Raw genomic sequence first — 72,089 nt, 5'->3', positions numbered from 1 at the left:
TGTATGGCTTCCAACTAGAAAGGGAAATCCTCAAGGAGTTGTTTGAGTCCAAAGGAGGTGAGCCCAGGTCTTGAGGAGGACTTTAGCTAGGGCTCATGAAGGGGGGACCATTGGAGCTCTTTTCATTTTGTTCTGGTCACTGCAGGCTACTACTAGGTCAGGTTGAGCTGGAAATATTGCTGGAGGTCTAGTGAACTCATCCATAAGCTCAATTGGGGATGATGCAGCCCAATTACTAGAATGAGCTATGGTTGACCCAAACCATTATGGTTTAGGTCAGCTTGGGTGTGACTTGGGTTGATTCATATTATGGGATTGATTAGGGAGGTAAGTTGAGTAATGTAGAAATTGGGCATGATATGGTATGTAGTGAGAAATGAGTCAGGTCAAAGTGATTTTGAGCACTTTGGGCTAGCCTAGGGGTTGACTCAAGTCATTCCAAGGGTTGGGCTTGCTAAGGTAGTTGCCTTGGGTCTAAGGCAAGCCAATTCAAAAGTTGAATTGGGCTGGTGTGGCCTACATTAAAATATTTCTCAATCTATAATGGTTTTGACAACTTTGGGTTAGCCCAATCCCAAGGGCTAGGTCAATTAGCATAGGTGTATTAGATCAATGGGCACCCAATGCAATAATTAGTTTGATCTGATTTGGCTAGGGTTCATATTTAGCTCATAGGAGACCTCCTTAGACACTTGGGTCGAGCCAAATGACTAACCTAAGTGAGCCCAAATCCATGGGATATTAAGGGAGCTTCCCTGGATTCCTAGTGGGTTATCCCTTGGGTTTGAATGGGTTTAGAAAAGCCTTGATCATGGGGTTTGAAAGGGATAGAAGTGTGTGGGAGGTTAGTACAAACTTTGTTGACTTATTCAACCAAGTTGACTTAGGGTCAAGGGTTGGGTCCATTAAGTTCAAGTTGATGATATGAACTCAATGAAAGTGATTTCAAATCAAGAGGAGTTACTTTGGTTATTAATGAGGGTTTAAACCCTTAAAGGGCTTTTTGGTGAATAATGGTTGACTTGGTCAACTAGGTCAACCAAAGGGTGGTTTTAAGTCCAATGTGTTCCTAATGATATTTAGGATGCATTGGAAGAGATTCTAAGGCTTAATGTGGTTGAGCTATATTGAACTTTGGAGAAAGTACCGAAAATTCCCTTAAAAGACATTTTGGTCATTTTGACCTCTAGTCAGCCATGGGTTAAGGTGGATCCAACAGAGTGTGGATTATAAATAAACAATTCATCAACTAGGTCTTGGATGTGGTTAGAAGCTTTGGGGAGGGTCCCAAGGTCAAATTCCATTGAATGACAAGTGTAGTGGCACATGGTGTAAATATTTGAAGGTTTTATAGCCTTTAGAAATCAATTCTATTTTTAGAGCTAGGAGTCTCAGAATGTGCTCAAATTTTATGGGATGATCATAAAGACATGTCTAAATATTATGCAATTATATACCCTAAATCAAAAGTCATTTGACTGGATTTTAAGGTGGTATGAAAACCACCCAGAAAGGGTTTCATGACGTGGGTCCTTAACTCTGGGATTTGGTTTAGAATCTTGGATTTGGATTAGATTTTGGACTTTAATGGTTGAGTTTGAACAACCCATATCAATTACAATCAAATGGATGATTGGAATTGATTGGATATGATTTAGAGTTTGATTGAAGGATGATTAAAGGTTGGACTTGAGTAGAATCTAAATATTGAATTGAAATGTAGAATTGGATTTGATTGGGATTGGATTGGATTTTGAATGGGACCTATATGATTGTCAAGTAATGACCTGACAATAATCAGGTCGCCAAAAAGAAATCCAAGTTGGTCCTACTGACCTCAGATAGAAATTAGATTAACATATTAATACCTCCACCTCTAAAATGTTGGTGTATCTCCCCACTTTATTTTAGATTCCTTAGACTACATTAGACTATAGTAAACACAATCATTAGGAACTCACCTTCACTGAAATACCAATACTTTATGAGTTTCTTAGTCTTCAATGAATGTATCATTCTACATGTTTTTCAAAATAATTACATACCTAAAGATGCTGAATGAAATAATATTAGTCCCCTATTATCCTTAGTCACTTGTTATTATATGTCTCACACATAATTCAATGTTTGCAACATGATTCTTAGGTGCATAGAAAATCACACATCCCCTAGGAATCCTAGAGCCCAAAGAAAGTAGAACATAGCTCTAGGAAACATTATGAGCTATGTTCTAAAAAATAAGTAACATGACCACCTTCCTATGCTCTTCACCAATCATTCTTTCCACATCATATATAGAGAGTGCTATCAAGTCCCATCAGATGTATCCAAGTTTGATGAAGAAGTGGAAGTAGGGGATCACTAGAACAACTAGCCCCTCATACTGTGTATCATTATACTCATGATGCTTGGCCAGAGTACTTTTGCTAACTTGAGCTAAAAGTAGATTTCCATATTGAGCAGTCTAGTCATCACTAGATTCATCTCCAACAATAGCACGAGTAGGACCATCAGTGATTTAGTGACAAGTTTGCTTCCATTCATCAGAAATTCTAGCCACCAGTACAATTACTTGATAAAGGTCCCTCCTACAAGTAGGTGTGTTATATGTTGTGTAGTTTTATCCTTATAATTTATTTTTTATTTTTTGCATTTTACTAAAATAAATTAAAATTTTAAGTTTCTCCCTATTTCTTAAAGAGATTGCATTGTAAGGGGGGAAGATTATAAGGAAATTAAAGTTAACTTGTAATTTCAATCTAGAATATTTACCATCATAAAAAGTGGAGAGATTGTTACAATCTAGAAGCCTGACCTTGTGTTTTGATAATTATAAATTTTATGGATGATTATTTATTTATTCTTGTATATTATTTTGGATCTTTTTTTTATTCTACTAACCTTTCAAGTGCCAATATACATGAAGAAAGACTAAATATTTAGGTTCAAGAATATGCTTTTTTAGTGTATGAGTTAAATTATGTATTGAAGAGGCCATACTTCTACTTTTTCTCGAGTCAATATATGTAAAAAAATGTATGCTAGCTTAGTAGCCATGCACACATACACAAGGAGAGTGAAAATTATATTTTAATTTTTATATTACTCATACGGTATAATTAGTTGAAATAAAAATTTATTAAAATATTTAATTTAAATTAAAAATAAAACTTGAATTATAACTAATCTTATAGTATGAATACCACATCGTATTGGATGATTAGCTATAACTAAAATCCCTACTGTCAATTCAAACTTACCTAAAATAGGTAACTTTGAATGTTAAAATTTGAACTATTCATACTATACAAAGCCTTTCATATTATACAATATTTTGAATTATTGCTTAATTAGGTTATTTAATTAAGGAATTAAATCATATCTGAATTGAGTACATATTGAATCGTACGAATCACTCAAGAAGTCAATCGATGAAGCTCAGTTTGTATAAAAAGATCATAAATTCATATTATAGGAAGCATTCAAGGAATCTTTGGATGAAGTTTAGTTTATCTTGTATGATCCAATACTTAATTTAAACTAATGGTAATGCACTATTATTCATTCATCCAATATGATCAGTTAAGAAACTGAATTGATTGTCTCATCATATAGTGCTATAGTGGGATAATTAAACTTTATTGTATGATTCATTTTTTTGTACTGTACAAATAGAGTTGGCAGAATTGAAAAATTATGGTTTTTGGAAGCCCACTAAATAAACTGATTTAGTAGACTTTGTAAGAGTCTTCGATAGTCATTGGATTGAATCTTCTATGAGAAAGTATTTGAGAGAGGACTTTTAGGAAAGGGAGAGAAAGGGTGAAGTTATGAGATAATGAGACGATCCTTGTGGGTCAAGAGAGTGTGAGAGGGAGTTTTACAAGGTTGATTCAACCAACTTCACCTGAGTCCTCCATTTGTCAAGGTTGGTCTTTAGGGAGGCTTTGAGAAGAAGACCCTTTTGGTGTCAAAGGGCCACTAATTATTTTGTCTCTCCAGTAAAGGTGAAATGGATTCTGGTTACTCCGTCGCACCTAGGAAGGTGAAAGTGATTGGGCTACTCCACTTCACTAAGAGGGTGAAAGGGATTTGGTTACTTTGCCATATCGGATTGGTGAAAGGGATTCAACTACTCTACTACACCATATTAGTGAAAGATATTCAACTACTCTATCACACCAGGTTGTTGGAAGTAATTATATAAGTTCTTCTACACCTTATCGTGAGGGCTAATGATGACTTTCAAACTTTTTAGAGCAGTACCAGGAGAGGAGAACTTTCGATAGTCGATGATGGTCAAGTTGACTAAACTACTATAAAATTTTAGTGTGCTTTTTATTTTTTTATGTACTTTACTTTATTGCATTTTTAATTTTTGCAAATATTTTTTGAGCATTTTTATCTTTGTGTTAGAACATCCCTGTGATTGTGTTGAGATTTAGAATTTGTTTGAAAAAGAAAAAAATTAAAAAAAATAAAAGAACAAAAAAATTTATTAATTATTTTTCTTATAAAATCAAAAATAAAAAGATAAGTATTTGTATTATTAATTGCTTCTGCATTAAAAAATTAAATTTTGATTTAAAGTTTGAATTTGGTTATTAAAGTTTCTAATGGGATTTTTAAAAAATATTTTTAAAACACCATTTATTACCCTCGTGGTGTATCATTTCATGGTTCAACTCATTTCACATCCATCCATTAATCTTTCATAAACAATGTTTATTGCTATAGTTCTTGAGCCACTTTCTCTAACTACTATTTATTAACCACAATTTCTCCATTAAAGTCGGCCTGAATTTTTTAGTGTCTTTCCCTATTCTAAGTAGTGGAGGCTAATCCAATGGCTAGGATGGCTTAGGATTATTCCCAAGATTTTTTCAAGGTGTTGTATGCCATTATGGAGTAGGGACTGAGTAGGGTAGTGGCTGTGAAAAGGGGAAAATGACTTGGGGTCATTTATGATGTGGGGGCCATTCGGGTCAGGTTCAAGTTGAGCTAGCCCTTATGCTTGGTTTAGGAGTGTGTAGTAATGTTCTATAAAAATTCCTAAGCATACTAAAATAATGGAATAGGCTAGTTTAATGAATATAAATACTTTGATCATTTAGAATTATCTTGAGTATTTGCTTAATTAACCAATTTGAGTGGCTAAAGCTAGTTAAGTCATATAGGATTGACTTTTAGGATTCTATAAATGTTAATTAGGTCAAGTACAAGGGATTTCATATTATGGGTTTGACATTTAAAACCATGAGACCAATGCTAGCTGGGTTTGACCACTTCATATCGATTGACAAAGTCAACTTAAACCTCAAATGACAAGGCCATAGTTCAGGTGTGTTTAGGAGGTTATATTGGCTAGGCTTGAGTAAGGAGGCATGAAGAATTATTTATATATAAGAGTTTAACTCAAGCGAGGTTGGTTTGACCAATCTTGGGTTAAGTTAACCAGGTAAACCTTTGATCCAAGGATTGGGGACAAATATGTATAATCCTTTACAAATTTTCATAGGTTATATTAGGTGAGTTTTATGGAATGATGTAGGCTTTAAATGTCTATGCAAGGCTTTGATATATTAGGCTTTTTTGAGATAGCTTAAGTAGAATGACTGGGTAGAAAAAGTATCATGACTGGGAGAACCACTAGCTTTGGTAGAAAGGATTGATGAATTTTGTTTATGAAGCACCTAGGGTGGATGTTTTGACAGAGTTTAAAGTAAGCAAGCTAGTTTCATTCATACTCGAGTTTACCAGGCAAGTACAATGTAGATTTGGCTTAGCCCTTGGCTCTTTAGTCAACCATAACATGGTTTAGGGTTTAGAGATTTGAGTTTAGGGTCCAATAGTTAGATCAATGTTACATAAACTAGTCATTAGATCCAAGACATGGAAACTAGATGAAATAGGGTTTCATAGGCTAAGGTGAGTAATCAGGACTTATGTCACTACTGCTTAATGAAGCCATACAACAATATAGTAACACAGTGTCAGGCTTCGAAGGGTTTCAAAAATTTTGGATTTGAATGACCTTATCTAAAAAAATGAGGTCAACAGTTATTTCAAACAGATTAGAATTATGTAATCCTTCTTTATTTGATCAAACTATGCGATCATGGTCATATAATACGATCCGTTTAAAGGATCAATGCATTGCACTAACACTTTTCTAGCACATTTTCTTCCAACCCCAACTATTTTTACTATTGGGGGTTCTTTCTTTTGATACTCCATGCACTACTTTTGCAACATTCTTAATATCATTAGATACTTTACCACATATCAATAAATTCCTTATGTAAAGTCAAAATTTTATGATCTTGAATCTTACTCACAAAAAAAAATTTGTTAGTGTTCTTTAATATCACCCATCTAGTCTTAGGATAACAATTTAATTTATGTTTATATTCTACTCCTTAATCATAAAGTCTAAAACTAATAAGTGATATTGAGTCCTCCACTTTCAGTATTGTACTAACATTAAGTGACTCTCCTTTCTCTCCCTCAGTAAGGTGAAGAAGACTTTACTAACTATCTTCCACCAACTTGGTACGGTAGGGAATCGAAGCTTGTTTTACAAGAAGAGAAACTTGACTCATTTTTCTCTCTCTTAGAGAAGGCGGAAACCTCGACTCCTTTTTCTCCTTCATAGAGAAGGTCTAGAACCTCAAGGACTAGAATAAGAAGCTTCTCTCCCTCGAGAGCTCCCACAAGACTCACCTAGGCCATAGGTGGAGCAAGCATGTAGTTAGCCCGGAGCAATCATATGATCCTCTCACAATAGTTCTCCCTCAATCTCAAGCTCACCTTCTTCTTCCTCTCACAAACTTTATTTTTCTTTTAAAGCTTCCTTTTAGAGTTCCTCCTATAGTCACGTGCCTCTCATCACCTCCTTAAAAAAAGGTTAAAGAATTACTTTTATAATAGGCTTCAAGAAACCCTAAAAATATAATTTGGTTGTCACTGTTTATTTAGTACGATCTAAGTATGTACAGTATGATCAGTTTAAAACTAGCCCAATCTAGTATGATGCAAAAGTCGTTCAAACAAACAACTTAATTTTTATGAACATATCATATAGTATGATCCATAGATCATCCAAATTTTGGAGCTAATGCAACTCTGCCCTAGACGTTATGCTCCTCTGTGTGATTTCGTGGTGATTTCATTGCTCTGCCGCCTCGAGTGGTCCGTTCATTCTCCGATTGGTGTTGCTGGACCTTTCTCCTAGGGTTTTCTTTCATTTTTTACCCTGTTTGGGTGTCTATTTTTGGGGTTTTAAGGTCTCATTGAGGTTTTGGTTGGTGGGGGTATTTTTCTCATCGTTCTTACTATATCCAAGGTTGTCAAATGAGGATTCTTAAATGGTCACCGGATTTTGATACGAGGGACGAATCTCCCATTGCCCCGGTGTGAATTGATTTTCCTAATCCTCATTTACATTTCTTTAACACTCATATTCTATTTGACATGGCTTCACTTTTTGGTAGATCTTTACAAACTGATCAAGCTACGGCTTCTTTATCTTGACCTTTTGTGGCACGTGTTTTAGTAGAACTTGATGTTACAAAAAAGTATCCTCATGAAATATGGCTAGGGTCGGAAGTTAATGGTTACTTACAAAAAATAGAGATTGGAAATTTACCTATATTTTGCTCTCATTGTAAAATGCATGGTCATGCGATTAATGGATGCTTCCGATTAAATCCTAATCTTCGTAAAGAGAAAGGTTCTTCTAAAATTAATGTGAATGTTGATAAGGAGGATTTTCCTATGGCACAAATTGCAGTTGGGAATGATTCTGGTTCTTTGAAGATGGGCTTGCAAGAAGGTGAGCAAATGGGTGTGGTTAATTTGGCTAAGGACTTGGAAGTGAATCCTATTAACAATGCTTCTATTATTATTGTGCCTAATCATGATAAGATTTCTTTTGATATGATTGCCAATGAAAAGGATAATATTGCTCATGATTCTTCTTCTAATCTTGTTCCTTCTTTGAATCTGAGGATTATTCAGGATGATGGTTGCTCTAGTAGGGATCCCGATCCTTTAGAGCATGAAAAGTGGCAGGATGCTATTCCTGTGAATAGCTCGGATAATCTTGTTGTTGTCCTAGATCTTGGGGATATTGAATCCTCCAAAGCTAATGATTTTCTTAATGTTAATGAGCTTGATATTGCTAGTAATGATCAAATTTTGCATAAGACAGCATCACCTCCTATTTCTACCCAAAATTATTTTGACCTTGTTGGGAAGAATATTTCTATTTTGGAAGATGGAGTCTTTTACTTGGAAGGTCTTAAGCCTTCTATGGAGCTTTCAGGTAATCTGAATAATGATAATTTACTCTTGTCTGATCATTATCATTGTGATGCTTACACTGACACTGAAGTGAAATTAATGACTAAATGCTATGCTAGAGAAGATCAAGATTTGAGCTTTTCTAAAGGCTGTGGTAAGTAAGGTAGGAAACCTAAGAATGTCATTTTACAATCTCCCATAAATACTCTCTCGCATACTACTCATTAATTTCTTTCTTTATGTTTAATGCTATTATTTGGAATGTGAGGGGCATTGGGTGCCCTTCTTCGAAATTTAGAGTTAAAAACCTGTGTCGCATTCATAACATTTCAATTCTTGTCTTGCTTGAACCTCTTGTTTCTATGGATAAATTATTTGCTAGTGCTAAATATTTGGGTTTTAAAATGCAATTGCTAATGTTGCCAATAAAATCTGGGTTTTCTGGAAGGATTTTGTTAGAATTCATATTATAGGTGATTTCCCTCAAGTGTTACATTGCAATATTGAAAGTTCAAATTTTCAATGTGGTGCTTCTTTTGTGTATGCTGCTTTTTATCATTATTCTAGAAGGACTTTGTGGGAGCAAATTATTAACTTTCATAATGTCTGCACCTTTCCTTATTTGGTTGGTGGTGACTTCAATACTATCTCTAACCCGGCTGAGCGTTTAGGGGGTTCTCTCTCTAATTATCAGTCCATGAATGATTTTAATGATATGATTATGTCTTGTAATCTTATTGACATTGGTTTTTATGGTAATAAATCTACATGGCATCGTGGTCATCTATGGCAACATTTGGATAGAGTGTTATTTAATAATGCTTGGATTAGTTCCTTTAATTTTACTAAGGTGAAGCACCTTAGCCGCACCCTCTCTGATCATTCCCCTCTCCTCAATAATGTTAAGATTTCAGAATATGTTATTAACTCATGATTCTTTTCTGGATGTTATTCCTAATAATTGGCATGCTCCTCTTTTCCTGTATGATTCTATTTTTAGTATGAATAGGCTTTGGTTTAAGCTGAAAAGAATAAAGATGGTTTTAAACTGGTGGAATCATAACATTTTTAAGAATATTTTTTCCAATATTTTGCTGGCTGAAGATAGGGTTAACTCCTTTGAGGAACTTTTTCAGTTAGACCCTTCGGTGTCTAACCTTGCTTTGCTTCAAGAAGCCAAAGGGGATCTTGGTAAGCTTCAAGCGCATGAAGAAATTTTTTGGAAGTAGAAGGCTTCTGCCAAACAGTTGGTGGAAGGTGATAAGAATAGTAAATACTTTCATGCTTTGGTTATTAAACGTGTTATTAATGGTATTCACAAAATGACTAGGGAAGATGGCCCTATTACTGAGGATTCTGAGGAGATTGCTAATCTTGCTGTTATTTTTTTTTCAAAAGCATATTTATAAGTCTTTTACCCTTATTTCTATGGATGAGCATTGTTTTATTCCTAACTTAGTTTCTCAAGAGGATAATAGGGTTTTATCCGGTAGCCCTCTTATTGATGAGATTAAGAATACTTTGTTTAATATGAATGCATATTTTATGGCTCGTCCTGATGGTTTTACTACTAAGTTTTTTCAGCATTTATGGCATATTATTGTGGATGATGTTTCTTCTGCTGTGTTTGATTTCTTTAAGGGCTCTCTGATTCCTAAGTTTTTCTCTTCTACTTCGATTATTCTTATTCCTAAGAATAATGATGTTAATTCTTGAAATGATTATAGAACCATTAGTTTATGTTCTATTTTTTACAAATTAGTTTCTAAAATTTTGATGAATCAGCTTATGTTACTTTTACCTCAAATCATTTCTCCGTACTAGATGGATTTTGTTAAAGGTCATGCGATTACGGACAATATTTTGTTGGCTCAGGATGCTGCCGGACTTGACTTTGTATGTGTTAACGGTGAGGCGGGGGGGGGTTATCATGATCAAAGTTGTAGCTGGACATTACTTCAGGTTGTATATGGATAACTATAACTGCAGCTTAAACAATGTTGCATTTATTTGGTTTTGATGAGCAGTCCATTTCTCTTATTAAAGTGTGTATTGAAAGTCCTTATTTCTCTATTATTGTGAATGGTAAGAGTCATGGTTTCTTTAAAGCTTCCCATGGGCTCCGTCAAGGTGATCCCATGTCTTCTATGGTTTTTATTATTGCTGTGGATTTCCTGTCTAGGGGGCTTTCGGATCTGTTTCTTAAGTGCTCTAGTCTCTATTTTAAAACATCGGGTGGCATTGACATCTCTCATTTATGCTTTGCGGATGATTTCATTATGTTTTTGAATGCTTCGAGGAACATGGTTAACAAAATTTTGAGTCTCTTTAAACGATTTGAAGCTGTTAGTGGCCTTATTTTTAAAAAGAATAAAAGTTGTTTTGTTATTGCTAGGTATGTCTCCTCTGATAGGGTTTTGGATATTAAGAATCTTACTGGTTTTTCTCATGCTTTATTACCTTAAAAAATATTTGGGTATCCCACTCTATAAGGGAAGGAAGAAGGCTTTCCTGTTTGATGGTTTGATTTTGGCTGTGCAGAATAAACTTTTCTCTTGGGATTTCAATTTTCTGAGCTTTGGTGGTCATCTTGTGCTTATTAAAAGTGTTCTTTCCTCCTTGCCGGTTTACAGCTTTCAAACTCTTTTCCCTCCTAAGTTGGTCTGCACGAGGCTTGACAAAGTTTTTAATAAATATTTTTGGAAGGGGTCTGGTAACAACTCTAAAATTCATTGGACCTCTTGGGTGAATTGTTGTGGGTCTCTTCATGAAGGGGCTCTTGGTTGCAAGTCTATGTTTGATTTGGTTTCTACATTTTCCTTTAAACTATGGTATATTTTTAGGAATAACGTGAGTCTTTGGGCCAAGTTTATTATGGCTAAGTACTGTGGGGGGTTCAATCCTTCCAACTATCTTTATTTTAAAGGCCAGTCTAAGGTTTGGCATCATCTTTGTATGATTAAGTGGAAAGTGGAACCGTTTGGGGTCTTGGGGAGGGTAATATTTTCTTTTGGCAAGATCGTTGGGTTAATGGTTAGTCTCTGGATTCTTTACTTAATACCATGTCTATCGACACTATAAAGGTTAACTTTTACTTTTCTGCTAATGGTTGGGATTTGGAGAAGCTGTCACAGATTCTTCCTGGGTTTATTATTCACCTTATTCTTAAGATTCCTCTTAACCTGAATTCTAGGGATGTTTTGCTTTGTTGTTTTACTAAAGATGGTCTCTTTAGCGCGAAAGATGCCTGGCATTTTTTTCGTTTTCATAATGATGTGAACAAGCTTTTTAAAATGATTTGGCACAAGTGCATTCCCTCCACAATTTATGTGTTTATTTTGAGGATTCTTCATAAGTATATTCCTACGGATGAGTTGTTAAGAAAGAGAGGTTTTATTATCACTTCTAGATGTCAATGCTGCTTTAACGTTGAGAATATGAATCATGTTTTTATTTCCGGTCCTATTGCTGTGAAGGTTTGGAGTTTTTTGAGGATTTATTTCATTTCAATTTTTATTGCCCTTGCATCAATGTCTTTAATCTGTTAGATGGCTGGTTTGTGAACAATTGGGGTCATGTTCGGAACATGATCCCATCCCTGATTTGTTGGTTCATTTGGTTGGAAAGAAACGACTCTCGGTTCAATGGGATTCCTATGGATCATCAAAGAATCATTCAAAAAATTTTGCATAAGGTTAAGGCTCTTTATTCTGCTAATTTACTTTCTTTGAAAAACTTTATGAATTTTAATTTTACTATGGAGGCTTTTGGTATTAAAATGGAGGTGGTTAATTCTCTTATGCATACTAGTAGTATTTATTGGTGCAAACCATCTACTAATTCTATTAAGTGAACATTGACTGTATTCATGTGGGGAATAACACTAGTGTTGGTGGTCTTATTCGTGATCATAATGGGGTCCTCTTATTGGCTTTTGCTGGTATGACCGACCACACTGATAGATTTGGTGGCCTTCTTATTGCACTACTTCATGGGTTGAATTTGTGTGTTAGTCTTAACCTTAAGAGTATTGTTCTAGAGGTTAATTCTTACATTAACTTAAATTTTCTGCTTAACCTGGATGATGATATATATATTCTTACTCCTTACTTTACATTTCAAGGAGTATTAAAGAAATTCTGCCATCCCTTAACTATTCTTTTTCAACTAGTTTTTAGGAGGGCAACGCCCCTGCTCAGGCGTTGGCTCAGCTGGGCTGTAGTTTTGCTAATTTTGTTGAGTTCTCTTTTGACCAGCTGCCTATTCCGATTAAGGGCTTGGTGAATTTGGACCGTATGGGTTTGCCTTATGTTAAAGGTTAATTGTATTTGGTGCTGGAGGTTGTTCGGCATTTCTGGTTGCTTTTTGGGGCCTCTATGTGGTTGTTTATGGGGTTCTGTTTCTCTGCTTTGTGGTGGTGCAGGGTGGAGGTTCCTGCTGTGTATTCGGGTGCTGTTCCGTTGTTCTGGGTTTTTTGCTCTAGCTTTACTTGGGTTTGTTGTTGTTGGCTGGAGGTTCTATAATTCCTAGGCCTATTTTGCTGTGCTTAGTTAGGGGATGCCTTTGAGTGGTCTGTTGTTCTTTGGTAAGTGTGATGGGGTTTAAGAATTGATGCAGTTTTATCCTGACTACTGGTTAATCAATGCTTGGCTGTATCCTTTTTGGAAGAACCTTAATCTTTTCTTTAATATTGTCAATTGCTTTATTTTCTATTTGCAGTTTTTGGTCTATTTTTTGGTTGTGCGTGATCCTTTTTGGGCTTTTGATTGTAAGATCTTTGCGAACACCTGCTGCTGGGAGCATTTTGTTTGTTTTTTGTTTACTCGCTTTTTTTGGGTGCTTTCCCTTAAGCACTGTAGCATGTTCCTAGGTTACTTTATTTAATTTGATTTATAGCGGGGATCTCGAGCTCGTAGGTTTTCTTTTATTTCGATTTTGTAGCTCTTTAAGCGGTAGTGAGATTGAGAACCCCTTAAGGACCTTGTAATCTTTACCTTATATTAACGTGTAGGCCCCTCTCGTGGGTAAAAAAAAATGATCCATAGATCGTCTAGTAAGATCTGTTTAATTTTATCTATTTTTATGGGATGATTTTTTGGATGACTAAAAGTCGCCTCTATCACTCATCCCATATTGTTGTTATCGTATAGTATTGTAAGTTATTTTTAAGTAAATAATCGAGTACGATATGACTATTATACAATACGATTAGTTTAAAAAATCACTTCTTCATTTGGTATGATTTTTTGGATGACCAAATTCATCTCATATAGTTATTTGGTACGATCATCATCGCATAATATGATTAGGTAAAAAATTAAGATTTTGTTTGGTACGATATCTAGGGCAACCAGATTTTGTCTCTGTTAGTCGTCTGGTATGATCGATATCGTATAGTAAAATCAACTATTATTAATTAAATCATGATTTGATTGACTAATCATGGGGATTAATTTTAGCAAGATTTTAAATTTTTTTATTGTATGATTTGCATCGTATAGTACAATTAGTTCAAAATATTAATTTTAAAATCTTACTTAAATTTATCTAGCAATTAGGATTTTGATAATGAACAAATTATATAGTATGATATATATCGTATGTTACGATTAGTTAATATAGTAAGAGATTTCAAATACCATTAAACTATTCTTTAAAATAACTTATCATACAATACAATGTTTAATCACACTACATGAAATTCAGCTATTACCGGCGGCCTTGACCGGCGGTTACATGACCGCCGGTAACAACGGAAGTTTCGCCGGCGGTTTCGCCGGCGGTTAAAGGTTTCCGGCGGCCAACCGACAGTTTGGCCGCAAAAAATGACGATACTGGATGGCTGATTGACGCCGCCGGTAAATTCTTTCAGCCGCCGGTAATATACCGGCGGTTTACCGACATCACCTGGCGGTTATCCAGTGACATACCGACGGTGTAGATCGCCGAACGGACCATCAGTATTGATCGCCGGGTAACCGCCGGTGTAGTACCGACGGTGTACCGACGCTTACTGGCGGTTGTTCAAACTCACGTCGGCCGCTGTAACTGCCGGCATGCCATCGGTATATAGACCGCCAGTTAGTCGTCGGTAAAAGTACCTGCTGCTCAACGGCCGGAACACTGTCGGTGCAAAAACCGGTCATAACCGGCGGAATAAGCCACCGGAACGCCGTCGGCAAATAAAATTACCGGAAAAAGACCGCCAGCAATGATTTTCGACGCCATTTTTACCGGTGGCTTGAGAACCGTCGATAGCCGACAGTGTTTTGGAAAACCGCCAGTTTTATCAGTAAAACTGCCGGCAAAAACCGCCGGTATTAACTGAATTTCATATAGTATGATTAGTTCAAAAAATTTTAATTTTTAAAAAAATTTCTCTCTCCACATGTGTGTGTGTGTGCACGGTCACTCAATTGCATACTCTCTAATTGGCCTAACTCAAGAAAATAGAAAATTTTAAAAAATAAAATATATACTCTTTTGACTTGACATCCTAACATACCCAATTTTGAATTATTATTCTTCTAGAGTATTGTACCTGTAATCATTAGCGAACCAAACACAAATAATATCCAACATATTTCATGATAATGTACAATTCAATCAAAAAGGTTTGTCATCATCAAAATCATAGGCTAGGGATCTTAGATTTGCAATAGACACTAGAGAGTTAGTTGATGGTAAACTTGAATTATGGAGATCAATCTTAGATTCTAAAAGTTTTCATTTGAGTGGATCTAAAGTTTAATACTTGTAGTGTAATTTTAGTAGTAATACATCTAGTGTGGGGATTGTGATTTTGAGCAATCAAGTCATTAATAAAAGTACACATTCTAGATATCATGGGTCTATTTTTCAAAGTGATGGTGAAATAAATAAGCATGTTATTAGTAGAATTCAAGTTGAATGGTTGAACAAATAAAAATCAACCCATTTCAAATTCTATTAATATTACACTTAGCATATATAAGATTTATTATACAATAAATTTAATTTCCAAAACAAATTAATCCCTCCGCCTCCTTTATGTGGTAATTTGTTTCTTTTTGCTAACTCTCTTCACTCTCTCTCTCTCTCCCTCCCGATATTAACAATTAATAATTAATTTCTTTCTTTTCTATTATCTGTACTTTCAGCCATAAACAAATTAGATGGAAATTCTGGCTGGGATAAAATTTATCATGGATAGATAAAAGAATTTTAGAATATTAACAAATTAAATAATATAATCTCACAAATTAAAAAAAAAATAGACATTTATGTTTTGTTTGGGACAGCATATTTATTATTTTCTAAAGTAACTTTTTAGTTTTAAACTAAGGCTTCCTTTGGGACGGCTTCCTTTATGCTTCCTAAAGCAGCTTTTTAGTATAAAAATTTTATTTGTTATACTAAAAAGTTACTTTAAGAAACATAAGAAGGCCATCCCAAACGATAACTAAGTCTTCATTTGGGACATTTATTTTTTTGCTTTATAGAACATTTTTCTAGTACAAAAATTTATTGAATTAGAAAATTTTACACTAGAAAATCATTTTTGGAATCAGCAAAAAAATTGTCCCAAACAAAATCTAAAAATTTTCATACTAAAAGGATAACTTTAAAAAACATTAAGGAAGCTGCTCCATACAAAATCTTAAATCAAAATTTTATTTTAAGCATATTCATCAAAATCAAAAATTTTTTATCCTCAATATACCGGTTTCCATAATTATTGTTTAAAATTAAGACTTAATTGAATTAATTCAAACAAAAATAATCTTAACTATAACAGTAATTTATTCAAACACAATTCATTAACATAATCTTATGAGAAAAATATTAATTTCTCAATAAATAATACGATAGAGACTTATATATCTATACTTTGGCAGGCCTGTACATAAGCAAACTCATCCCTCTTTGCGTCGCTCTGGCGATTTAGGGTTCCCTTTTTTCTCTTCGTCTTCCGGCCGCTTCCCCTAGCCGCCTCGTGCTTTTCTCTTGGTTAAGTTGCTGGTTTGAGTTTCCCTTTCTCTTGGTGAGCCCCTCTGGGCTATTCTGTATGGCTTCTTCTCAGAACCCTTGGGGTTCCTCTTCGGGGAAGGAGCAGATTCAAAAAAAAGGTTTTTTCGAACTAGATGCGGGCGATCTTTCCTCGCCTCCTAAGTCTCGTTCCTTTAAGGAAGTTCTATCGGGTGAATCTCCCGCAAGTGATGTCCTTCCTGTATTATCTCAATCTACTTTTAATGGCGTTCCTGCGATACTTGTCTCTGATGAGGATGTACTGAAACTTGCTTCTCCTTTTCAGTTTACACTGGTCGGTAAATTTTGTTTGAATAGACCTAATCTCGATTCTATACGATTTTTCTTTAATAATTTAAAGCTCTCGGGTTTTTTTTCGATTGGTCTTTTGGATTCAATACATGTTGCCATTCAGATTTCTAATGATCTCGATTATAGTAGAATTTTTGCTAGAATATCTTACTTTATTCATAACTGTCAAATGCGCATCCTTAAATGGACTTAGTTTTTTGATATTAAGGAAGAATCACCTATAGTTCCCATATGGATATCTTTTCCTAATCTTCGATTGCATTTCCTTAACCCCAAAGTTTTACATGCACTGGGTTCAATTTCTCGGATGAGACCTTCTGTAGCTTGTATTTTGGTTGAAGTTGATATAACCAAAAAAATATTCTAAGGAAATCTGGGTAGGATCCAAGGCTTTTGGATATATGCAAAAAGTGGAGTTTGAGAAAGTTCCGGAATTCTGCCCTCATTGTAAAATCCATGGTCATGCTCTAACTGAATGTTTCAAATTGCACCCGGAACTTAAAAAACATCCTTCACAGATGACAGGAAAGGAAGGATCCTCCGGTAAACAATATGTGCCTATCGAGAAAAGAGACGAATCAATACAGGAGGTACCCCTTTTCGCGTCTGTGGAGCCTGTTAAAATTTTGGGGGTCTCTCAAATACCGAGAAATGTTACTGAAGCTGAGGAGTGTCACATTGATAATGTGGATGATGAAAAATCTATTATACCTAATACTGGTCCTAATACTAAATCCGACATTGGAAAGGATCAAAATCATTACACTGAGAATGGAAATGAACCTGACCCTAAACTTTTTATTTCTATTGAATCCATGTTTAAGGAAAATGATGCTTCGAATATTGAGAATTTGAAATCAAATGCTATAAATATTGACACCTTCTCTTCCATTACTAATCAAATCTCTAATGCTGCTATTAACAGGGACATTGAGGAGAATTTGGAGGCTATTAACGATACGTGTGAAGAGGGAGAAATCATCCTTGATTCCGATGGTGAACAAACGTCTTTGATCACTAATAATAATGATATTAAGGGTAAGGCTTCTTCTTCCTCTCCTATGAAGGTTCATCATATTTCTAATGATGAGGAAACTTTTACTAAAGTTGGAAAAAAGAAGAATAAGAATGTTAAGAACCCTACTTCGACAGTTAGACCCACCAGAGCTCAAAATTCTACAAAATACCTTAATGATTAAAGCTCTTCTTTGGAATGTGAGAGGTATTTGGGGTAAGGAATCCATTGCTAGAGTTAAGAATCTCACTCGAATTCATAACATTATGTTTTTGGTTTTACTTGAGCCTCTTATTTCTGTTACTAAAATTAACTCTACGGCTAATTCTTTGGGTTTTTCTAATTTTATTGCAAATTGTTCTAATAAAATCTGGATCATGTGGAATAGCAATATGAAGGTGAACATTTTTTTGGATTATCCTCAAATTATTAACTATCACATTGAATATTTTAATTTCAAATTCCATGCTTCTTTTATCTATGCTGCTTGTTCTAGAAGTAAGAGATTTCCTCTTTGGGATCAAATTAATCAATTTGCTCTTACCATTAATGGTCCCTGGTGCATTGGAGGTGATTTTAATATTATTTCTAATGCGTCTGAAAGAAGAGGTGGTAATCTTCCTAACCCTGCTGCTATGGAAGATTTTAATACTATGATTTCTGATTGCAACCTTCATGACATTGGTTTTACTGGTTGCCCTTTCACGTGGAATAGAGCTAATTTGTGGCAAAGACTTGATAGATTTCTCTTTAACAATGATTGGCACTCTATGCATTATTTAACTACTGTGGAACATCTTAGTAAAACCCTCTCTGATCATTCTTCTTTACTTTTATCTCTTAATAATAATAATTATGTTGGCAATGCTTCTTTCAGATTTCAAAACATGTGGCTCTCTCATGATGATTTTATGAATGTTATTAACACTAATTGGTCTGCTCCTGTTTTTCCTTATAACAATATTTCGGGCATGTGTCGTCTATGGTCTAAATTAAGTCGTCTTAAACAAGTTTTAAAATGGTGGAACAAAAATGTTTTCAAAAATATTTTTAACAACATCAAGAATGCTGAGAATGTGGTTATTGAGATGGAAAACACTTACTTACTAGATGATTATATTGCTAATCTTAATTTACTCAATACTGCTAAAATTAATCTTGCTCATCTTCATGATCAAGAGGAAAATTTCTGGAAACAAAAAGCTAATGCTAAATTTACCACTGAGGGGGATAGAAATACCAAGTTCTTTCATGCTATTGCTAATAGAAATAGATCTAATAACTTCATATGTAAAATTATGAACGACGATGGTTCTTTTATTGAGTCGGATTCTTCTATTTGTAATTCTGGTGTGGATTATTTTAAGAATACTTTCAATGATAGTTTTTGCAATTCCCCTATTACTAATCCTGCTATTATTCCTAAAATCATTGATGATAATGATAATATCCTGCTGTGTTGCCCTCCCTCTGAGTTGGAGATTTACAATGTTATTATGGATTTAAATGGTGATTCTGTTGCTGGTCCAGATGGTTTCACGACTAAATTCTTTCAAAAAATGTGGAGTATTATTAAGAAAGATATTATTGATGTTGTTAATGATTTATTTGTTGGTAATCCTTACCCTAAGTTTTTTACTTCTACGAATATTGTTCTTATTCCGAAAGTCAATGGGGCTAACAAGTGGAAAAATTTTAGACCTATTAGTCTTTGCTCTTTTTTCAATAAGCTTATTTCTAAAATTATTTCTAATCGTCTGGTGAACATCCTTCCTAGAATTATTTCTATTAATCAAACGGGTTTCGTGAAAGGTAGAAGTATATTTGACAATGTCTTGCTTACCCAAGAGATGGCTCATGAGATCAATACCAAGTCAAAAGGTGGCAACATTATTGTTAAGCTGGACATTTCTAAAGCCTATGATAATCTCAACTGGAATTTTCTTTATAAAGTGCTCTCTTTAGTTGGCTTTAGTAATGTTTTCATTAACTTGATTAAAAACAGCATTGAGAACTGCTATTTTTTTGTTATCATCAATGGTAGGAACCATGATTTTTTCAAATCTTCTAAAGGATTAAGACAATGTGATAATTTATCCCCCGCTCTTTTTATCATTGCGATGGAATTTTTTTCTAGGGGTATTGATGATTTATATTTAAGGAATCCTAAACTTTATTATCGTACTATTCGTGGTATTCATATTTCTCATCTTAGTTTTGCTGATGATTTCATACTTTTCTCTAATGGTTCTATCAATAATATTAAATTGTTGCATAATTTTCTGGATTACTTCAATAAGGTTAGCGGTTTAGCTATTAACAAGGAGAAAAGTTCTTTCATTGCTGGAAAAACTATTAACAGGGAAAGGATTTTGGCCATTCAAAGATGTTGTGGCTTCCATTCCAAATCGTTGCCTATTACTTATTTGGGTACCCCTATTTACAAAGGTAAAAAGAGAAGTTTGTTATTTGAAGATATTTTTGCTCATTTTCAGAAAAAATTAAATCATTGGTCCTCTAACTTCCTTTCTTATGGTGGGAGATTGGTTCTTATTAAATCTGTGTTAAATTCTATTCCTGTCTACCTATTTCATACTCTTCAACTTTCTGCTACTATATGCCTTAGAATTGAAAGATTGATTAACAAATTTTTTTGGGGATCTAAGTATAGTAATGGTATTCGTTGGTCTTCTTGGAACAATATTTGTGGTGAGCTAAAAGAAGGTGGATTAGGTTGTAAAAATTTAACGGATTTATCTCAGGCTTTCTCTCATAAACTTTGGTTTTATTTTAGAACTAATTCCAGTTTATGGGCCCATTTCATGCATGCAAAATACTGTAAAAACCTTCATCCCTTACTTGGGGAATACAAAACCTATGACTCACATACCTAGAAAAGGCTTTGTAAAATTAAATGGAATGCGGAGCAAAACATCAAATGGGTGTTGGTAAAGGCAATATTTATTTTTGGCAAGATAATTGGTTAGGCACTTCTTCTATTGATAATCTTTTACATACCAATTCTCTTGATAGTACTAAAGTTTCTGAAATTTTTTTGAACGGTGGCTGAAATATGAACAAACTGTTAGATTATTTACCTATTTCTATCATTGATAAGATTGTTAGAATTCCTTTAGACTTATCCTGCAATGATAAAATCTTGTTCAAGCTTTCCTCTTCGGGTAAATTCCAAATTAGAGATGTTTGGGACACCTTCAGAGAACATTATGTTTCTAATTTTAATTTTGCTAATTTATGGCATCATAATATTCCTGTCTCTTATACTATTTTGATGTGGAGATGCATTAAAGGCTTCATTTCCGTGGATGATCTTCTTCAGAAAAAAGGTTTTAGCTTTCCTTCCAAATGTCAATGTTGTTCTAATATTGAAACGGCTAATCACCTCTTCGTTAATGGCTATATTGCTCAAAAGGTTTGGTATCATTTTTCTACCTTGACTAACATCAAGTTGAATTCCAATATGAATGAGTTATCTAGTATTATTAGTGGGTGGATGATTAATTCTAAAGGCCATATTCTCAATTTATTACCTATTCTTATTATTTGGCACATCTGGAAGGCTAGAAACGAAGCGAAATATAATAGTATTAAGATGAATGTTGATGGTATTATTTCTGCTATTAATTGCAAACTTAGACATATTTTCTCTTGTAAACTCCTTTTGGCCAAGCATTTTAGCAATTGTAAAGGTTTTGCTACTGCTATTGGCATTCAGCTGGGTGATACGTTTTTAACTGGTTTTGATAAAACTGTTTACTGGGTCAAACCGACTTATCCTTATGTTAAATTAAATTCTGATGGCTCCGTTAAAAATAATTGTGCGGGTATGGGAGGAATCATTCGGGATCATTTTAGCAATGCTCTAGCGGCTTTTGCTGGTCCTCTCTTTAACTGCTCGGTCATTACTGTTGAACTCAATGCTCTTTCTTATGGTATCAAAATCTATACTACTATGGGTTTTAATTTCATCTGGATTGATCGAGGTGGATGCCCAGCTTGTTGTCCAAATCATTAACGACCAGGTGATTGGAAATCCTAATAATTTCTATCTCATTAGGAAGATTAAACAGTTATTATCTTCTGTCAATTACAATATTTCTCATATTTATCGTGAGGCTAATGCTTGTGCGGATTGGTTAGCCAATTGGGGCTGTTTGTTGGATAACAGTCAGGATTTAAACATTAATGCTTTACATCCTGCTCTTAAAGGCGTGATTAATCTTGACAAAACTGCTTTACCTTATATCAGACACCTTTAGCTGTTTGTTTTTTTTTTTTTTTTTTGGTACCTTTAGCTGTTTGTTTTTTTTTTTTTTGGTTCTTTACTTACTTTATGAGTTGTTATGCTGGTTCTCTGTTATCTGGTTTCCTTTTTATTCTATGTTACTATTCCCTTATTGTGTTCAAAGTTTAGGTTGGGTTTTTGGAGTCTGTTCTTGCCTTATTTTGGTGCCTGTTTTGTCTAGTATGAGCAGGGTTTTGTGTTAATTCACATTGTTGTTGATTCGTTGCATTCTGGGAATCCTGTTTATACAATTTTTGTTAGATGTTCTGTTTGGGAATTCCTTAATTGTCATTCTGATCTTTATATAACCAGTTTTGATATTTACATTAAGCTCAATCTCTTGGTTACCCTGTTCTGGTTTTTCGATCACCACCTCTTCTTTAGTGTTGGTTGCTGCAGTTGCTGGCTTAACTCTGTTTCTTTTGTTATGTTTTTTACTGGATAAATGCTGGGTGGGTTTTAAACGGGAATTTTTCTGATAACTTCAAGGCCTTGAGAATTATGTTGCTTTATTTCTTCATCCTGGTGTTCTATGGTGTTCTGGGGGATTGGTTTTTTGGGAAGCTGCAGCTGTTTTCTATCTTCTATCCTTATGTGACTAAATGTGTGCTCTGCTGGTTTAAGATTCAAATTTTGGTTCTGCTATACCGGTTTTTCGCGCTATACAGAGAATATCTCTTCAATTATCAGGTATATTTATTTGGGTTTATACTTTGCTTTTGCTTTTTTCTTCATCTTTTTTGCAGGAAGATTGAGCTGAATGATTCTAAACGGATCTTCCAATTTTGGGTGCTGTATCCTTATACCCGTGTCTTTATTTATGTTCTTTTTGTAATCATAGGTTAAGGACCCACCGGCTCTTAGGTTTTCTTTACTTTTTCATTGTAGCTCTTTCGAGCATTAGCGAGCTGGAGGGTCCTTCTAAGGACTTTTGTAACCGTTTTTTTATAATTAACGCGTAAGCCCCTACCGGGGATTTTAACAAAAAAAAATCAACTGAAACTTGAAGTACAATTTTTAATCAATCATGCACCCCTTTTGCTGCCCTAAGAAACCACGTGTTGAAAAACATGCAGCCACTACCCATAATGCTACAATCAGTCAGCATGATAATCTATAACGGGCAGGTGACGGCGAAGAGCCGAGACGGACTAAGCAGGCGATAACCCTTTCTCGTTCCCCTCAAAGGCGAGGCGGCGAACCCACACAACGCCGGAGATGCCGCGACAGCGCTATCCGCCTCTTCCTGGTCCATTTCCCAGAGCACCAAGTTGAACGCCTCGACGCTACAGGGAAGCTCAAGTGAGCCCTTCGTCGCATATCCGAACTCTTCCTTGGCCTCATCGAGGAGTCTTCGAAAAAGATGGTGGTTCATCGACTCTGTTCGAATCTGGAACTTTTCTTTCTCCAATCCTACCCGAACTGAAACCCAACCCACCGGCGTTGCCTTGGCCCGGCCGGAGCAGCTCCTAAGCGAGCGACAACGTTGAAGTGCCTTGGACAGGAGACCTTTAGACCTGCAGGTACCAGCTTCAATGGAGCTTCGACAAATCTCCATTAATATGAAAGCTGAAAGGAAAGCTATCCTCTATCGTAGTCTTGGCGATAGCTTTGTGAGGATATTATAAGGATGAGAAAGGAAGAGAGGATACGTTCAGGTTGTAGCTGGGGGAATAGTACATTGAAGAGGATACGCTCAGGTTGTAGCTGGGGGCATAGTACATTGAAGCTGAAAGTAAGATGGAAAGATGAAAGGAGCTTCGATTAGTTATACGTAGTGAACGGACGGATGCAAGTTGCTTGCTTTATATAGGAAGTCATTGGAGCAAGTTGAGAGAGCTATATGATGAGATTAATGGAGTCACGGCAGTTGACAAATTGAGAGTTTTAAATGTGTTATGAGATGCGGCCTTCTGCGCCGGCCTTCTGCGCCTTAAATGGCATCCGTTTCAGGAGAATATTCAACTTTGAACAATACTACATGTATTTGTTAAGAAAATGCCTATCTTATATCCTCAACCTCCATTCTTTATATCCATCCTCGCATTAAACCAGCTCAAATATGTTAGAGCGAAGCTCTAATCACTACATTTTCCGGCGGCTATTTCCATCAAAAAAATGGTCAAAATCCATCGGAAATTAGCATTTCCGGCGGAAATGTTCTTGCCGGTAACACACGCATCGCAAAAGGCTTTCTGGCGCAAAATAATTCACCAGAAACATTTCCGGCGTATTTTCGGTGGAATTTCGACTGGAAAAATAGTCCAGGAGCCTGCACAAAGCCCGCCCGCACATATTGCACGCCCAACCCGCGCCCGCATTGACAGCCCAGCCGCACGAACAGGGCCCGCTCGCGCAATATGGCTTCAGCAGGGTTCGAACCCCGCCTCTCTATGCGCGGCAAGCTCTCCGCCCTTCTACCATCTGGCCATTAAATAAAAACTGCAAAATTTGCTACTTTATTTTATTTAAGTTATACCTAATAAATAATAAAAGTATTAATTACTTTAAAAGTAAAAATACTTTTTTGAAAGATAAAAATAAATATAATTTAATTTAACAATGAATTATTAAATTAGTTAATTTAATTTAACAATAAATTATTAAATTATTTAACTTCATTTAATAAAATAAAGAATTATAAAAATGTATTATAATTTAAGTTTTAATTTAAATCATTTAATTTTTTAATGAAAAAGCCAAATTATTGTAGTTCATTTGACTTAATGAACAATTCCTATAAAAATTTATTTGCCATGTGTGAAATTTAATTGTGTTGATCAATCAAGTTCTACTGTTGACTCATATTTGAATTCCATCAATCACGTGCATCGAGGGCTTGTAGGGGAACCTCCCCTGCTTGGGGTTAGGGGGCGCTTTATAATCGTACATCATTGGAAGTTGTATACTTTAGTATTATGTTGGAAACAAAATGCAGAGTATTGTCGTGGCACTCCAAACCCCGGTGCTACCACTCATACTAGAGATAGAGACTGGAGTCCTATGGAGCTCCAAATCCTAGCATTGCAACACTGTGAGTCAAATTGAGCAGATTTCTTTCTCGTTAATTTTGCATGCTTAATTTGAAAGATTGTGTCCATTGGTGTAATTTAAATCTCTCTTTGTCTATTCTATATAGAGAATGAAGTGTAAAGTGAAGAGAGACAATGAGAGAGGGAGAGAGAGAAAGAAATATGTATAAATTCTCTTAATTTTTATAGTGAATTTTTTGGTATACTATAGCTCCATGATTTTTTCCTGGTAATACATAAGCAAAAAATTATCATCATCAGGCATGAATAACGAAGCATATCTCATTTAAAAATTTAAAATTAAATTCAGGATCATCCAATCTTTAATCTCAAAAAACTCATTGTCAAACTGAATGTCTCGACAATACAAATCCAATGACACCAATATTTGTCAAATATAAGCCTATGGGCCCAAATCAATAGCCTAAAGAATATTTGAAAGTTTCAAGATATTAATTGGATGACTGAATGATATTCTAATATAGCATGCTTAAAGTCAAATTGAGCAACTTAACGAGACGAATCCATTATGTCCAAGATTAGGGATGTCAATATTTGACACGATCTAAAAACTCGATGTGATTCTGACCCAAAAAGTTTAGGTTGTGGTCAACCTGTTTAGCAAAGGGGTTAGGTTATGATTCCAAAATTTGACCCATTTAAAAAAATTGAGTCTAGTTCATGTCAACCCGCTTACCCGAAGTTGACTCGAATTTGACCTGATTCCAGGTCTGGGCCTTCGCTAGTTAGCCTACACTCACACAAGCATAGCCCCGCTGCTCGTATAGGCCTAGGGTTTGCTTTTCCTCTTCTCGTGAAGGCATAGTCTTCCTGCTTCGCAATCACCTCCTTTGACGACATTCCTTCCTATATATCTGGTGCAAGTATTCTATAGTTGGATCAGAAGTAATTATGATGAAAATGAGAGGGAGCTCACCGTTCTGTAGTTGGATCGGAAGTGACAAACTAATGATGATGAAGGGATGCACTTAGCGTTCTAAAGTTGGATCGAAAGTAATGACGATGATAAAAGGGAGCTTTGAGCTCGCCATTGTACAACTGGATTAGAAGTAACGTACAAATGGCGTTTATGGGAGGGACTCGCATTGTGGTCTCGTGTCGAGTCAAGTTAACCCAGAAACACTACAGGTCGTGTCCAGATTGAAATTTTTGACCCGTCTACAAAAATGGGTTGAATCAAATAGTAGCAAGTCAATGTCGGGTTCTACTAGAACTCAATACATAACTTGATTTTGACATCACTACCCAAGATTATTATTACATCATTAAGGCACTTAAATATTAATTGAACTTTTTCTATCAAGGGATCAATATGGGCTATCTGATAGAGCACTCCATTTTTTTCTTGAATCTTTCTATATTTACGGAGCATGTTAATCTCCAAATCTATAAATGAACCCCACACTCTACATAAGGGGGCCTTTGAGGCTTAGACCTTTTGCTAAAGATTGGACTGGACTCTAATGCTCCAAGTATCCCAAAGCTTTACCCGAGCACAACTGCCAGCAAAACTTCATCAACAGGCCATCACCCCCAAAGCTCCACCCGGCCAACAATCAACATTGAATCTCCACCTTTCCACCAATCACTTTCTGACCTCCACCTAGTCATTGATCGACCATCTAGTATAGCCCCTCTGATCATTATCGCCAAAAAAAATGCTTTCATCCTCAAACATCTAAATATTATCCTTTGACCTTAATCACCTGACTGTAGTCCTTTGACTTCACTCGCACGACTATGAACCTTAAACCTTAGTCAACTGACTATAATCCTTTCAACATCCATCACCCAACTATGACCTTCTGAACTCTATCATTTGACTATGATTCTTCTTCTTACCTCTATCATTTATTAACTACAACCTTAAAAACCTCTGTCGCCCACTAACTATGGTCCCTCTGAACTCCATTGCCTACTGACTAAGGTCCCTCCGACTATCATCATATGACTATATATAGCCTTTTTTAACCTCCATTGTCTGCAGATTACGGTCTCTCAAACCACCATCATCCGTCGATAACAATCCTTCCAACCTTAGTCTCTCACTAATTACTATCAATCCTTTCTCCTTCGTCCACCGATTATAGTCCATCTGACCTCAATCGCCTTACTATAATTCATCTAATCCTATATGCACAACTACAATCAATCTATCCTCAATTGCCTAACTACAGTCCTTCCAACCTCTGTCGCTCACAGACTACGATCCCTCCAACCTCCATCGCCTGCCCATAATAGTCCTTCTAACCTCGACACCCATCAAATAAGAAACCTCGAACCTCTTGTGAGAACTTTAAATTCAGAGTTCTGTTTGATCCCATCTAATTAGATTAAAAGTCAAGTAACCTGTTAAATTTTAGCATTTGAACTCTTTTGTTCATGTCAGAGAGTGTTCCATGTGCATTTAAAGGTCTACATGTGTTCTGAAGTGAGTTCAAGGGGTTTGAATTCATATTAAAAAAAATTCTAAAAAATTTTCTCAGAGCACCTTGATGCTATGTTTCATGCACTGAAGTCTTAGGAAAATTTGCATTTAATTCACTAGTGTGCGGCGTGGGAGGTGTTGTTGTGAATTCTACAAGGTGGTGTTGTGGCTAGAGAAGCAAGTCACCGTGGTGTTAGAGAAAATTTTAATATTAAAATATCCAAATCCACTATTTATTTCATTTCATTTTATTTTGAGTAGTGCCTCGTGAGAAAGAGAGAGCGTTTCCTGGTAAGAGAAAGTTCATTTCAGCCTACTTCGTATCATTTTTAGATGCAACCCTATCAGAAAAGTTACTCGAATAAACATAGGTTACGTTTTGCATATCTTAAATTTTTAATAGTTTGATGTATTTTTTGGATTACTCTGATGAAATTTATAAATTTGTTACAAAAAATGAGGATAAATTTATATTGGTAAAACTTTCACTACGTATTATTTTGTATGTTATAGAGATTGAGATTTTTAGCATTTTAAATATTTTCTTAAAATTTTAAACTTGATATTTTGAAATTTATGCGTCTTTATTGAATAAAAATAATTTAGATTCTAAAAATATGGTTGTAGTATAATTAATACTTATAATGGTGTTGGGTACATTCTCTGATAATTTGATTAAATTCTAAAATGGCATAATTTTGCTCAGTAGTATTTATGTTGCTTATCGTTATAACTTTTGGTGAAATTCTTTCAATAACAAAATGATAAATGTGTTTTATTGTGCTCTATTGGGTGAAATAAGGAGGTTAAGGAGGCTTGGCGTGAAAACAAAGAATGTTGGAAGATTTATTCTAATACCTATAAAGCATATTTTGGTGGCTAAAAGTTATATTCTAGTGTTACATGCATGAAGTAAGAATTGTTATGTACTATATGCACTATGCTATATATTCATATTTTGATGCCAATGACGCATTATAACTTATATTAGGTGCTATTTGTACCACTACAATAAATTCATCTATTACCGGCAATTTTCCTGGTTTTACCGGTGGTTCGAAAAAACACCGGCGGCTTTTCGTTGGTTGTCAAGCCTCCGGTAAAAATCGCGTCTGACATCGTTACCGGCAGTTTATTTCCCCCAACGGCTTACCAGTGGCCTATGCCGCCGGTTATCAACGGAGTTATTACCGGCGGTTTTCCGGGTGTCCAACCGCCGGAAACCATGCCAGCGGCTCACCAGCGGTCAGTGCCGACGGCATTGCCGGCAATTTTAGCCGTCGGCATGTCGCCGAACAACCGCAGCCAGCATCGGTAAACCGCCGGTACAATACCGACAGCTAACCGGCGGTCAGAACCGACGGCATTGCCGGCGGTTGAAGCCACCGGTGTGTCGCCAGACAATATGCGGACAACATCGGTAAACCGCAGGTAAAATACCAGCGGTTAAAAGTGATTTCTGGCAGCGTCAATCAGTTATCCCGTATCGTTGTTTCCGGCGGCCAAACCGCCGGTTAGCCGCCGGAAACCTGTAGCATCAGAGAAAAAAAAATTGACTGCCTCCCCTCTATTTGAGGGAGGTTCACCCTAAACTCTAAACCTGTACAGAAAATAATAACATAATTTTGGGCAACACGCCACTATAATCCATCATAATAATTATAAAAAATGTATCATAAGTTCAACCAAATAAATCAATAAATACAACCAGAGTTCTTAATTCAACCAGAGTTTATCAAACCAAATTTCTAAGTTTAATAAGGTCAACCAAATAAGTTTACAATCAATTCATCATAAGTTCATCAAATAAAAAAGTGTTAATCTTTAGTTGTATCCTCGCTGTCTAGAGATGCATGTGGCTGCTCTGTCTCTTGCTCTTTCTTCCTCCAATTTTCATATCTATATGATTGCAGCTCTGTTTGTATTTCATTTCGAGCCTTTCTCATCTCTTCAATCTCCCTAGTCAGCGCTGCAACCCTCTGGCTTACAGTTTCTTCAACTCCACTTGGATCATAAAATGCTAAGGTGGATGAACTTCCCTCATAAGCATAGCCCTGTGAACCCAAGCCATATACCCTCCCCATCTGTCTTCCACCAACAACATCTTACCATGTATGATACTCAAAAATATGGGTTGATCGTGAAGATGATCCCTCACCAATGGACTGCCGACTTTCCCGAGCCTGTACAAAATCATCCTACGATAATAAATTCATAAAATATATTGATATTACAATTAATTTTATTAAAATAAATTTTTATTCTCAAACTCTAAAAAATTATACTCACATGATCATTCTTAGCCTTTTCATCAACCCACTGATGGTCAGCTTGATGTTGATGAGTTCTTGTATGTAACTCCAGTGGTGTTGGGTCCCGACCTAGGTACTCTTTCTGAAAATATAAGATATAGTTATAATAATATAAATATATTTAATAAACTATTTTAAAACTCTTACCAGTCGTCGTCTATGTTCTGTATGGGAACATATCCACCAGTATGAAGAGAGCTTCCTAAACCCCCACAATCAGAGGCTCTGTTCTGCTTATTCTGCTCTCTTATTTTTGTGAACTCAGGGGTCGCCCAAGCTCTACTCAGATCAGCCCATACGCCCTCTCCAATCCATATTGGACGTTGCCCAGACTTTCTAATGTCTGTGAACATGTCCCTGAGATAGGTCGCTCCTCTCCACTCAAAATTGGTTCTGATCCTCGTGCTATGCTCAGGCAATCACCTAAATTCTTTTTTGTAAAAATTTAGGTATAACCAAAAAGATTAGTACAAATTAAATTAAATATTTTAATTCATACCAAATAAAATTACCTGAAATTCTCCAAACCACATATCCCTTATCTCCTTTGGGATCTTCTTCTAGGATAAGTTAGCAGCATCATATTTGTTCTTTATAATATCCCGGAACTTGTGTGTAGATGACCTTGAAGGATTGAAGCTGCAGGTTAATTTTTTTGTCAATAATATATAATATATCAAAATACAATCAACTTAATAACATAAACTGAACTTACTTATCGCCCTCAGGCTCAATGTATTGATGCTTATCTGTTACAGCTACATGATCCCCAACGCCAACCTCTGTTGGTCTACATGGTCTACTGTGTTCTGGCTGTACTGGATATGGGTAATAATATGGGTATGGATAAGGAGGGCGAGGACCAGTGGATGGACCTGCTTTCTGTGATGATGGTGGGGGTAATATGGATAGAATAGAGTATCATGTGCTTGATCTGGAGAGGAAAAGTGATGACTCATCGAGGGAGGAGAGAAGTAGCCAAGGAAGGGTGGTGGTACAATAGCAGGTGGATCTGGCTGACCCTGACCCTACTCACTCGGGTACTACTGCTGGCTCTTGGGTGGTGGTGGTGCAGGTAGAACCGGTGGAACTAAAGGTCCCACACCTTCATCAGGCTGTCTGGGTATGCTAGGAGTAACACTCAACTTCTTCCGGTGGAACTTTGAGGTAAATGATTTATGAGGAGGATCGTCACCTGAAGCCATATGCATTAAAAGAAATAATTAGCAAAGCATTGTAATATATATATAAAGTATAAATAAAAAAAATAATTAATAAAAAAGTACAATTCTACAATTCTAAATATAATAGAATACAAATAAAAGAAGCAATTAATAAATCAATTAATGAATTACAAAAATAAAAAATGCCAGAATATAAATAAATAATTAATATTTTCATTGCTTAGAATTCAAAATGTACTATTCAAAATATTACAAAAAGTACTATTCTACAATTCTAAATTATAAAAACTACAATTCTAAATTACAAAACTACTCATAATCAAAACAATTTTCATTGCTCTCTAGGGTATCTTCACTTTCATCCTCGTTCTCATCTTCGTATGAGCTAGTTGAACTATTTACATCTTCTAACTGCATTTTCAATATTAGAGGTTGTAGTTGGAATCTCCTCAATTTCAACAGGCCTATAACTTGATATCTCATTCTCTTGATGTGTAGTTGCTATAATATATTATTGATCAATTATTCCTCGTGCTTTTGTTTTTGTGACAGCTAGCCAATCTTGTTTATCTCTACGACCACTGGGATATTTGCTAAAATAAATTTGAATAGCTTAACTTGCTAACACAAATGGATCAAACTTCCCGTATCTTATACTATGTTTTACATTGACTAAATCATACGTAGGATGAACCCTTGGAATGATTGGTAAATAAAATAAACGAGAATACGGAACATCTTTCTTTTGACGACGTTGTTTTCCCGAGTTTGGCTTAAACCGAGGAGCATTGCAGGTGCGACAATAAACTTCTTCTGCATCATCCTTGTAGTATATCATACATCCATTTATACAACAATCAATTTTTATAGCAGTGAGACCCAACTTAGATACTAATTTTTTCGTTCGGTACAAGTCTGAGGGAATTAAATTATTCGTTGGATTACTTTCCTTGAGAAGACCAATAAAGTCATTAAAATAATCATGGAAAATATTATACTCAGTTTTAATACTTAGCATCCTGACTGCAATGAATAATTCTAAGTGGGTACTGCAACCATCCCAAATTAGTTTTTGAGCTGCATGTAATAACTCAAAGAATTTTTGAATTTCTACATTTAGTGGCTCTTCCACACTAGCCCTTAAATTAGGACCTTCTACATCAAAAATAAGTTATTCATAGGGTCTACTCATTTGATCTTCATCAAATTTTTCATAAGCTGTAGATGAACCGACATGAGCATATTTGTGTGGCTCGTACTCGCCATGTGATGTCCAAATCCAGTAGTTTGGAAGAAATCCCCTACGATATAAATTAAGCTTCACATCATCGGGCTTGAGGAATGCTTGATTTTTATGCTTCGAACATAGACATCTAAATATTTTATCAAACTAAAAGGAAGGTAGTTGAGATACAACTTGAATAAAAGTTTCGACTCCCTATATAAATTCATCTATCAATCCTTTCAGACCCAGTAACAATCTGTTCTATATATGATATCCCTCTTCTTGGATAGTCATTTTGGCATTGAAGCAAACGTCCCCCTACATAGTTATGTAAACATTTATTATAACACTTGTGTAAACCTTAACAAGTGTATGTGCTATACTTTCAAACAAGTATACTTTATTTGAATTGGAACGCATTGTAGGTATCACAACCATCTCATATGATATGGTGCCGAATGTTGGACATTAAAAGAGAAGCATAATATTAAGTTAAGTGTTGCAGAGATGAGGATGCTTAGGTCTATCTCTACCTTTCTTAACATAAGTCAAATCTAACACTTCTACTTTCCTAACCGGGTCATCTGAAGGCTGTCGTTTTATGTGACCAAACCATCTAAGGCGACACTCTCTAATCTCATCATCCACTGGAGATACTCCACCATTTTTATGTATATGCTCATTCCGTATTCTATCCTCTCGGGGTAAAGCGTTGTTGAGAAGCATAATACTAAGTTAAGTGTTACAGAGATGAGGATTATTAGGTCTACCTTTACCTTTATTAACATAAGTCAAATCTAATACCTCAACTTTCCTTACCGGGTCATCAGAAGGCCTCTTTTTAATGTGACAAAATCATGTAAAGCGACTCTCTCTAATCTTATCTTCCACTGGAGCTACTCCAACCTTATCACTTATATGCTCACTTCGTATCCTATCTCTAAGGGTCAAGCCACTCATCCACCCAAGAAAAAATAAGTTTAAAATTTTATGGTGCCAAATGTTTACCTTCATCTAACCTTATCACATATATGCTCACCCATATATTAAGTTTTAGATCTACTTAAGGGAAAGCCTTTGATCTATAATTGACCTCCATAATTCGAGTTTACCTTCAACTCTCTCTCTAGTCTTATCAACATGTAGAATATCATCAACAAAAAGCATACAACTAGGTACATCCTCTCGTAAAGGTCTACTTCAAAAATTCATGACTAAAGCAAAAAAAAATATTGTTTTCATTCCTCTCGTAAATGTCTAGTGAGAACATCTATGACTAAAGCAAAAAGATATTGAATCAAGATTGATCCTTGATGTAATCAAACCCAAATAACAAAATTCAACAAGCAAAATATCATCAACAAAAAGCATACAACTAGGTACATCCTCTCACAAATGTCTAGTGAGAAAATTTATGATTAAAGACAAAAAAATATTGTGTTCATTCATCTTGCAAATTTCTAGTGAGAACATCAATGACTAAAGCAAAAAGATATTGAATCAAGACTGATCCTTGATGTAATCAAACCCAAATAGCAAAATTCAACAAGCAAAATATCATCAACAAAAAGCATACAACAAGGTATATCCTCTCGCAAATGTCTAGTGAAAAAATTCATGATTAAAGACAAAAAAATATTGTGTTCATTCCTCTCGCAAATGTCTAGTGAGAACATCCATGACTAAAGCAAAAAGATATTAAATCAAGACTGATCCTTGAAGTAATCTAACCCAAATAACAAAATTCAACAAGCAAAATATCATCAACAAAAAGCATAGAACAAGGTACATCCTCTAGCAAATGTCTAGAACATTTATGACTAAAGCAAAAATATATGGGCTTAGACTTGTTCCTTAATGTAAACCAACTGTAATAACAAAAAATCTTAAAAAATCATACAAAGCGTTCACCTCGGAGGCGGCGTCACGCACGGGAGTTGGATCTCGAGAGAGAACTTCGGCCTTGCAATGGGGACTTCGTCGGCGGTCGGAGGGACCTCGTCGGCGACTAGAGACGGCTCGTCAGCGGCCTAAATTATCTCATTCGCATTTGAGGGAGGGAGGATGAGAGGGGCGAGCACAGCCGAAGAGAGAGAGCGCACGAGATGAAATAAAGTCGGAGGCTAGGGCGGGCTAATTTTAGGGCTTTTACCGGCGGTGTTCCGGCGACTAAAACCGTCGGTGATAAAATCACTTAACACCGGCAGTTATAGCCGCCAGTAAGTTTAAGTTCCGGCGGTATACCCGGCAGTCTAGTTCCTGCTGGTATTTCCGGCGGCATGAACTTGCAAAATCGTTGGTTTGGCCGCCGGTATTAACCGACGGCTGACCGCCTGGTAAACAGCCGTTAAGATCGGCGGTTAGACAACCGCCAGTACAGGCCGCAGGTATTTGAAGAATTTCCTGTAGTGTACTATGCCATATTCATATTATGGTACCAATGGTACATTATAAATTTTGTTAGGTGATATTTGCACTATGTTTCGTATTCATATACTAGTGTGAAGGAGGATTGGAATGTATAAAAAGAAATTCAATTATTGTTTGTATATTGTTGAAATTGAGGCATCGGGGTAATTTTGGTAATTACCATAAATTTATTTTTTTTATATTTCAGTCAGTTTTTGTATAATTTCAATAGTAACTTAAATGCATTCAATGTCAGTATATATTTCAATTTCAATTTTTCATATAGTGCTTAAGTTTAGTCATTTTAGTATTCTCAGTTCTTTTGAATATTGGAGTTATTGATTTATATTTTAGGCTATAATATCATATTGAGCCATGTTAGCTCACTTATACTTTTGCTTCTATTTTAATTTTTGGTAAAAGATAAGGAGTAAGCTAAGAAGTTTTGATATAATGCTCTAATCTGTATTGTATATATATTTTGACTAGTTCAGTTTTGTAGGCTTGGCTTTTAATTTTGATGTATTTTCTATTGTCAAACGCAATAAAAATAGACCTCAAATTGTACTTGAATTTTTGGATGATATATAAAAAAATTATTTTTTTAGATTTAATAGTCTTCCACTTTATTTTATATTCAATAGCGCCTCTATGTTGTGCATAAATTGAAAGCTTAATTTTCTCCAATTGGATGTTGGGATCAATTTCTAGTTTTTGCTACATTCAGGCACGATAAGACCAGTGTAGTATCAGGATATATCGGGTTAGGTTGTAACACCTCAATCACCCGACACCAGTTCCTTTGACATCTGTCACCTAACAATGGTCTCTCTAACCTCTATTACCTGACTACGATCTAGTCAACCATAGCCTCTCATCAACTACAATCCCTCCAACCACCATCACATGACAACGGTCCCTCAGGCCTCTATTACCTACTGACTATAGTCCTTCTGACCTCCATTGACCGTCAACTATGGTTCCTCTGACCTTTATTTCTCAACTACTATCCCTCTGATCGCAATTGCCCACCAACTATGGTACCTCTGAATATTATCTCACAACAGTCCCTCTGACATCCATCACCCTCCAACAGTGGTTTGTCTAACCTTCATCGCTCTCCAACTAGGGTCCATTCGGCCTCCATTACATAACAGTCCCTCCTACCTATGTCTTTTTTATTACGTTCCCTCTGACCTCCAGCTCTAGTTAAGTACAGTCCTTCTATCCTACGCCACTCATGGAATACAGTCCCTTAATTGGACATCGGTCGCACAACTACGGTCCCTGATGTCCGTCGACCAACTACAAACCTTGACCTCCATCACCTGACTACCATCTTATCGGCCAAATGAATAAGCCAATGTTCTCTTGAAAATAACTTTCATGTCATAGGATTCTACCAACTCCAATCATATGTTATTTGCTCTATACATTGTATATTTGCTATATTAAAACAATGCCTCCCACCGTGAAAGGCATCCTTTGTAACCAACAACAAACACTAGTGGAATCATTTTAACTGGGTCAGTCCTTGTGTTTTTTTTTCCTCTTCAGGTTTTCTCACGTAAAAATTTGATCTCCCTTATGATTGATGCACCCGGCCTCTCTTATATATGTGTGTGTGTTTGATCATCGTATAAAGTTAGAACTTAGGACCTTAAAATCTATATTTCTTACTACAAGAAATTCATTGAACACCAGCAGAACTTCTAGAGGTTATTTGACTACCAGAATTACTGAAGGTTAAACAGGCAGTTTGACCATCACTATTTACCGACGATAGCTGGTAAAAAAAACTAAACCGCCGGTATTTCCGGCGGCCATTTAAAGTTCTGCCGATATTCTATTTTCATGACGTATTTACAGCCATGTTCTTATTGAGGTATGCAAGGTTTATCCATATAACTTGATAGTACTAATCCCTCAAAAGTCAAAAATAGCATGCACAAAAATTTTGTCAAATCATCATCACATTAACATTACGTACGTGGGTTTGCTTATTAAATGAACTAAAATCAACAGGGTTTGGATGAACAACTCTGCACGAATGGGATAAAAGTCTTTAACATTATGTGCAATGCTCTTTCAATGCGTTAAGTTATGATTCATTGCCCTAATAATTACTGGGATAATGTTCAAATAAGTTTGTATTTATTATTAATAATTAGAGCCTGTATAAGCTTTTAAATTCATATATCAAATTAAAGCTTCGTTTGATACAGATTTTTATTATTTTTTAAAGCATTTTTTTTAGTACAAAAAATTCTAATTCAAATATATTTTATGATAAAAAATTGTTTTTAATAGTTAAAAAACTGTTTCAAATGAAGCTTAAAGGTAAAAAAAAAAATCTACCTTAGTATTGTGATGGTGCCTCTAGCAAGCATAAATTTTACCTTAGTACAATGACGAGTATTTTTTTTTTTTTTTTTGGGTTTTATATATTGACCCAAAGTATAATAATTTGTCACTTACTCGACATAGGAAATATTCTGATGCCAATCTTTGAATTACTATTGAGAAGAGTGATTGAATTACAATTTTTGATTGATTAATTATTTATTGTACTTATCATTATTTATTTTGGTTCATTAAATAATTAATAATTTTTAAGAGATATTTCTAAAGTTGTCCCCAAATTTTTTTAAAGAAAAATATTTCATAATTTTTGGATATCAACTAGACCTAAGATTAAAATTAATTTTTAAAAATAAATTTTTACACTAGCTAAAAGCATATGCACACACTTTAAAATTTGACTACTAAGCTATGTCTCAATTTCTTGAATAACAATGGTTTAGCTTATCTTTTATTACATAGAGACTTTGAAGTCATGATTTTGAAGCAATTAAGGCTTTGTTTAGGACTGCTTTTTTATTGCTTTTTAAAACGGAGTTTTTGTACCAAAAAAAAAATTGTACTAAAACTTCGTTTTAGAAAGCAATAAAAAAGCCGTCCCAAACGAACCCTAAGTGATTTAGCTGACAGTATTTTCTATGTAGGAAAATAAGTCTAGTAGGGCAGACTTTCTTAAACTATTGGTGAGGTGAACATTGTAAGTTCCATTGCTAGAGAATTTTAAACTTTGAATTGAGAGACTGCATATATATATATATATATATATACCTAGAGAATTCTTCCAAAATAATGAGCTGAAAATTTCCTATTATGATATTGGGAGTGGTGTCAATAAGATGAGATTGATTGAGATCAATGAAAATTGGTGAATGATTACAAGTGAGCTAAGCAGTGCAAGAAGGTAGATTAAATTAGTAATGTCTATGAGACCTTAATAAGGTAATGGTGGAGCAGATCTTCAATGTGATGGTGAGGGAACATTACATGGGTGGCATCAAACTGATTAGCCTTAACCTACTATTGATTTAATGCCATCTATGATGGTTCTTTTTTATTTTCCATGTTCTTCTAAAACTTAAGGGACTTAAGTGTGATGCTCCACCAACCTATGCAAAGAATCCACTAATTAGGCCTAGCTAGGCTTCATTAGCAAAATTATGTATTTTTTTAATTGTGGTATCTCCAAATTATTGTGCGCTATAAATTTCATGGTGGGAGAGTGAGAGTTTTGCATCTTAAGTTTGGACAAAGTTGTTGCATACGTATAGATTTTTTTTTATTTTGTGAAATATGATTATTTTTATTTCATTAAAAAGTGAGATTATGCATTCCTTAAAAGAAATCAATGGCTCTCTACTGCTCAAAGAGATACAATAAAAAAGGAAACATAAAAATTTGTAAAGCACATGATTCCTTAACTAGAATTACATAAGAAAGATAGTAAATAGCACGGCAGACAAAAACTCAAGCCCAAAAAATATCAAAGGAATCAGTCCTTGTCAAGAGACGAAATACAATAAGCACCACAGCATGAAGCAAAATCTTCTTGCAAAAGATATCAAAAAGAAAACAACCACTGTCCTAAACTACAAATTGAAAAGGGCTACAATGACGCCATGAGCTTAGACCATACAAAAAGATAATCAGAGAGAAATCATTCCAATAATTTGGCAGATGAATATGGAGAATCAGATGAAAATGTTACTAGAATGAAACCACAAACATCCAACAAGAGATAAGTAGTTAGCTAAATATTATAACATGGAAAACTAGAAGGGAAAGGAAGGACTTGATTCATAAAAATTTTATGTGAAATTTTAACTAAGAGAACCACTCTTTCAAAAAGGTTAAGTCAAGTATGTCCCCCTATAAAGTATTCAATATAAGCATGATTTCAAGTAAATTTGGTGGAGAATGGTGGAGATGCAGTGGACAAATAATGTTAAATGGTAGTCTAATAAGGACATGTGGATAATGGTAATGATATTATAATGGTTGGAAAATAGTGGTTATGCAATCGTGGTAGAGCAATATTAATTAGCGAGGCAAAACAATCAAGTAATGAATCTCAAATGATTGTGGACGGGCAATAGTGGTCAAATGACAATGATCGCTAGCGTTGAATGTTGGACAAGGCTCTATAGCTAATCTGATCTCCAACTTATCTTTAATGTTAAATCAAGCATGTACCCCCTCCATATGAAGAATAGAGATCTATTTATAATTTTCTTGAGGATTTTTTGATAATTTTAGTCAAAATCTCCAAAATATTCTTATCATATGACACATATTAAATTTTCTATCATAATACATTCTTCTAACAATTTGGTGCTTTAAAGACATCAAAATTAAATGATATTGGGTACATTAGATTCCTCTAATAAAAAAAAAAAAAGCAAATAGACCCTAAATGATCTCTTAAAGACATAAGGCTCGTGAATTTATTTGTACTTAGTTGTTTTAATAAAATTATTGCTCTTTGCATTTTCTCGAAAAAAAGACATAAGGCTCTTACCCTTAATTTTACCATGAATTTTATCATCCACAGCTTATTTCAATTATATTGTTGACAACATGTACCATCAAGTGGAATTATACTAACTGGGACATGACCTATAAATTTTTTTTCTTTTTTTGTTTTCTATGTTAAAGCTTTGATGTCTTTTGCAACATCCTTTCATTTGTGTCTATTGGATTTTTATGCAAAGCTTAAACTTTAAACTCCTCACTCTATTGCTTCATAACAAATCTAAAATCATATACAAGGGATCTCATCAGATTATAAGGATCATTTTCTTATAAAAACTTATTTCTTATAAAAATGTTCATAATGTAAGAATTTCCTAAAATGATAATTTTTTATCAAAATATTCTTATACAAATTTTTTTTAAAATTATTCTTAGAAAGTGTGTACTAATGCAAACCCATATAAAATTATATAGGTTTACACTAACTAATTGAACTAACCAAAGATGATAATTCCTTTTAATGTCCATTTTGATAGTAATGATACCTCATAATTTAAAATTATTTGCTCAGAAAGATTTTTTTTTTTGTTAAAACCCATTGTGGGGCCTACGCGTTAATTTAAAAAAGTCGGTTACAAAGTCCTTAGAAGGATCCTCCAGCTCGCTAATGCTCGAAAGAGCTACAAGATAAAAGGAAAACAAAAAACCTATGAGCCGGTGGATCCTTTTTCTACGATTGCAAAAAGAACCAACAAAATCACTCGGGATGTGAGTAGACAGCACCCAAAAAAGGAGGAGAAGAATGATACCATTCAGCACTGCTCTCTTGCAAAAAAGATGACAATAATAGAGAAAGAAATGTAGTAAAGAGAACCAGAATACCTTGCCGTCTTTGAAGCTCGAATTACAATACTTGTTGAGATATCTGCAAAGAATTCTCCAAAATATAGTGAGAGAGGTACAGTAGTAGATAAAAATTAAAAACCCAGAACTCTCCTTGTTAAAAACAAACTTAGAACCATCAAACAAGCAGCTCAAAATACCCTTCAGAATTCTCCTGATAATCATACCAGCGACATAGATACAACCCATACTCATAAAAAATATAACACCAAAGTAATTCTTCCACTGCCAGCCATACCACTTGCAACAGAGGGCATAACAGAAATCATTGCTCCAAGACATCACATTCCAACTAGCAATAATATTAACAGGAAGAGACCAATTATAAAAAGCCAGATTAAAACAAACCAACCACCAGTGGATATTCTCAAAGTAAAAATGCAAATCAGTACCCATAATCATCCCAAAAAACCATAAGTAGCGTGTACAAGAGCCCCTTCCACGAAACAGAGAAAAACTTCTCAGACGGGCAATGTTCCAATAATCCACACATAACAGGCACATCAATATTAGTAATAGAAATAAAATGCTAACTAACAAATTGCTACCACCAAAAAAGGTAAGAAACCAATAAAAGAATCAAAACATGCAAACCAACAGAAAGCAAGGTACCAAGAAATAAAAATAGAGAGTTAACCATACCTGATATAAGGCATACCAGCTTTGTCCAATAAAATCATACCCTTCAATGTCTGATCTAAATTGTTAATATCGAAAACTTCAAAGCAATTAAGAGAGCAACCCTTATTAGCTAACCAATCCGCACAAACGTTCCCCTCCCAATAAATATGCGAAATGTAGAAATTCAAGAGGTTTAAAAGTCTTAATTTTTCCTGATAAGGTAGAAATTAATAGAGTTATCGGGCACAACATCAGTGATAATTTGGACAATAAGCATAGCATCAACTTCAATCCAAACAAAAATAAAACCCAATTTAAGACATAATTCCAGGCCCAAGAATAAAGCATTCAGCTCAGCCGTAACAACATCCAAGTGATTCAAAGGAGCAGCATAAGCAGCCAGGAAATCACCCGTAGAATCACGATAATACCACCTGCTCCAGCCCTTAGCATACCAACAGAAGCATCAGAGTTTAATTTGACATACGAGGGTTTTGGTTTAATCCAATAAACCACTGAATAAGCCGTATTATGACTAATCTGATCCAAATTGATACCACAGATAACCGCCAGATTTCTACAATTATTAAACATCTTACCATATATAACATTGAAATTATAGAGCTGTTGAACCTTTCTTTTCTTGTTCGCAATAATAAGGGCCGCATCCATCTTAACCTCTTCATGTTTTGCCTCATTTTTAGCTTTCCAAATATACCAGAGAATAAGAATAGGCAACAAGTTATGAATATGGCCTTTAGTAGTATTTAATCAGCTCTCTAACATAGATATCAAGCTACTATGGTAAATCATAGAATTTTTATTAGTAATGCTATTGAAATATAACCAAACCTTATTGGCAACAAAACCATTAATGAAAAGATGATTAATACTATCCAAATTAGAACAACATAAGCATTTGGAAGCTAAAGTAATACCTTTATTTGAAGAAGATTATCAACAGGGAGAAAACCTTTAAGGCATCTCCACACAAAAGTAGAATAAGAAATCAGAAAGGAACTATGCCAAATAGCAGCAAAAACATTTGATTTTTTCAATATAAATTTTAAACTCTCCCAAATGTTCCGCAATTGAAATTTACCATTAGAAGATAAAGAAAATAAAATTTTATCACTGCAAATCAGATGTAAGGGAATATTCACAATCTCATCCACTAAACAAGTAGGCAATAACTCCCTCAACATAGAAATGTTCCATCTATTCTCCAAAATGAATGCAGAAACTTTAGTAGAATCAATCATATGTGTATTTAAGTAAGAATCAATTGACATACTACCCAACCAGTTATACTGTCAAAAATAAACATCATCCTTACCTAAGCCCCACTGAATGTACTGCTCAGCTTCCCATTTAATGTTACATAATCTTTTCCAAGTTATGGAGCAGTATTTTTGTAAAAGCAAATACTCGGATGCAGATTATGGCAATATTTAGCATTCAAATAACGGGCCCATAAACTGATATTAGTTCTAAAAGAAAATCATAATTTATGAGAAAAAGCCTTAGCAGTATCATTTAAATTTTTGCAACCTAAGCCCCCTTCATTCAAAACACCACAATTCTTATGCCAAGCCGCCCAATGAATGTCATTGGTATTAAATTTGGAACCCCAACAGAATTTGTTGATCATTCTCTCCAGTCTAGTACAAATAGAAGCAGTAGGCATTAAAGTGTGAAAAAGATATATAGGAATAGAATTAAGAACAGACTTAATAAGAACCAATCTACCTCCAAAAGAAAGAAAGTTAGAAGTCCAGCTAGCCAACTTTTTCTGAACAATAGTAAAGATACCTTCAAAAAGGAGATTCTTCTTTTTACCTTTATAAATAGGCTTACCCAAATACTTTATAGGTAACTTCTTAGATTGAAAACCACATATCCTTTGAATAGCTTGAATCATATTCTGATTTATCGAATTACCAACAATAAAGTTGCTTTTGTCTTTGCTAAAGGCAAGACCACTAGAGCCATGAAAATTATTAAGGAATCTCATTAAAATTTTATGTTTTTAATGGCACCATTGGAAAATAAAATGAAATCATCAGCAAAACTCAGATGAGATATAGGAAAGCCTCTAATAGTACGAAAATTAAGGCTAACATTCTTAGCATACAAATCTTCTAATCCTCTAGATAAGTATTCCATAGAAATTATAAAAAGAGCAAGAGAAATCGTATCACCTTGACGGAGACCTTTAGAAGATTTAAAAAAACCATGATTTCTACCATTAATAATAATAGAAAAATAGCAATTCTCAACACTATTTTTAATAAGTAAAATGAAGTTGTTGCTAAAGCCAAACAAAGTCATCACCTTATAAAGAAAATTCCAATCCAGATTATCATAAGCTTTAGTAATATCCAGTTTAAAAATAATGTTACCCCCCGTGACCTTAGTATTAATATCATGAGTAAGTTCTTGAGCAGGTAAAATATTATCATAAATACTTCTCCCCTTGACAAAACCAGTTTGATTAAAAGATATAATTCTAGGTGAAATGTTCGTCAATCTATTTGCAATGATCTTAGAATTAAGTTTATTAAAAAAACTACACAGGCTAATAAATCTGAAATCAGACCAAGTGTTAGCCCCCTCTTTCTTAGGAATCAGAGCAATATTAGTAGAGAAAAAAAATTTAGGATAAGGAGTACCTCCAAAAAAATCTTTCACCGCTTCAATAACATCCCCCTTAACAATATCCCACGAATTTTGGAAGAATTTGGTGGAAAAACCATCCGGCCCCGCTGTAGCATCACCATTCATATCCTTAATAACATTAAAAATTTAACCCCTGTTAGAAATAGAAGTAATATCAGTATGACTATTAAAGATATATCCACAAAGAAATCAACACCCGACTTACAAATTAACTCATCAAACTCAAGTAAAATGCCCTCATTATTCACAATTTTGTGAATTTTACTCTTGGTCTTATTCTTATTGGCAATAGCATGAAAGAATTTGGTATTTCTATCACCCTCTATAACAAATTTAGCATGAGACTTTTGCTTCCAATAAGATTCTTCTTGCAAATGTAATTGACATAAAACATTCTTAGCAATATTAAGGTTCAAAAGATTTACCTCATTCGGATTTTCCAAATAAACACCATCCAAAATTGAAACTTTCCTCTCAGCTTCCACAATATTTGAGAATATATTTTTAAAAACATTCTTATTCCAATATCTAAGACATTGTTTTAGTCTACTCAATTTAGCCTGGAGTCTCAACATACTAGAGATGTTGTTATCAAGAAAGACAGGAGCATTCCAATTGGTCTGAAGCACATCTTTAAAACTATCATGCAGTAACCACATATTAAGAAATCTAAAAGCATAAGAACCAATTTCATTAGCAACATTAATATTTAAAAGAATAGGAGCATGATCAGAAAGAGTTCTACTTAAATGTTCCACATTAGTAGCAGACAATTGAGCCATCCACTCATTATTGAAAAGAAATCTATCAAGGCGTTGCTAGAGATTAGATCTATTCCAGGTGAGGGGCTACCAAAGAAACCAATATCATTAAGATTGCAGTCATTAATCATAGCATTAAAGTCTTCCATAGCTCTAATGTTCGGCTGACTACCCCCAGTACGTTCACTAGCATTAGAAATAATGTTAAAATCTCCACCAACACACCAAGGACCATTAATATTAGCAGAGAAATCTATAAGTTGATCCCACAGCGTAATACGATTAAGTCTAGTACAAGCCGCGTAAACAAAAGAAGCAAAACAATTCACATTAAAAATATTAATATGACAATGCACCACTTGATGGTATTCCGCAATAATATCTAAAGAGATAGCCTTATGCCACAAAATCCAGATTTTATTAGCACAATTTGCAAAATGCATAGGAAAACCTAAGAAATTGGAAGTATAATCAATTTTATCAGGAGAAATAAATGGTTCAATTAAAACAAGAACTTGAATATTATGAATCCTACAAAGATTTTTAACTCTAATTTTAGAATCCCTACTACCAATACCCCTAACATTCCACATGAGAGCTTTAATCATTACAATCTTTAGAGAAAGTTTGAGCTCTCGTGGATCTAGGTTAGGGAAAGAAATCCAGATCGGCACTATGGGCGATTCTTCCTTAATATCAAAAAAAAAAGACGTCCATTTTAACACTCTCATTTGACAGTTATATATAAAATAAGAACGTCTAGCAAAAACCCTACTATAATCTAAATCATTAAATAATTGAATAGCCACATGTCTCAAATCCAAGAGACCAACCGAGTAAAAACCAGAGAGTTTAAGAGAAGAAAAAAAATTTCGAATAGCATCCAGATTTGGCCGGCGCAAACCAAATTTACCCACAAGCGTAAACTAAAACGGGGAGGCAAGTTTAAGAACTTACTCATCAGACAGAAGAACAGCCGGACCCCATTAAAAACCGATTGCTGTAAAGTAGGTAAAATATCACCTGAAGAAGCACCAGCTAAAACTTCTTTGAAAGATCTAGATAGCGAGGGAGATTTCGAACCATCTGCATCAAGGTTAAAAAAACCTTTGTTCTTTAGTACCAAAGGATCGGACGCCTTCCCCCAAGGATTAGCTGGAGGAACATCCGCCATGAGAGCCACGCCCAAAAGGGCAAAAACACCAAAAGAACCAACAAAACACTCACATCTCACAGCTCACAACGAAAAAGGCAGCCCCGAAGAAAAAGACGGAGAGCACCGGAAGGAAACCCTAAATCGCCAGAGCGACGCCATGAAATCTTGATTGCCTCAATGAATATTATGTAGGATTGATAAATGACAATAACAAGAAGTTTTTTTTTTTTTCTTTTTTTATTGTCTGTAATTTCAGGCATAACCTAATTACAAAGCAAAATTTATTATATGTGGAGTCCGGACAATTAGAACGTGTCACGTCAGTCTGTATATAGCATGTGTATAATTTGTACACAGGCTATGTACAAAACTAACATGATCTGTTCTAAATGGAATCTGGACACAAACTTCATCCCGATACCACATTTAATAATTTCTAATTACAGAGATAATCATCAGCTCCGACATCAACGTATGTTGAAACGCATGCAGCCACTCATGTAATTCTATAACATGCCAGCACGATGACCTATAACCGGCATGCGGCGACGAGCGGAGACGGACTAAGCAGGCGATATCCACTTCTCGTTCGCCTCAAAGGCGAGACGGCGAACCCACATAACGTCGGAGATGTTGAGGCGGCGCTATCGGCCTCATCCTGGTCCATTTCCCAAAGCACCAAGTTGAATACCTCAACGCTACAGGGAAGCTCAAGTGAGCCTTTCGTCATGTATCCATACTCCTCCTCGGCCTCATCGAGAAGCCGTCGAAAAAGGCGGTGGTTCATCCACTCCGGTCGAACCAGGAACTTTTCTTTCTCAGATCCGACTCGAACCGAAACCCAACCCACCGGCGTGGCCTTGTCCCGGCCGGACCGCCGCCTAAGCGAGCGGCAACGTTGAAGCGTCTTTGACATGAGACCTTTAGGTCTGCAGGTACCAACTTCACTGGAGCTTCGACATATCTCCATTAATACGAAAGCAAGGAAGCTATCCTCTATCGTAGACTTGGCGAAGGGTGATTTGGGCTATTGAGGGAGAAGGGCTGCTCATAATATGCAGATAGGTTTTTGAGGATATTATAAGGATGAGAAAGGTGAGAAAGGAAGAGAGGATACGGTCAGGTTGCAGCTGGGGGAATAGTACGTTGAAGCTGAGGTTTGGATCGATGAAATGAGCTGCGATTAATTAGTTATATGTAGTGAAAGGAGAGATGCAAGTTGCTGGTTTTTTTATGGAAAATCGTTGAAGCAAGTTGAGAGTTTTATATGGTGAAATTAATGGAGTCACCGCAGTTGACAAACTGGGTGTTTTAAATGTGTTATGAAAAAGATTAATTTGTCTTCTGCTCCTTAAATGCCATCCAATTCAGGAGAATATTCCACGTTAACCAACATTATATGTATTTGCTAAGATAATATCCGCCTAAATTATCTCCTTAACGTTCATTCTGATCCATTTAAATCCAACCCTAAAGTTAAGGTTACTACCATTACCAAGCTCCCAATAAACCAGCTTAAGGCTTAGGTTAGGATAACTTTTTTATTATTTTTTACACGCAATTTTTAATATTAAATATTTTTAAATTAGAAATTTTTGTACTAAAAATTTATTTTAGAAAATTGTAATAATATTATCCCAAATTAGGGGTGTCAAAACAGGTCACGTGGGTCGGGTTCGGGTCGAACATTAATTTAAATTGATCTAAACGGGTCAATCTGAACCCGACCCTATTTTACAAATGGATCCTAATTTTCAACCCAAACCCTACCCGCCAGGGTTACGGGTTGACCCAACCCGACCCACAAAAACTGATGTGATCAAGCAAACTAATGTGGGCTGAGGTGGCGGCAAGGCAATTTGGGCGAGCGAACTAGCGCTGTGGCACGATCTAGGTGACGCGAGGCGAAGCGGTTGAGCGGCCGGAGCATGGCAAGACCGAGGCAGACCTGGCGTGGTCAAGCGACTCAAGCGAACCCTACATGGCGAGGCGAGGCGGCATGGCGAGGAGGAGTGGCGGATCGAGCACCGGAGCGGCCTACACTGCGACGAATGGGCGACGCGATGGCCTGACACAACTAGACTGTTATATGCGATTGGACGAAGCGAGACCGAGGTGGCATGACACGACGTACGTGACTGGATGGCATGAATCATGATGTGACGGGTCAATTTCTCGTGTCAAAACGGGTCGATTTCGGGTTTCCAAGTCAACTCAAACCCGACCCGATTTTATAAACTGGTCAAAAACTCGAACTCAAACATGTCCCATAATGCAAATGGGTTGACCCGAACCCGAAATTTTTTGGGTATAGTCCGATACGATTTTGACACCCCATCCCAAATGAAACGTAGATATGTTGGAGAGACACGATGAGTGAAGCCCTTTCATGGGGTGTCTAGTCATACTTTATCTTGATCAAGTTACTATAGAAGTTGGAGTCTCCACACACTTTCTAAAAATTGTACACTCATAATCTCTCTCTCTCTCTCTCTCTCTCTCTCTCTCACCCTTTAGCCTAATGTAACTTGATTTATTAGACTATATTTTCTAAAAATATTTCTTATTAGTCATATAACATCTTATTCTTCAAAATTCCATTGAAAAGGCTTGTTAAACTATATGTATATATGCGGGGATAGATTGAGACCGTGCATACGTATTATGTTTAATTTGTTTGACGATTTAGAGGAAGAATGAAAATTAAAACTTCATTTTTCCGAAATTACCTCTCAATCAATAATGTGATCATTTCTTGTCAAAATCTTAGCTTTTTTCCGTTTATTTATTTTTAACGGAATGATTAATTTTATCCCTATTTAAATAATTAAAAGACCAAATCAAAATAGTCTGAAATTATTTTGATCATTCATAAATAAAAAACTAAAGGACCAATTCAATTTTTTTATCTAAAATAATAGATGAAAAAATAAATTTATACAAAATTTTTATACTAGGATATTGTAATCTGTTATGATAGAAGTCATCTTCTTGCACTGCTCATCTACCGTTTACTTGAGAACCGACATGCTGAGAGAGGCGCTTATGGGGGAGGCAAGACCTGCGTCATTAATTGGAGCTGACCTTACTGATGATACTGAAGTTCTAATTTAATATATGGACGTTCTCTTTTGAGAGATCAGTAATTTTCAAACGTTATCCATCTTCACGTACTTGTTTCCCGAGACAAGTGTTTCCCTGAATGGCAAATCTAATAGGAGTTTTTTTAATCTTAGTCAAAATTAATTAGATTAATTATTCCAGATGACCTAAAATAAATAAAATTTTCTTTTTCTTCTTATTCTTTTTTATCTGTGTATGGAAGTCAAAATATGTTGGCGGGTTGAGTTTGAATCATATTTTATAAATTAATATGCTTGAATCCATTTGACCCGAACCAACCGATTTAATAAACAGGTTAAAAAGACCAATTTAAACTCGAATGATGTGTAGTGTCAATTCGGGTCAGCGGGTCGGGTTCGGTTATAACCCGCAATGACCCGAGTGTAAACGGGTTGACCAAAACCCCACCCGTTTGATTAAACGGGTCTGCCGGTTGGCCAACACGGACCCGACCTGAGCGGGTTTATGGGTTGACCCGACAGGACCCGTTGACCCGAACATTTCCCATTTTTCTGTCTTCCGCGGGTTTTCGGGTCAACCCACGGGTTGACGGGTTGACCCTAACCCGAACCCGAGCCGTTTTGCTACATACATTGTTACAACTTACAAGTATACACTATACAATTATAAGCTTCGCGGGTTATTTGGGTCGACCCGCGGGTTGACGGGTTGACCCTAACTCGACCCGAATATATAAACGGGTCTAATCCTTAAACCTGAACCCAACCCGTTTCTTTCACGGGTTGACCCTAACTCGGATTTTTCGTGTCGGGTTCGGATCAAGTTTTCGGGTCGTGTCAGAAATTGACACCGCTATACCCAACTTGTTAACCTGTTTTAGTTAAGAAATTTTTTCTTTATAACTTATTAACCATAAAGTTTAGAATATTTGATCTAAAATAAGAAGACTATACTTAATAGGAAAAAAATAACGAAAAAAAAAATAAACATGTCATTTTTAGGTCAAAATTAGGTTCTTATGTCAACATATATAAGTCATACGTACCCTTCTAATCAACGAGTTAGAAAACCTTACCCGTTTATTAAACTGATCAATCGGAACTCGAATTTTTCAGATCAGGCTCATGTGACTAACAGATGGGATCATTTACTTAATAGGTGAAAGATTTTTTTTTTTCTCACGACCTCTCTCTCCACTCTACTCTCTTCCACTATCTCATTTGTGATGCTAGCTATTTTTTTGTTGATTTTTATTTGACTATCTTAATTTTTTTTTTCATTTATATTTTTCTCTTTATATATATTTCATTTTAATCATTTATCTTCACATTACTAGTTTTTTTTTTTAAATTAAAATTTTCATCATTTCTTTTATTATTTTTAAATCTTCAAATTTTCTTTTATAGGAAATGTATATAATTAAAGCCAACAAATTACACTAGAGAAATATTATATTATTTAAATTTAAATCAAGTAGCTTAAAATATTCTAATTATAAGTTTTTATATTAATAAGATGTTACTTTTTTAATATATTTATTGCTCATTATAAAATTTTTTTAAATTATTTTTATTTAAATTATATATGAAAACCTTAAGTTAGATATTTAAAAAAACTTAAAATCCTAAAATTAATTTCAAGCTCGAATGAAAAAGCTTGATGTTATTTTTCAAAGAAGATATTTGTGCCCCCGTAGATAAATAATCTTAGCTCCGCTACTACATTTATTGACACCCCCTATCTTTCTGATTTGCTTGGCTTTCAACTACTCTGAATGGTTAAAGGAGTTGACAGAGAGGAAATGGTGAGGAAAAAGGAAATCAAAGCTTTTTTGTTAATTTACCGATGAAACAGAGTTTTTTTTTTTAAATGAAGAGGTGAGAGAAGCAAATCACAGTAATAAATTGGTAAAACTTTCTTATAAATTTTCATTAAGGTTGAATATGAAATTGTTGATATAAATATATTATTTATTAATATATTTTTAAAAACTTAATTATTTATCAATTATATTGAAATCAAACGTACACCTAACATGAATACATTTGATTTGACTTCTTCACCAAATAAATTTATCATATTTTTTATTGGTCAAATAAAATATTTTTAATAAAAAAGCGTGTGAGATAAATTAATATCGACGTAGGTTCGCGCCTTCAAAATTGTATTGAGATTTGTTATTATACATAATATCATTAATTGCACAAATTTTAATATAAATTCATAGTTTAAAAAACCGGTCTGAACAGTCCGGTTCAACCGTGGATCGGTCAAATGGCCGGTCCATTGCAACTTAAGAACCAGCTTTGCATCAAATCAGGCTAGACTGAAATGAACTATTGGTTCAACCGGTTAAATGTTAAATGGTTCCGATTTTATAAATCCGGCCGACTAAAAAGTTTTTTTTTTTTAAATGACATAAATGTAATAACTTAAATTGCATAGAATATTCTACATATTTTTGGCCCGTTGAGTAAGCAATTGGGTGTGTGGGCTATGATTCTGGCCCGTTTCCAACTGGGCTAAAATCCAATATCTTTCACTCTCACATGATATTTAGAATCTCTCTCAAATGTTTGTAGCATATTATTTTATGTGTTTGATTTACTGTTATTTATTTAGCTGATTAAGACTTCGTTTGGAACAACTTTCTTACTGCTTCTAAAATAATTTTTTAATGCAAAAATTTAATGAATTAGAAATTTTTTTGTACTAGAAAATTTCTTTAAAAAACAATAAAAAAGTTATCCCAAATGAAACTTAAATATTGTGTTTTAAATTAAATGAGATGGCATGCAAGTTACAATAATATATCGATAAATTTTCTTCAAATATTTTAATAGGGTTAAATAGAAAATTGTCCATAAAAATATACTCTTCTTTTTTTATTTTCACAAAAACTATTTAGCTAAAGATTATATTACAATCAAATATCCAACACACAAATATAATAGTCAAATATATTTGGAACAAACATTCTAAATTTCTAATAGTTTCTTTGAATGGGCCATAGAGCCCTTGGTGAATGTGGGCCTAACCTCTTTTTTAGGCCATGTTGGATTTAGCCAATTGAACAAAAATCCAACACTTAATATATTCTAGACAAGTATCAAGTATTTCTCATTTCTAGATGCTTGTTTTTTGTAGGTGTTGGATTCAATGTTATTTTTGCAATCACATTAAGATCTTATTATAACTTTATTGCTCAGGCTAAGCCAAAAGATGTTAAAAAAAATACTTCAAGAAAATCTTGATGATAAGAATAGAATAATGCCATATGATGTAGTGTCATTATCTAATAAATGACTCATACATATTGTTATAAGCATAGGCTAAACTTAAGGCGTGTGATGAGTAACAAAATATATGATTTATCTTAGTTTAACTGTTCTTCCAATAAGTTGGACGACCATCTTTATGTTAGGCATGAAATATGATAAAAAAAATGAGGGTGAGTAACGGTATCAAGTTCATCTAATAAGAAATCCAAATGAGTTATGACAAAACCTCTATCAAAGAATGAATAGCCCAAATGAGTATAAGAGATCATCAAGATGAGTGCCCTTATATATCTAGCTGGTGAATTGTGGAGTATATTAAGATAGTTCAATGTCTGAGTTATAAGGTTATGATCAAGGTATGTTAGTCTCAATTATGTATTGATTCTCAATCCTAGTTGATCAAGGGTACTTGGATATTTAAGACATTTGGTTACTTATAGGCTTAAGGAGTTAAACTTGTTTAGAGTTAGTAAGTTATATATCTAAATTTAAGCTTAATAATTAACTTGATCAACTTAACCCAAATAAATATGAGTCTATAATATATCAAATGGATGATGCACTCATGAACATGTATGTTTCAAAAGATATCCAAAACTAAATTCCCTTAAAGGCTAAAATAAATAAAAATAGGTTAACCTTAGATTTATAAATTATAATAGAAAATAAATTAAAATATGCATATTGGTCTGCATGGATATGGATAAAACTAGTTAGAATGATGAACAAAATATGAAGAGTTTAACCTATTATAGTTAATAATTATTTTTGTGTGGGTTTTGAAAGAAAAGGGGTTGAGGATAAGGTTGAGGCTACATAATTAGATAGAATGTTAGTTTTAGAAGTTAAGGGATTGTTTCTAAAAGATATATTTTATTTTTGTAACCATTTTGGATGTAACCCTCTAGTTGGCTCATACAAATGACCTCCTCATATTCTCTATGTATAAAAGATGTCTTTACATCCATATGTTCAAGCTTAAAATAATAATTTTTAAGTAGAGGTAAAGATCAATGTATATTTGATAATAGGAGATAAAATCTCATTAAAATATGTTTTTTTTTTCTTTTTGAGTGAATGCCTTTACCACTAGCCTTACCTTGTATCTTGGTTTGCTCAACATTTAGAATATCATCTTTTCTTTTATATATCCACTTGCAACCTATGATTCATTTGTTAGGTGGTTTATTTTTAAGTTCTCAAGTATAATTCTTTTCCACTTATTTCATTTTCTCATTCATAACATATTTCTAAAATCCTTCACATTACCATTCATTACTTCCTTATATGACCCCATTTCATCTTTTAGTAAATTTTCATCAATTGTAAGACATATGTAGTCAAATTATCATAGCCTAACCATTCATCTACTCTCATATTTGTCCTTGTTAGGTCTCTTGCTAAACTATAATTCTCCAAATTGATCTAATCATGTTGAGTAGTAGCCACTTCTTGAAGATCTTGATTAATTTGTTCTACCAATATCAACTCCAACCGTAACTAATTTACATAATTGTTCACTTACAATTTTACTATATCATCAGTGATGTATGTGGTTTTCTAATTCTTTTTAATATTTGACTAATCATTATATCATATTCATTAAATATGTCATTTGTTGTAAAGATACACATGGAATCATCCATCAATCAACATGTATACACTTTCACTCCTCCAGATATCCTAAGAGTATGTATGTCTTGGATCTCGATTCTAACTTTCCCTAGTTCATATGAATATAAACTAGACATTTAAAAATTATTAGATTGTTGCAATCTACCTTTTGCCCATTCTAAACTTCTTGGGAAGTTTAGAGTTCAAGAATTATAGATAGATTCTATTTAACAAGTAGCAAGCAAAATTTACAGCTTCTCCCCATAAATGTTTATCCAATTTTGCAAAATATATCATACATTTGACCTTTTTTTAGTAATTAATTCCTATCAAATTTTCAACAATAATATTATATCAAGTTTTATGTCAAGCAATACCATTATATTTATAAAATTTAGTAAATTCATTATTCAAATATTCTAAGCCATTGTATGTTCTCAACTTTTTATTTTCTTTCCATTCTGATTTTGAATCATCATTTTTTAGTTCTTGAATGTCTTAAATGCTTTCATTCTTATGTTTTGAAATATAAATCTAGACTTTTTTTTGAAAATTTATCAATAAAAAAAGGATAAAATATCCACCTCCACATAGAGTTGAAATAGGAGCAGTTCCCTAGATAGTTGAATGTATTTAATTCATAGTTCCTTTAAGATTTTGTTAATATGTACCAAACTTTATTCAAGTTTATTTCCTAAATATGCAATGCTCATATAAATCAATCTTATCAATAGTTTCCTTGCCAAAAAATTCTTGTTCGTGCATAATATTTAAACCTTCCTGACTAATGTGACATAATCAAAGATACTGAAGTCTTGCTTGATCTATTTTTATAACATCCGTAGTGTCTAATAAATGCTTTATTATTTTTTCAATAGAGAATATAATTCATTATGTCTCTTTTCCTTCATAATAAAAATTTAACCTTAGATAACTTTTAGAAAACTACTGTCAGCTTTGAAACTGCAACCTAGTACATCAAGAGTATCAAAAGATAACAAGTTTCTTTTAACATCTAACACATCTTACTTCAATGAGAATTCTAATATCTTCATCATTTGTCTAATTTAGATAGTTCTAATTTTAATAATTTTATAAGCTACCACCACAACTTCTATGTATGAATCAAACTAGTGACTATTAGGAGTCAAATTTGACTAAATTATATGCATCCTTAGATAAGGTTGGTAAATAAAATATACTCATTAATACATTACTTTAATTTTAATGCCTCCAAAATGATCTCCTTAAGAATCACAAAACAAAGGCTATGTATATTTTTTATTGCTTAATGTTATAAAGGACTCTAAACACTCTTGAATGAAGTAATATGATACAACTTTTTCTAATAATTTATAAAATAGTTCTATTATTTTTGAAAAGTTCTTAATAAATCTTCTATAAACCCAGCATAACCTTAAAATTTTTTAACTCCTTTAATTGAGGAGAGTGGTGGAATTTTTTTAATACATGAAATTTTTTCTTATCAACTTCAACTTCTTGTTTATAAACTTTATATCCTAGAATAATGCCCATATTTACTATAAAATGATATTTTTGGTGTTTAGAACTAAATTTGTTTATTCATATCTTTATAAAATTAAAGCCAAGTGATCAATAAAATTATCAAAAATATACTAAACACTTGATAGTGGAACAAAGGCTAGATGTTTTTGTTGTTGTTGTATACTAAATACTGAAAAATCATTTATAAATGCTTCTATCTATTATTCTATCAAATAAAGAAAAAGGCAATCATGCACATTTGAAATATAGCAAGGGCATTACATATTCAAAATGACATCTTTCTAATGGTACAATTTTCATAAGGGCATGTGAAATGTGGTATTTTCTTGATATTTCAATGCTTTAACAATTTAAGTCTTATAAATTAATTTATTTTCCATTTTAGTGAATGAGGTTGTGTGATTTTTTAACATAGTAATACTTCGCCAATAGTTTTTATCCTAGTTCATTCCAAGTTATTATAGATGATTAAGACAGTGAACTTAACCATATTTTTGCTTAATCTATTAGAAAAATAAAGATGTCCAAGTTTTATTACATCATCTAACACATCATTATATTTAAATGTTATACATATCTCTAGGAATCTAGCTATAAGGAGGTATGGATCTTTAATTGGAGAAACTCTAAAAAATGTTTTAGTCTTAATTGTATTTAATACAATCAAGATAAATTCATAATACATATATCTAAATTTCAATGGAGAGAAAATATATGTCCATAATTTCATCAAAATGTACTTTTTTAATGTTTTAATCTAATTTTTTAAATAAAATTCAGGTTATCAATTAAGATTAAAATTTATTTTTTAAACTCCTCAAAAAAATTAGAAAATCTAATCAATTTAACCATTTCCCCATTTCCCTATGTGAATTTAATTAAAAAGATTGCATGAATTTTCAATCTTAAATGATTGTAAATTTTTACTTATTATATTTGTATACTAATTAAAAGATCTATTAATTAATCTTTCTTAAGCCCTTATTAACTCTTTCAATGCCAAGAAATGATGTAGATTTTATGTTAAAAATTAGTCACATAAACAACTAAATGATACAAAATAAATTAAACAACCATAAGGTAGATGAATAAATAACAAATCAAACTATTTTATTATTGAAGATATTTTGATTGTACAATAAACCCAAAATGATAAAATCAATTTATGATAGAATCAATATAATAAAATATTTTAATCATGAACTATATGAATATAATGACGAGAAATAAAAAGTGTGGTCTCTACCTAAAGTTATATAAAATTTAATATTTTGTATAAAGTTTTTATTTAAATTTGCATAATTAAACAACTTGGTGAAATAAAGCCACAAGAATTTTGTTAATAGCTTGGTATAATTCAAAAAAGCATGGCAAAATGAAGTCCCTTGCATATGAGGATTTAATTATTTTTAATTTATCCTTAAAATTTGCATCAAAAGGGCCAAAAAGGTCTATAATAATCATTCCTAAGAGAATAAAATATATTGATCAACATGGTAAGATGGCCTCTTAATGGTGCTCTAAAAAAGTGGTGGACTATCACATGCTTGAGGTGGTGGATCCAACCAATGCCATTAAATTCCAATCAAACAAGTTGGGTGGTTCCAAGAAGGAACTTTCCCATCACACATACAAGTCAAGTCTCATCCTAAAGTTGTATGGTTTGAACCTAATGTAACAAGCAACATTTAGCAATAACTTATACAATATGCATTATGGAGGGTCTAAGAAGAATGTAAAGAGGGCTCTGACAAATAAGATGGTCGATGAGGCACCTACATGATGATGTCTAGAAACAAAGAATTGGATTGGGAAAGAGCTGATGAGTCATATTTGAAGAGTTAGCAAGTCAACTCAAAAGATTCATCTAAATTGAGATGACGGGTCAGCTCAAAAGAAGTAGCAAATCATTTCAAGCATGATGGCAGATCATCTAGGGAAAGATGGTGGTTCCTCTTGAGTGAGATGGTCAGTAACTTCCAAACACCTAAAGGTCAATCAACAAGTTATCAAAGATATTTATATCACTAAGGGACTAACATAATAGGATGGGAAAGGTTTATTTGGCCTTCCAGTTTGAGTGATAATGCTCTCCTCAAAATAAAGGATCTTAGTAGTGATATTAAAGGGTGCTCCCTCTATTGAATGCTCTCTAGCTCTCCCAGACATGAATCGTGAAGGTCCCTGCTCTCCATCCTCAACATTTCAATGTGTTGACGGCTTTCCGCTCGACTATCGAAGGCCCCAAAGGTACAAAAGATTTGCTGCATTCTACTCCCTTCAGTTGTTGTCGTGCCTTTGTCTTGCCCTACCCGCGAGTCCTCTCCTGGTCGTGATATAGCCCAGGTGCCACCAGCCTCACTCTCGTCGTGCCTCAATCACACCTGCTGGAGAAGACCACTGGACAGAGGCAAGCCCTAAGTATGAAGGAGGGCGGAAGAAGGCAAGCTCTATCCATTCTGAGTTTTTTATGAAGGAGGCCGAACGGAGGCTAGCTGACGCTAGATGTTGCGGCCCCCTTCCTCCAACCAACAACAACCCGTGGTTTGCTGCTTCAGGGAAGTTCTTGAATTGTCCCTTCAATTTTGTTGCTCTTGTTTAGTTGTCTCTTTAGTCTCACCCTCCTCTGGCCATTCCTAGGGGGATGGTAGTAAGTCGCATTTATGATCCAGGGTTTTTGGGTGGTTCTTTGAAATCAATATATTTTTTAGATGTTTTATATGGTTCCTCCTTGGATGTGTGTTTGCCTCAGCTTAAACCATCTTCATTTTGTGGTATGCCCTCTCTATGGATCTCAGTAGAGGAAATACTAACATTATAAGTTCCTTTTCAATTTTCTTTGGTTGGTTTTTTTCCTAGCCATCGCCCTAGCCTAGATTCTATCCAAAAAAATTTCTTCAACCTTAAGCTTAATGCCAATTTTTTCGTAACTTTGCTCAACCCATCACATAATTTGATTAAGTTGATGAATGATTTAGACTATAGCAAAGTTTTTGCTCATAAATCTTATTTTGTCAATAATTGTTATATGAAGTTAACCAAATGGTCGCCCTTACTGATATTGGTGTTGAATCGTCAGTTATTCCCATTTGGATCTCATTCCCTAACTTAAGATCTCACCTATTATCTCCTCGTATCTTACATGCCCTTGGTTCATTATTTGGGCATCCTTTAAAGGTTGACAATGCCACCTCCATTATATATCATCCATCTATTGTGCTGATTTTGGTAGAGCTTGACATTACAAAAAAAATATCCGGACAAAGTTTAGCTCGGACCTAAAAAGTATGGGTATATTCAGCTTGTTGATATGGAGGAATTTCCTCCTTTTTGTGCTAGCTGTAATTATATTAGGCATGCTAAGGGGGATTGCAATAAGTCCTCTCTCCCTATTTCGAAGCAACTTACAACTGTTGGAAAAGCTTCTGGTTCTGCTCTGGAGGACACGAGTATTGCGAAGGATTTGAATATTTTTTATGCTTTAATTTTAGCAAATGTGAAGGTTTTTTCTGATAAGAATGGTGTTGGTTCCTTGGAAAATTTGGATATAGTCAGTTCTTTAATGCCTAATTCTCCTATTAAGGCTGTGGTGGTTAGAGAAAATGTCAGTGGCATCACTATGGGAGGCATTGTTCCATCCAATGTTAACTAGCTCGCCTTTGGCTTTGTCGTCTAATAATCGAAAGGTGGCAATTTGGATTTAGATCGATCTACTCCGACCCCTATTTCTATTAATGGAGGTGGTGAGGATGCTGTTGTGGTTTGTGAATCTATTCCTTTAAGGCCTGATGTTATTTTCCCTTTGGGTACTTTGGATTTGCCAGTTGAGGTGGGGTTCTTTGCAATGGTTTGGCTCTTAATGATTTTGCAGTGGAGTTCGTGCCCTTGGTTGATGGGATTGATGGATCCCCACATGAATGTAATGTGTCTCATGGTGTTGTGGTTGTTTACCCTTCTTCGAATAATTAACTTTTATGTGGATCAAGGTAATTTTGGTAAAAAAGTTGATGAATGTGTGTGATAATGGACTTAGTGTTGTGAGTATGGGGGTGGTGAATATTGATTCTAGTGAGTTTGATCCTTTTGTTACTTCTCCTATGAAGCTAGCTGATATGGTTGTATCAGTTTCCTCTGTGAGATTGAGAGTGAATGAGCAGCTTGTTGATGTTCCAGTATCTTTATTTTTTGCTAACGTCTTATATGCCCATGTGGGCGTCAGATCGGGTAAAAATATTAAGGCACAAATTGATTAGCTTGAAGGATCTTCATCTTCTCCTTCTGATATTAATGAAGAGGAAGTGTTTGAACAGGATTGTGGTATGCGAGATACTATCGTTCAGATGAGTAAACGAAGAAAGAGGAAATCCAAAAATAGCTTTTTTTGTTGTTGGCTTGGTGGCTACTGCTTTGGAGCCTTGGGGTTACTACTGTGTTCTACTTTTTGGATCTCTGATCTTCGAATTTGGATGACTCTTTTGCTCTGGTTATGACGTTGACTGCTGGATTATTTTTTTCCTCTACTTAGAATTGTTTTCGAGAAGTTTGGGTTTAGCTTTTTCTTATTTTATCTTTTCTTTTCCTATATTGGGTATGATCTAAAGCTCTTAGGCTTTATTTCAAATGTTGTTCTTTTAGTGAGCTTCTGATCCTCTAAGAACATATACTTCTCATCATGATTAACGCGTAGGCCCCAATGTTGGTTCTCCAAAAAAAGGGGGTAGACAACCCTCCCAACCATTATATGATGGTGGGAAAGATGGGGACTCTAAGTATAGGGCTTGGCAAAGCTTGAAAGAGGTAAAAAATAACACACTTTGAGAAGAAACGATGGAAGGAGAGGGAAATTATACTTGCTTTATATGTCTGATGATATATATAGCCTCATATCTTATATTCCTTATATATTCTTCGAATTTTGTTGGGTGCATGGCACTTGTAATATTCTGTATTTTGACTCAAATAAATAATTTTTTATGAGTCATTTTAAGTTCAAATCACAAACCATCTTTGTCATAATATATATATTATTGTGTTTTCATTATAATTATTTTGTTTTCATAATTTTTTGGCATTGATGTAAATCTTTAAGAAATTGACACATCGGTATAAGTGGGGATTTTGGGACAGTTAGATGTCCGACAAACCGAATTTAACATTTTTTTTAAATAAAATAGGCTATTTCATGAATATTTTTTTTATAATTTTTAAAGTTATAAAAGGATTTGTATGAATTTTATACTAAAAAATTGATTAAATTATATTATTATTTTATTAAAATATCTTAAAGCATTATAAACTTTACTTAATCGCTCTTATCTCATTTGTTTGACTTAAGAGAGAAACATAAAAAAAAAGAGAGAGAAAGAGGAGAGAGAAAAAAAAACTTAGGTTTGGAGGACGTAGAGTGATTTTTGCCTATCGACCCTATTGAAAATTTTACTCGTCTCACTACAAGGAACCATTATCATATTTTTTATTTAAATAACTTGAAATTTTTTATATTTTTTCTATTAAATTTATCTTTTTGTTACCAAAAAATTAGGAAATTTTATATTGGTAAAATTTTTTTTCTTATTTTCTATAGGTAGGAGTTTGTGATTAAATAGTAATTGTACTGATATCCTAACTATTATATATTAATTTTGAGAGAATAAATATAATGAAATTTTTTAGGTATATAAATTATTAGTTATTTTTACAGAATATATATTTATTATTTTAATGATTTATAAAATCTCTGATTTATTAATTAAGAAGATAGAATAGATAATTCTTTCAAATTTAATTATATGGCGTTACAACACTAGTAAGAGCAATGATTGAAGGATTCTTCCATTAAAGAAGAGTGGGGTTATCAATACTAAGCCCCTTGGAATTAGAATGCCAACTCTTTGACATGAGCCAAAAGAATGTATATGTAACAATATATATAGTCTCATGTTACAAAAAAAAATATTGGAACTTGCAGCCATTATGATCACCAATAATAGTAATGGTCTATTTCTTCTAGTTTGCAAAGCTTAAAATCACTACAATAAATTATGTTGGGATATAGCTACTACAATGGTTAGAAAACCACCGTTAAAGAGAGTTACAATCATTATGATCCTCCGACCATTGCCACTATTACTAGATTACTATCCTTCATCCACTATCCCAGAGTGTGGTCTTCCAACCACAATCGTCTGATTACAACCTTCCGAACATTATCACCCTATTATGATCCTCATATCACTATCGCCTAACTATATATAGTCCCCAATCTACTATTGCTCGAATACAAACCTCTATCAACAATCACCCAACTTGGATCTTCTAATCACTACCACTCAACTACAATCCTCAAAACACCATTGTTTAACAACAATTCTATGATTACTCTAACTTCGTCACATGCATTCGTCAACAACATCAATTAATGTTGTCGACACTAATTGTGACTCTCAACATAATCAAGATTTATGTTGAACTTTTTTATCTGTAATCTCTCGTCTTCAAAGGAGACCGACCAATCAAACAACAAACAATCACTTGAAGATCACTCCCATGCCACAAGGCTCCTCCAACTTCCACAATGAAATTTGTTATACATAGTTTATATCTAATATATTGTATCAACACATTTCTTAATCACAAAAAGATGCATCATTTATAATCGATGGCAAATACTAGTATATTATTTCAATTGGCTCAAATCCCATTTTTTCACCGTTTTTTAGTTTTTCTTTTAAAACTTAGGTGCCTTGCAATCCCTCTCTTATTGTATGTATGTTGAATCTCTTTATACAAGCCAAGATGTCAATCTCTTGCTACCAGTGCTAACATTCTCAAGCCGCCTTGATCCAATCTAGTCCAAGCTCAAAATCGGATCAAGCTAAAAATTTGGCTTATGGCTCAGCTCGATTTGAGCTCAATCTAAGTTAAAAATTGATTCAATTATCAAACAATTCTTAATCTTTACTTTAAATTCCTTGGAGTCAAAAACTAAAATCCAAATTAAGTGATCTCAGAATGCCAAAAGAGTGATCAATGCCCTTTAACTATTCCAAGGTAAATAATCTTCTGCTAATCCTATTGGCAATGAATTATTTTTTTTTTCATATAAGAAAGATCCTAAGGAATCAAATAACAAGAAAAGTCAAATTTTTTCTGTGTGCAAGAAAATAATTCAAAGGCTGAGACGAGAGAATCACTCTTTTGTCATTCTTTCTTTTTTGTTCATGAGGTTCTTAACGCAACACATCTCTTTCAATTTTATTATGATAAATACTTTTTGACTTCTTATGCCAATAAATTGTAAATTTAATAGGGGGGTTTACATAAATACCAAAAATATCTTTTCTATTTACATATTACTTCTAAATTTTCTATATATTGGCATATATAATAATCAAAGATTTAAATTACATTAAAACACTACTAATATTAGCTTAATTGAAGTATAACGCATTTTCATATATGTATTTTAAATATAATTTATGCACTATAGTTGACATTTAAATAAATATAGAGATTTAAATGTTATGTATGTAAATTTATGGTGTATACGTGTAAAATAATATTGTGTTTTGATAAATAAAAAGAACGTGTATTAAATCAATTCATTTCAATTTTTTGATATTTTCATGAATATTCTTAGGAATAATTTTATTTAATTTTTTCTAAATAATTGCATGATTTTATATTGTATTTTTTTCCTTTTGTGCAGAACAATTCAAAACATATAATATAGTTACGCAAAGTTTTTTTTTTTTTTTTTGTTTATTAAGAGTTGTTTGTTTGGTTAAAAAAAAATGTAATGAAAAGGATGTAAGATAAATGGATAGGTTTGAAGAAAAATGAATGTAATATAAAGTTCAAATATGATGACAACGGTGTGTGATAGTGATGGTGGCGGTTGGTGGCTAGTGGCAACCAGAGGTGGTTGGTGATTGTTGATGGCTGGCAGGCAGCCGCAAGAGAGGTTGCTTGTGGTAAAAATAATTTCGCTCAAAACTGACCTTTGTTTCTTAACCTAAAAAATGAACTAAAACGGCTTAACATTGCATTGCTTTCACTTTACTCTGTAATATTTTTTTTCATCCAATCAAACACCATTATTTGCAAAACTCATGTAAAAGGATTTCTTTACACACTCACTTTACTTCAAAACCAAATAGCCCCCAAGGCAAATGCCTTGCATTTGCATGCACAATTTTTTTTTTTTTATCAATCCTTGTGGGAAGAAATATGATTTTCATTAGAACATGGAAAGCTTTTCGATGAGCAGGAAAAGGATGTAAGATAAATGGATAGGTTTGAAGAAAAATGAATGTAATATAAAGTTCAAATATGATGACAACGGTGTGTGATAGTGATGGTGGCGGTTGGTGGCTAGTGGCAACCAGAGGTGGTTGGTGATTGTTGATGCGGCTGGCAGGCAGCCGCAAGAGAGGTTGCTTGTGGTAAAAATAATTTCGCTCAAAACTGACCTTTGTTTCTTAACCTAAAAAATGAACTAAAACGGCTTAACATTGCATTGCTTTCACTTTACTCTGTAATATTTTTTTTTTCATCCAATCAAACACCATTATTTTCAAAACTCATGTAAAAGGATTTCTTTACACACCAACTTTACTTCAAAACCAAATAGTTATTATCAATCCTTATGGGAAGAAATATGATTTTCTATAGAACACGGAAAGCTTTTCGTTGAGCAGCTAATATTCATCCATATTAAAGATTTTGAATCTTGCAGTATAAAATCGATTAAGATTTCATTTAGGACGGTTTTTTTGCTGCTTCTTAAAGCAGCTTTTTAGTTAAAAAAATAATTTTTTTTATTAAAAAACTACTTTAAAAAGCAGTAAAAAAGCCGTCCCAAATGTTTGGGATAACTTTCTTAATGCTTTATGAAGAAACTTTGTAGTACAAAATTTAAAATATATATATAATCAAAAACTACTTAATAAAACAGTAAGAAAGATGACGACAAAAGCTCAATCAACCACAATCAATAGTTACTTTTAATATGTGATTCAAAATTGATTTGTTTGTTTTTAGTTGTTTACAATTAATTGCTTTCTTTCAATCTAATTATTTTCATTTGTCACTTTAGAAGATGTGTGATGTTTTTCTTCACATGTTGTGCTTGTAAATTATTTGATTGTTTTTGTGATTTTTTTAGTTAGCTGTGAATATGTTAATCAAATATAATGTGACATAATAAGATGACAATGCTCATTCAAGGCTATTAATCTTCTTCATATGAGAATATGTTGTGTTAATATTTTTGTTTTATGTGTGCTTTCTTGTATATTCTCTTGAGCTTCACATGTGTATATGTAAGCGTATAAACACAAGCTATGTTGCTTACATGATGCTCATGGAAAGAGGAAAAATTATTTTGTGCGGACCACGAACGTCGTCCGAAGACCAACCAAAATACGCCACGTCACCTTGTGCTCGGTATCGCAGCTCGGTAATGCTCGTTAGAGCTCGGTATCGCGGCTCGGTACCGCTGACATAGCACATTTTGGATGGTCTCCGGATAACGTTCTGCATTCGGTCTCCGCATAGGATAATTTCTCTGGATAGAGGTGTAAGTGACGAGTCTCCTAAAACTCAGCTCGTTAGCTTGTTTCTGAGAAAAGCTTATTGAGTCGTTTAAGCTCGAGCATATACTCGAGCTCAAGCTGGCTCGAATCATAATATTGTCGAGCCACTTGTTTAAATTGAAAGCTAGAGCCTAATAATTTTTAAATGAGCCAAATTTGAGCTTAACTTGATTAGACAGATATTCAACCTAACACGACTCGTTTAGACCTCTAATTATGAAAGCCATTTGAAGGAAGATAGTACTAGCCTTTTCTCAATGTTGTCTAATTTATTAGCTATCATTGCTATTATAATCTCTTCCTATACAATGATGGTAAGAGAAATATTACACATACTATGAATTTAAAAAAATAAAGAAAATTAATAAACGAATAAAAATATAACAATGATCTAAAAAAATAAAAATAAGTATAAAAAAGCTGCCTTAAAATGACTTATTAAGTACTTAGAGAAAGGTTATTTTTTTTTTTAATTCAAAACCCTAATATCATGTGATTACCCCCGCTTTCTGTGAAAATCCAAGCTTCTGCAAATTGCGTCCCAACAAATTGGCCAACCTTCTTGGATCGCTGTCGCTTCTCCAACGGCTTCCCACTGTGCTGAAATTACCGCTACGATATTCTCAAAGGCCCTTCGATGCTATCGAAGCCCTCTTCTACCCTTCACCTCTCTCCTTCTATTGTCTAAATCCCCAACCTCCCCTCCCACTTCTCTGTTCTTTCACCTCTAATTACTCCCCGCCGGAAATTGATGGCTGTTTCCTGCCCCAAATGCCCTTCTCCTTGCCGCTTTGGCGTTCCACGGACTCACCGAACAACGCCGTCTTCGGGGCCTTCATTTCTGTTTTCCCTCCCTAAGCGGGAATGGGCGAAGCGGGTCTCTTCCCGAAGAGATAAAAATCAAAACTTTGGCCCTATCTGCATGCAAGAAGGTTCGTTTATCCTCCTTTCAGTGTCTCTCTACTTAGCTCAAATTTTTATCGGTATTTGTCTCTCCCGCTCTATTACGTGTGTTTGGGCCGATCTATCTATGATGTTTAATTGCCTGTGGTTCATTCAGTTTTGCCGTGTATTTTAAAATTCGTTTTGTGCTTGTCAACATATTGTTTTTATCCATTTTAATTTGTTTTATGCACTGTTCGATTTTAATCTATTGGCAGCTGTAACGCCGGTGCCCACTGCTAAAGAGTCTGCTTTAAAGAATGTTGAAAATGGTGGATTACCTACTGTATGTTCAGATGAGTCCAGAATTAAGGCAGTTAATAGCACTAGTGGGAAGGAATCGACGGTTAGTATCACAGTGGTTGGGGCCTCTGGTGATCTAGCGAAGAAGAAGATTTTTCCTGCGTTGTTTGCGCTCTTCTACGAGGGTTGCCTGCCAGAGGTAATCTTGTTGTTTTGAAAGCTCCAGTTTTTCATTAATGTTATTTCCATCAAGCTACTTTCTTCAATGATTTAAGCTTTGTGCTGCTTGTGGCCCCTATGGATGCACAGCATTTTACAATTTTTGGATATGCTAGGAGTAAAATGGCTGATGCTGAGTTAAGAACCATGGTCAGCAAGACGCTCACTTGCCGGATAGATAAGAGGTGATTTATTCCTTCTTTTTGGTTAAATGCAATAACTTTTATGGTTTCATCTAGTAATTTTGTTATGAATATTGAATTTACGTTTTATTTCGTCTGGTTTTCAGGGAAAATTGTAAAGATAAAATGGAGCAATTCCTTGAAAGATGCTTTTACCATTCAGGGCAGTATGACTCCGAGGGAGATTTTGCACAGCTAGACAAGAAGTTGAGGGAGCATGAGGTAATATTTGGATGACATCAAATGTTAATCTTTTTTTTTGGCTTGCCTGTCATTGCTATTTTGCTTTTAAACTACTTAAAAATCTGAAATACTGTGAGCAACAGGGCTGCTGCATCAATTTAGAGCACTGGTGTTTTTGGCTAAGGAAAGATGTTTGATTTTGGACTTTGGAACATTCTAATAATACTCTATGTTTGTATAATCCTTATCAAATTTGTTCTTTCAAGAAATTTTCCTATTAATGCTCTATGTTTTTAGAGCTTTCTAGTAATACAGAAATAGTTTTTTTTTACTGTCCTTGAAAACAGTAGCAGTTGTTCCCAAGCGTAGATGTCAAAAACTACTGCTTGATGTTCACATTGGCAGTTAGTACTATAAATATGCTGAAAAAATGAACAACGAGCCAACTCACTTTAAATCATTGGGATTGGCTATCTATAATTCTATATGATGGTTATTTCTATATTTTGTTCTTTTGTTCCTTTTAATTTATTTTTTATTTAATTGTTATGTAATATATGAGACATTTTATTATAAAGATCAATTTAAATGCCCTGGTGGACTACTCTTTGCACCTTACTTGTATTATGGGATGTAACTAAGAAATAAATCATTTTTTAATAGTAAGGACTGGTTTGGTAATGTGATACACCCTAGGGTTTCTCAATTTCGGTTTTGCTCTAATTCCCCTCAAATGAATAGAATTTATCCACCAAATCCAAAGAAATGCAATCACAAGAGAAATGGGATGAAGAACAAAAAAACAATTATATTAAAATTCAAGAGAAAATAAGATACGTTTGTCCAATTCGAGAAGGACAATGTCTCCCCATACAAACTCTAGAAAAAGCAAAAAGAAAACAATAGAAAAATTTCAATCAGCATGAAGAAAAACTGAACCCTAATTGCCCCCTTAATACCATCCCAAATTCATCCCACCTCCCTAAATTACCCCTCCAAAACAACCATATAACCTCCTCAACAACCATGTAACCTCCTCAACAATCATGTAACCTCCTCAACAACCATATAACCTCCTTAACAACCATGTAACCTCCTCCAAAACAACCATGTAACCTCCTTAACAACCATGTAACCTCCTCCAAAACAACCATGTACCTCCCCCCCCTCCCATGATGCCCACGATCACATAGGTGGGCCTACGGGGCCCACCGTGGCTTCTCCTTGGCCCACCGTGGCTTCTCCTTGCTCCCACCGAGTTCGCCCGTCTCCCCTTCTCCTTCTGTAGACCCGCACGGGTTCAGAGGGATGGACCGGACCGGTCCATCATAATGCTTTTCATTTTCTTTGCTTATCAAACATTTGAAAATCATTGTTTTGATTTACGTGGAAAATGTGGGAATCAATCGCTATACTGTACATGTTCTTCCTCCATACTTAATGATCATGGCAGCACCTATGTAGAGCAGTTTGCCCTTCTTTGTTAATGTAGCGACTTAAATTTTGTACCAAACAACACAAAATCGTAACAACATAGCATTACAAAATGAAGCCCAATTGTTGTTTAAAAGTACTAATAGAATTACGGTTCTTTTGTATATTGTAATGATTACGTACTAACACTATTTTTTGTAACACCAAAAACATGCCAGTCATTTATTTCAATAATATTGTGCCTCCTGAGATACTCCAACCCTCGTTATTCCTAAAAGAGACATGAAGGGCATAAAAAACATTTCTTGTCTCCACATTGGATCAAGAATAGGGTCAGAGGGATCACAAACTTACTTATCACCCAGAAATTGTAGATCTTTTAAAATTACTACCCTAGCTAACACCAGTTAAAGGTTCTAGGAATTCTTTCTTATCCCTCCCAAAATTCACCTCTAAACTTCTTATATTAACTAAGAATGCCATTGAACTAGGTAGCACCCAACAACAATGGCATTGAGGAACTAGTAGTGGCAATGGGTGGATGGGCTTGCAGACTGTAACATAATGGCAATGAGAGTTGGATGAGTAGTAATGGATTATGATGTTAGTGGGTGGCAAGATACTAGCAGCTAAAAGAATTGAGGTTGTGTGGTTGTGAAGAGTGGTAATAAGGTAGGGAGTGTGTTGTAGATGAGGCAAAAATAACCATCAGTGGCTACAAAGAGTAATCAAAGGTGTACGGTGCCGAACAATGGTTAAAAGGCAAGGAAGCGTGTTTTAGGGAAGACGAAAATACTTAGCACATTGATGAAGAGAACAAATTTAGGTTTCTTTTCTTAAGGGTGAGTACTTGGATGTATGCCATTTGTGCGTTATTTGATCAGCCCATGGTTAGGCTGCTGCAAGTCTAAACCATAAAATAAGTCCTAACCAAAACAAAAAGATTGATAGTTGCGTAGGATAGCAATTTCTTGATTTGTATGAATCATTGAAGAATTTGGTATTTAATACTTAGTGGAAGCTTCTTGGTCGGTTTTAATAGCAGGAAGAGCCATGACCTATTTAATATTGTAGGTTGAAGAATTTTACCACGTGTGGATGTTCAATGATGGAAACATTTTTGGAGAAAGGGAAAATATTCTGTAAGTAGTGATGTAAATGAGTCGAGCCAAACTCGAGTCACCCCTAGCTTTAGCTTGAGCTTGATTAATTAATCGAGTTTAATCTTGAGCTCGAGTTTAATTCTATGAGTTTAAATCGGTTCATTAGCCTGCATATTTTTAATTAAAGAAAAAATGATTTTGATTCAAATAATTATTATAATAAATAGTTAAAAGAATGAAAAATTATAAGAAAAATAATCAATAATCATTCAATAAAAAAAGCAAGATATGATTTTTAAATATTTTATTAACTTTTTATTTAAACTCCTAAATGCTAATATCTTCTAAGTATAGTTTTACATTAATATTTCTTAAACTAGTCGGCTCATGAGCTAACAAGTCAAGTCAACGCTGGTCCAAGCTTGGCTTGTTAGCTCATGAGCTATTTGTAAGTTAACTCATGAGTTGACTTGGCTCACTTACTCCCCTAGTCTGGAGCATTTTAGTTGATCATACATTTTCATCCATGTGATTCAAAAAGCTTGAATATGCCCATTTTTATGTAGGCTGAAATTCAAGTTTTCTTGGCTGGTGCACCTTTGTGCATTTGATTGTGAAAACTGTTCTTTAGCAGTTTTGGGGTTTCCCCTAATGTTGCACATATCAATAAAAGGCAACTTTACAAGTTCACGTATTATAAAATATGCAATTAATGGATAACCATAGGACCTTGTGATGATTTAGATAATTAAAATTTGTATTACGTTGCAATGTTTGATTTAGCTTGTTCGAATTTCAGATTATCACCATCAATTCATTGGTTATGCTGCACTTAACTCTTGATGATAACAACTTTACACTTGAAATCTAAGTAATACAAATAGCAAATATATTTAGATTCTAGATTATGATCTGTGAACTTACCCTTTTTTATCATTCAAAATTAAGTCACTGAAGACTGGAATTGGTGAAGTGAAGTGAAATTCATTTCCAAACACAAATATTATAGATGCGTTTTTCCCTGATAGCTTGAAAATCTCATGAGTGAATAAGTGATGAGAACCATGAACCATGAATGAATTTCTTATTGTTCTAGTTATACACAGGCTGGGAGGATCTCAAATCGCTTGTTCTATCTATCTATACCTCCAAATATATTCGTTGATGTGGTGAAATGTGCCAGTAAGTCAGCATCTTCTTTGAATGGCTGGACACGGGTAATTGTCGAAAAACCCTTCGGACGTGACTCTGAATCTTCTGCTACATTGACAAGAAACCTTAAACAGTATTTGAAGGAAGATCAAATTTTCAGGTAATATTTATTAGTCAATTGTATGTTTACTCTTTCCTCTTGCAACTTTTAAGGTTTGCTCTAATAATGGCATTTTTCGTGTTTCAGAATTGATCACTACCTTGGAAAAGAACTTGTTGAAAACCTGTCTGTTCTCCGATTTTCAAATTTGGTGTTTGAACCTTTGTGGTCAAGGCAGTACATCCGAAATGTACAATTGATTTTTTCTGAGGATTTTGGGACCGAAGGTCGAGGAGGGTAGGAGTTATTTAATGTTAAGTTGGCCCTTTTGATTACATTTGTGAAAATGATGGACCCTTTTGCCAAGTGCTTGTGCAGATACTTTGATAACTATGGTATCATCAGAGACATAATGCAAAATCATCTTCTCCAAATACTGGCTTTGTTTGCCATGGAAACACCTGTCAGCCTAGATGCAGAGGACATTAGAAATGAAAAGGTTCATACTCTGTACTGCTGATATTTTTTAATCATTGGCTGGTCATAGTAATCTAGTAATTGATTGTTTGGGAAGTGTTGTCACTATTTTTTATTCATTTTAGGTGAAAGTCCTTCGCTCCATGAAGCCACTGCAGTTGGATGACATTGTAATTGGACAGTACAAGAGCCATACAAAAGGTGGGATTACTTATCCAGCATATACAGATGATAAGACAGTACCCAAGGGAAGTCTTACACCGACATTCGCAGCCGCCGCACTATTTATTAATAATGCAAGATGGGATGGGGTGCCCTTTCTTATGAAAGCAGGCAAGGCATTGCACACTCAACGGTATGTTGATTATCTTGACTAGGCCTTTTTTTGTTTTAGGTTTCGTTTGGGATGGCTTTTTTACTGCTTCTTAAAATAGCTTTTTAGTACAACAAAACAAAAATTTTGTATCAAAAAACTGCTTTAAGAAGCAGTAAGAAAACTGTCCCAAATGAAACCTTAATCTTTTGCTACTGTTGTATATGAAGTTGAATGTTCTTTTGTGTGCAGAGCAGAGATCAGAGTACAATTCAGGCATGTTCCTGGAAACTTATACAAGAGGAGTTTTGGTACAGATCTTGATCGAGCTACAAATGAGCTTGTCATTAGGGTGCAGCCAGATGAAGCTATTTACTTGAAAATCAATAACAAAATCCCTGGTTTGGGGATGAGATTAGATCGTAGTAACTTGAATCTACACTATGCAGCAAGGTAAAAGAAAATCCAGTTCAATTCCTCAATTCTGAAGTTAAATCACATTGCAAAGAGATCTTTGGTTAATCAATAGATACTAAACTTAATTTTCATCAAGAACATCAGTTTCTTTTTCCTGCGTTGTTTACATCATTTATCTAGAAAACTGTGGTTCATTAAGTTGCCTCAAGCGGTCAATTTCTGCAAAAAGTGTTTAAGATTGCGTTTTTTAACTTTCAAAATCAAATTTATGATCTTAAACTGTACAGCTTAACACTTTTTTAGCTCTTGTAAATGAAATTCAATTCCTTAAATGAATTTTTTAGTAGAAACCATGATCATTTGATTTTACTCTCGGGGGTGCATCAAAGCGAAAGGAAAGAAAAAAGGAGCAGCAGCCTAGAAAGGAATTAAAATTGCCAAATTTAGGTCTCGTAGATTGACACCAATAACTTCAAAAAATTTTGGGGGAGGATGAGGAGTAGGAGTAAGACATTCCTTGCGTTGCTAGTGCCTTTGGTGTTAAGGTGATGTGCCACTTTGGCCTTTTAGGCAACTTATCTTAAAAAATTGCCTAGATTGGGATGTTTGGATAGTGCCTCCGGCAACACATGCAAACTATAGACAAAATACCACACTATCTTAAGGGCAACCCAAGTAAAGAGATTCTCTTCAGAAGAGATTGTGGAATAACCCCAC

The 72,089-nt window shown here is 34.4% G+C and overlaps 3 protein-coding genes across 3 annotated transcripts; 1 reads left to right on the top strand and 2 right to left on the bottom strand.

Moving 5' to 3' along the window:
- Nucleotides 1-22,926: 22,926 nt before the first annotated feature.
- Nucleotides 22,927-23,704, bottom strand: LOC110115404 (auxin-responsive protein SAUR40-like). Its single transcript, XM_020848622.2, has one exon. It carries the CDS (start codon nt 23,500-23,502, stop codon nt 23,059-23,061), a length of 444 nt encoding a protein of 147 aa, XP_020704281.1. The 5' UTR covers nt 23,503-23,704; the 3' UTR covers nt 22,927-23,058.
- Nucleotides 23,705-45,967: 22,263 nt separating this feature from the next.
- Nucleotides 45,968-46,657, bottom strand: LOC110115394 (auxin-responsive protein SAUR71-like). Its single transcript, XM_020848612.2, has one exon. The coding sequence runs from the start codon at nt 46,473-46,475 to the stop codon at nt 46,035-46,037; it is 441 nt and encodes a 146-aa protein (XP_020704271.1). The 5' UTR covers nt 46,476-46,657; the 3' UTR covers nt 45,968-46,034.
- An 18,519-nt stretch (nt 46,658-65,176) lies between these two features.
- LOC110094568 (glucose-6-phosphate 1-dehydrogenase 2, chloroplastic) lies at nt 65,177-71,408 on the top strand (the record flags this gene model as incomplete). The annotated part of the gene is given in 9 exon segments (XM_028697091.1): nt 65,177-65,539; nt 65,768-65,991; nt 66,102-66,196; nt 66,301-66,415; nt 70,020-70,225; nt 70,313-70,462; nt 70,544-70,664; nt 70,768-70,997; nt 71,208-71,408. Coding segments are annotated over 9 exon segments (1,523 nt in total), but the record flags the coding sequence as incomplete, so codon positions are not given.
- Nucleotides 71,409-72,089: the final 681 nt, after the last annotated feature.

This window comes from Dendrobium catenatum, unplaced genomic scaffold (genome assembly GCF_001605985.2).
Source record: "Dendrobium catenatum unplaced genomic scaffold, ASM160598v2 fragScaff_scaffold_868, whole genome shotgun sequence".
In the NCBI taxonomy this organism is placed as follows: Eukaryota; Viridiplantae; Streptophyta; class Magnoliopsida; order Asparagales; family Orchidaceae; genus Dendrobium; species Dendrobium catenatum.
This window is presented reverse-complemented; position numbering and strand designations above follow the sequence as displayed.

What these genes read in the sequence shown, in the direction of transcription:
- LOC110115404 (XM_020848622.2), bottom strand. Translation starts at nt 23,502, where the DNA reads ATGGAGATTTGTCGAAGCTCCATTGAAGCTGGTACCTGCAGGTCTAAA.
- LOC110115394 (XM_020848612.2), bottom strand. Translation starts at nt 46,475, where the DNA reads ATGGAGATATGTCGAAGCTCCAGTGAAGTTGGTACCTGCAGACCTAAA.